We start from the raw sequence: 72089 nt of genomic DNA on the forward strand, positions 1-72089 counted from the left end.
TTTCTGCTAGATTTTCTCTCGATGGACTGGATTTGATCGGATATGGCGTCGTCGGTGATGGAGGAGGGTATTTAAAGCAGTGAGAAAAAAGAGGGAGAAGAGGTTTCTGCAGGGTGTGTGGGCCACATTGTATTAATTGTGGTTAATTCGACATTTGTGATCCGTGTTATCGCGCGTATACAAACAAAATGCTACTCTCGAGTCTCGATTTGGTGATGCCGCGTAGATTTTAACAATTGTCGGTTCGATATTGCCTGAAATAAAACGTTTTGTTATTACAGAAATTGAAACCTTTTTTTTATAACATAGGAAAAATCAGAAAAATGATTATAATAGATACTATATAATTTCTTGAGGCCTATCGTCTATGAAAGTATATAAGTGACTTATATATATTAGGTGTGAGAGATCATGTATTATATAGGTTTATTTTAAAAAAATTAAATATGAAATTTTAATAATTTGAAAATTTTAAATTTATAAAAAAAACAAGAAAAAAATTTGAATTATTAAAATTAATAAAGCTTTAATGTATTGAATACATTACATATATAAACTCATTCTAATAAATATTTTACATATATATTACTTTACATATTAAATGTGAAATTTTAATTTAATAAAATAAAAAATACAATAAAATGATAAGTGAAAATTTCAGAAAATATCATATATCCAAATGAATGAGAAGAAGACATGTGACAAAAAGTTCTTTATTTATTAGGTAGGACTAGGCGTGAGACTCATGTATTACATGAGTTTATTTTTAAAAAATTAAATATGAAATTTTAACAATTTGAAAAGTTTGAATTTATAAGAAAAATGAGAAAAATTTTGAATTATTAAAATTAATGAGATTTTAATGTATTGAATATATTACATATATAAACTTTTTATAATAAATACTTTACATATATATTACCTTATATATTAAATATGGAATTTCAATTTAATAAAATGAAAAATATAATAAAATGACAAGTGAAAAATAAATTTTTTTTAAATTCCAGAAAATGTCATATGTTCAAATGAATGATAAAATGACATGTAGCAAAAAGTTCTTTATTTATTAGGTAGAATTTTTTTGTAGATTTTTGCACGTCATTATTTGCAAAAACAGCAAAATTTAGGTGATATGTGAAAGAAAAAAATTTAGAAATTAATAATTTTTTTTATGGTTAATATTTGTGAAAATCTGGGTGTTCTGTGATTTTTTTTTTACTTTTTATTTTTTATTATTCTGATCTTTTTATTATTGTTATCGGAAGAACCCATGATGATTGTTATAAGTTGTTTGATGATTGTTATAAAGTGCATATACCAAAATTACAAAGTTTTTTTTATAATATTTATCGAATAGTCTACTTTTAAACTAAAAAGTATAACTTCCTTGACTCCCAATTAGAAGTGTAATATGTTCACAGATAGACTTTTTTATAAATATCATAATAATAAAAAATCAATTAAAATGGAGTTTGTGTGCGAAGGTTATAAAGGCCTAAAGTTGGAAAAAAAAATTATATTTTTCACCGAATAACTTATTTTGAAGGTAAAAAGTATGACCTCCTCACATTAATATTTGAAATGTAATATGTCAATGAAACATAATAAATTTTCTTTTAGCTCAAATGAAATTAAATGTTTGAATTGGAAAAAAAAAATTGAGATTTTTTCATTCATTACCTACGAAAATTATAGCTATTTTTATCATTTTTTTAAAAAAAAAATTGTTATTTTATGGGGAAAAAATTAGAAAAATTGGTAATCTGGTATTTTCTCTTGTCATTATTTGTATAAAAATAAATGAATTTCAATATCATTATTATTAATTTAATATTATTTGTAAATGCAAAACTAATTTTGTTTTCAAATAGTTACTTGATTAAGGATGATTTTGCCGAAACATATATTTGGAACTAATAGTTTTTTTAACGGAAAATTATGTTAGAAAAATCAACCAAAAAAATAAAAGACAAAATCTAACAAGAAGCTTTTGAAATTTATAAAATGATAAACCCAAAAAAACTAGAATTTATAATTTCTAAAAGTTTTTTTTTTGGACTAACTAATATAATTTAATTATCATCGTATAATGAATAAGATGAAAAACATACAAGTTGCAAATGTTTGTGATTGTTTATTTAAAAATTCTTTAAAAAATCTAGTATTTTTTGTTTAAAATAAAAGTTTTAGAAAGTATTTAGGATTGTTTATCTAAAATAAGTCATGATTGTTTTCATAATTCAGTTCGTTGTTTTGTATAGTGTAAAATGGAGCTTTAGAAAGAAAAAAACAAATTAGCATCTCTAGTACCAAAACGTAATAAATAATAGGGAAAATGATTTTGGAGGGTAACCAAGTGTTGATTTTGTTCTCATTTGATATTTTTTCTTTTTTTTTTTTATACCCAACATACCATCGAACTTGTTGTTTGTATTCATCATAACCCTTTTGACCGGCTATCACCTATAATAGCCGGTTAAAAGAGTTATGGTGAACACAAGTAAAAAGTTCAATGGTATATTAAGTACAAAAAAAGGGAAAGTGACCAAACGAGAACAAACTCAACAGTTGTTACCCTTTAGAGTCATTTCCCCTTTACTTATTTATAGAAAATCTCACGTCATCTCCTGCTCATATTAATGACTTTGTGAGATTGATTCCTGCTTCTCTTAAAAACATAACCCATGAAAAACATTATGCATATATGTACAACTTTGTAATGCACTTGAATATTTATTAGGGAAATCTTGATTAAGCAGGTGCATTTTATTACTAAATTTATACTTCCAATCAAATGATTTAACATATCATGGATTCTGGACAAGTCTACAACGAGTGGAATCACAAGTGTTGTGATCCTTTAGTTTATCTGGCTTTAAGATTGAATTCATGGGATAAGATACAACACCAATATGTACAAGATCATGCAGCTTTTGCAGACGCATCACCATAATATACTTTTAGGTAAACGTTTATGTTGATAAAGATACATCTCATACATAGTCATATTTATATGCAGAGAGTTGTTGACAACCACAGTAAGCATAGCATAGACCACGTTTTGACGAAGCTACCCCTCCAAAACGCTCTTCATGTATGTTATCGCCTAAGAAGGTTGCAGTCTTTGATACTTTTGCAACTTTAATTTCATTTAACTTTTTGGGAAAAATGATTCAGGAAGGTAAAAAACTATTAAAGTTGTTCTCATTTGGTCCATTTCCTTTTTTTGTACCCAATATATCATCCAACTTGTTATTTGTGTTCACCATAACCCTTTGATTGGCTATCATAGGTGATAGCTGGTCAAAAGTCGGTTAATAGTTATGGTGCACACAAACAACAAGTTCGATGGTGTATTGAATAAAAAAAAGGAAATGAACCAAATAAGAATAAATTCAACAGGTAGTTACCCTCCAAAATCATTTTCCTTAATAATAAGTTATTTTTTAATGTTTGACAAATTCTATATATAGGTGTAAAATGACCAAAACGACATCTTACATATTTTGTTTATTTAAATTAAGGATAGAAGTGTAATTTCATTTTCATTCCATGAATTTCTAATCTAGTAAATTACACGAATGGTCCTTATGGTTTATGGAAATTTGTGTGTTTGGTCCCTAACTTATTTTTAACTCGGAAGGTTCATATTCTTTGTTTTCGTTGCGCGTTTGGTCTCTATCTTACATAAAAAGACTATTTTACCCTTGATTTTTTTAATTTATTTAAATAAACACAACCCCAACCTCACCATCACCTCATCTTTATTACTTAAAAAGATTATTTTAATTTATTTAAATAAGGTCATAAAAGTATTTTTAGGTAAGACACAAACAAAACGCGTTATAAAAACAAACAATAAGAACCTTTAAAGTTAAAAAAATAAGTTAAGGACCAAACGTGTAAATTACCCCAAACCATAGAAACCATTTGAATAATTTACTCTTTCTAATAACTTAGAACAAAACAACTTATCAAAAATGATTTATTACACATATCATACCGAAAATAAGCAGAATTTTTGTTTTCAATCCAAAAACTTAAACATGCTTATTACCGATCGGAATGAGCTAAAAAAATCTTTAAATAAACAATCTCAAATACTCTTTAAGTCTTAAGAGGGTGTTTGGATAAAGAAGAAAAATAAAGCTTATAGATTAGTGCATATCTCTACCGCTATAAACTAAGTTTAAGTGTTTGGATACGAAATACTAATTTTAAAAAGCATTATAGGGATAAGCTAAATAAACTAATTTTAAAAAACATTCACCCATTGTTTATAGTTTATTGCTTATTTTTAATCCAAACACTTTATAAAAACTGCTTTCTTTCACCGCTAATAAGCCAATAAACTAATAAGCTATAAGCTAATTTATCTAAACACCCTTTAAATATGAATACCGATCAAAGTTTTTATTTTTTAATTTGTGTTTCTCTGTAATGATTTTAAATACTCCTTGCCAAAAATACATTTATATTCATATGTAATCTAGTGTTTGTATTTTTTTCTTTTATATATTTAAAATTGTATTCTATATATTACTATCCTTTAGTTTTGGTTATTGGTGTTTTTGTATGAGATGAAAATGATTAGAATAAATTAAATAACTATTTAATCAGTATTAAATTTACATGTGGTTAGATAAAGTCTGTTTCAAGTAATTATATTCTTACAATATAAAACGAAATCACGAACAAATTTCCTACACACAACAATCTTGATGCTTAAACTTCAAGTTACAAGTGTAGCCTATTCAAACACCTTGTAAAACACTACTAATATAGATCATCTTAATTGTTAAAATCAAAATATCTACTTTTGTCGTTTACTGTTAAAATTCATCAATTTCATTTTTCAACTGTGATTAAAAAAAAAAAAAAAAAAAAAAAAAAAAAAAAAAAAAAACTTTCGATTGAATTGGAATATATGGTGTTTGTCTCTTATTTAATCTCTCTGTCTTCGCCTCATGCATCATGTTTTGGTTTGTTTTTTTTTTTGAGCTTATCTCTTTGCTACTTGCTGCTTGCCGGTCTTAATAATATATTTCTTTTAACATTCAAGTTTTTTTTATTAAATTGGATTTAAAATATTTTATGCTTATTTATTAGCGAATATATATATTAAAATGAAGATTTGGAAATGTTTATTGGAAGGGAGAAAAGCATATGAGCTGTCTGTGTTTCATACCCATGTAGTCACGTGGATAGCCATCGCTATCTTCCTTTGATATTTTGACCCGCTAGCACATTAACAGCTATCCTTTTCACGCGTTATGATTCTTGATTACGTATAACAAACTTCCATTAATATAAACCTCGATGTGAAGGTGATAACATACTTGAAGTTTGATATGCATTGTAATCACTTAATCGATCGATAATAGTAATTAACTTATTTTATTATTATATTATATGTATGTTACATATAATGCTAACTTTCATATAATCATATCAATTGAGTTATTAAAGTAACAATTTTATTTCCATTGGTTTACTAATGTAACTTTTGTTAAATAATAAGTAGGTTGAGCAAAATAACCGTCGGTCAATTTTATAGGTTTTTTCTTTTGTTTTTATTCGTTTTGGCAACCGAATACCCATTCAAGTTGCAAATGGATATATAGTCAACTAAATTTGTAGGATTAGATCGGTAACGCCCACTCACGTTATTATCTAAAAAACTCCTAAAAACGTAGTGGGACACCGCTCCTGCTTGGTGTTATTTGATGTTGTGTCATTAGGATGTGGAGATAACACCCAATCAAATCATTTTTTTTCCTTTTTTTCTCTCTATCTCTCTCATCTTAAAAACATGTAATAACATGGGGAACATCACACCCACTTCATGTTATAATATGTAATAACATGAAACACCGTTGCCCACACCCAATAGCCTTATAAACAAGGAAAACACTTAATGTCTTAGGCAATACACAAAGAATCAATGTTTTAAAACCTGAGTTTTTAGTTGACCATGTGTGATGACCGGTTCACGGTTCAACCGGTTGAACCGCCGGATCAACCCGGTTTATAGTCTTTTTCTATTTTTATATATTTTTACTTTCCTGCATAATGTATAAACATATAAAACCAATAATTTGATGTCCACAAAGTTTAAATATTGAAAAACATTGAAGAAACTACAAACGGCTCGTTGTTTTGACGTTTGCTACTTGTATCCAACTATCCAAACCCTATTAAAACGGGTCAATCCGGTTTTAACCGGTTCAACAGAAGCGGTCGAACCACGGTTTAGGGAAAACTCGATCGGTTCGATCCGGTCCGTATTTTTACAAAAATTCGTTCTCAATTGACACGCCTTCTACCTCGGGTCACGGTCCAACCGGTTGAATCGGCTGGGTCGACCCGAGTATTAAAACATTGCAAAGAACCATATTTGTAGTAATAATTTTCAAATTTTGAGGAGCTCGTACCCATATTCTCAATAAAATTGATAAGAGCATCCAAGTGACATTTTTTCAAAAGGTAGGGAGATAATTATGATCGTTTATATTACAAATTTTATAAGACTCTATATTTAGAAGCCTCTAAAATAATCAAAGGTACATTTGTGTTTTAACTTAATCTATTATAGAGATTATCTCACCCTCTAAACAACTTATATACCTTTTGAAAGTCCATAGATCTTTAAGGTTGGTTGGTATGGCCAACACACCACCTCATCACCATCATCACGAGAGTGGGGTGTGGTCACATGAAAAAAAGAGAAGAACAATGAACAAAGAAGGTGGGAGAAGTAAATAAGAAAAAGAAAGAAAAATCGTAATCGGGAGTGATAAGGCGACTGAACACCATGTCACCTCAACATCACGGCTAAAGGGGGCAGTATTCAAGTCATTATGGTACTCCACCTCAGCATCATGAGGATCCCATGGTGACCATATACTTGTGACTCATAAGTCTCTTCAACATTATTTAGAAGGCTCTAGAGTCTATAGAACACTGCAAGGGCTTTAGTCCTTAACCCAACACAAGGCCTTGGCCTTTCAATTCTATAATAGTTTTGATATAAAAAATAATATAAAATCATACGGTAAAAAAGATTACTTAGCCTGACTCAAAGATATTATCGTATTTTATAGGTATTTAATATAATCATCGTGTATGTTGCATATTATAACAACCATGTTTCTGGGCCAAGAATTAATGATGGTGTAATAGTTTAAGTCAACCACTGGAACTCGTTTTGAAGTATTAAGAAAGAATTATGTCCTTTAAACTTAATTATTATAAATTAAGTATAGAAATAAGTGTCGAAAATAAATATTAGATAAAGTCGATATCTATGAAGAAAGTTGTAGTGGTTGAAACAAGGATTCCGAAGATATAGAGAATTATGACATGTCGAAGTTTCGCGACAGAACCGGCGCGATGTTGTATGACGTAAAAGTTGAATTTTCGTTAGAGTGCTTTTTAGCCTTACTGATCTAAACGAAAGTCGTAGTGTTTATTAAACCAAGAGAGTGCATAAAATGAATGTCCAAATCTGACTTCGTATGAGGAAGTTATGAATTTTCAAAGATTTGGCATAGCAATATGAAGCTCGAAACTCGAATTTTAGATCGAGTGATTTTTAGCCAAAACAACCTAAACAAGAATCAAAGATCTTGTTGATATTAGTTTAGCGGTAAAAAGATAGACGAAAACTGACGTCGGATGAAGAAGTTGTGAATTTTTAACAGACTCCTATCATTGCATATTAAAAATATTACTTTAAAAATAAAGTCAAAATTAGCCGACAGGGTCTAAATGAAAGTTGTAAAGCATAGTCACACCTACGCATGGATATAAAAAATATCAAAAAACAAAGCTCGTATGCGAGAGATATGGATTTTATAATTTTGGAAAAACTGTGTAAGCCTAGCATAATCGTGTGTGAAGCGGAGTTGGCCACGTCGCCCAAACCCTCGCATGCGACATGTATCATACGGACTTGACGCGTTCGGAGCCACGTATCAGAGTACGCCCAGTGTACTGAGCCACAATGCATTACTCCCCACGTACATGAAAATTACGCCCAAATGTAATTTGTGTTTCAGTCCCTATAAATAGAAATTGATGGCTGCCGTATTTTTGTTTAAAATTCTCTCATTTTACACCCTCTACTCTCTCTCAATTTACTCTAACACCCCCCGAAGTCCCGCTATCATCCCCGAAACCGAAGCAAGTCCCGACACCCTGAAGATCCTGAGAAAATAGTTTTTCAAGACAAAACTCTGCCCACATGAAGCCCAGTTTTTGAGAAATCATCCTGGTTTCATAAGAAAATATTATTTTAAGACACGAAGTGTTACCCAATTATTGTTAAAACAAGTGAGGATATAGTCACTTTCATCTTACACATAGATATGGAGTATTTTATATAAAATACGTGCTATGTGGATATATATTGTTTATTTATTTGAGATGGATGTTGCATGAATGATTTATACAGGTTTTAAATGATTTTAAACTGTATATGTATTTTTTTTTATCTACCTATAATTATGATTGGTAAAAGATGGGTAGATTAAACATGAGATAAATGATGAGTGATGAAAGATGAGCGATGATATATGAGTGGTAAAATATGGTGAAAAGCGATGAGCCAAGCGATGGCTCCGTCATCTAGCAGAATATGGATGACAACCATGGACTATTCTTGACGGTCTGTGGAACACTAGAAGGCTCGCAATCTGTAGATGTTGTGAACTATATGTTCATCAGATGTACTCTAAAAACCCATTGACATGTATTGCATGTAGATTCCCGTGAATAATAATGTTGATAAATAAGAGCTATGGACTTAGCACATGTTGTATAAACCATGGCAACTATGGACTTAGTGTCTGTTGTATAAACCCTAGCGACGATGTGACTTCGTGCCTATTCCTTAAGATGAATCCTTATGAATGAGTGATAGATGATTCTTAGGGTGAATCCTTAAGAAACAATTAAGACATAGTTATTTGTTATTAATATGGGAGTATGGATTAAGACATGGTTATTTGTTATTAATTCGGGAGTATGGATTAAGACATGGTTATTTGTTATTAATTCGGGAGTATGGATTAAGACATGGTTATCTGTTATTAATTTGGGAGTATGGATTAAGACATAATTATTTGTTATTAATACGGGAGTATGGATTAAGACATAGTTAAATTGTACCTAGTCCAAGAGTATGGAATGGGCACATTTATTGATCCGGTAGTATGGATCAGACATACCCGATCCGGGACTATGGATTAGGTAAAGAGGTAAATTTTAGACCCGGGAGTATGGATTAGGTAAAAAGGTTGATTTTAGATCTGAGAGTATAGATCGTGTCGTTGTGAGGATCGATAGAGTGGGGTAATAAAGAGGATAATGAGGATGGAAAATTGGGTTGATTGTTTGATGTTTAAATATAATAAATTTATTTATTGTGGTTTGAAAACCCTATATGTTCACCAGACTCCTAAGCCTGACCCACTCAGCTTTTTATATTACAGGTAGTGGAGCCAGAACATAGTTGGATGATGATGAGAGATTTTTGGATTATAGGTCAGTAGTTGTAAATAATTGTTGTAAGATTTATAATGTACTGTTTATTCTTTTAGTTTGTATCGGAACATGACATTCCGATGTTTTGTTATATAATGAAAATAAATTTCTTTAAGAAATGTTTTGATAAATTTTTATTATATTTTGTTTTGGAAACAAATTCCGCAACACCTTTTTGGAAGATTACTCTGATTTTATTTTAAAAACATAAACTAAATCGGTATTTTCTGACTGAGAAATTTAGGGATGTCACATACATGTGCATCCATAAATAGTCATGTAAGATGCTTGTGATTTTCATATACTTAGGGCGTCTTCAGCAAAACTAGTTGAAAGCTGGTAGCAGAAACTTGGTAGATGTATTTGGTAGCTGGAAGTTGAAAGTTGTAACTTTTATTTGTATATGAGTATTCGACAAAAATAGTTGAAAACTTTTAAAACATGTAAATTTATATAAAATGTCTTATTAAATACATGTCATTGATTTTAAGTAATTAAGTCTACTTGCAAAATTATAAAAGAGTTTTTTGAAAAACATTATTTGAACTAGTTTTTTCATTTGAAACTTTTGTTTTATCTAAAATTTGAAAACTCCTACTATAGAACAAAGTTTTTTTTACTAGTTTTTTTATAAACTTCTCTTAAAAGTTACAAACTAAAAGCTTCCAAATAAATATATGCCAAACACACACTTAAACTTCTTATAACATCCATAAATTCTAGATAAAGTTCTAGATGTCCATGAGTTATCTCGTGAAGAGAGCTAATATTATTCAGTTATATACAGTGGTATACCTTACACCAATATTAGGTGGTGCACCATCTTGACTAATGAGTTTCTCTTATAACTTAGTTAATGCAATAATTTAATTGTTGTGGGATTCTACATAAAATTAAGACTAGTTAAATGATAAAACAATCTACTTATGAACGAATCAATTAGAATATCTTTTATATTCAATGGTTAATATCGTCAAACCAACATTTTAGTTTTTTTTTTTTAAAGGCAAAAAGACAATATTATTAGATAAGACTAGCCATGGACTAGCCGATAGCAAGAATACAAGTACATATGTGAATTGATCAAAATCCGAAGCACGACGAATTACAAATAGCATACATGTGAGATACTCCAAATAGTCCAATTAATGTTTGTCCTCAAAGTTATCCAAATGTATAGCATCGCTATAATCTGATCCATAATTTCGAAGGGCAATGTCTCAGTTTATTGAAAATTACCTCATTACATGCTCTCTAAATGTTCCCTATAGTCGGCATGATTGTTGAAAGTAAAAATCTGATCCTTTTTTGAATTGTTAGAAATTGTTTGCCAAGAAAAAGACAAACCTTATGTGTAAGATATTTGTGATTGATCATCCACACTAGTTTTGTATACATCTATACACTCCAAAAATAAATGATTTATTGAATCTATCCCAACTTGACAGAAGATACAAATGGGATTGATAGAAGATACTGCTTTTATTAGGTTGCCCAAAGTGGACGTGCAAACGGAGAGCACTATGGGTCTGATGTGTGCGAACACCATTCCCCACCAGGCATCGTGCGCGTCAATGTGAAGCTTTGTGGTTTCGACTACACTGCACCAATTCTCCGCACTCCCCCCCCCCCCCTCTCTCTCTTCCCTTCTCTTCTTCCATGCGTTAAAACCACTCTGGTGGTGATGTGGTGGAGAAGCATGGTTAACGTGGCGATGAGGTGGAAGGTGGCCACGTTGGACCCCTCCCCCTCCCATTCTGAACAATGTTATAAAATGTTATAAGGTTAGCTACATGAAGGATTATGTTTTGTTATAGTCTCCAACATATAACATGTTTTAGTTTATTTGAATTAATTTTTTTTCAACATACCTTTTATAAATTTGTTAAATGTCATTTTGTGATTGGTTTGAATTGGTTTTTTTTTTCCACATGTCATTTTATGAATTTTTCTATTTTATTAAAGTTCACATAATATTTTAATATAATAATTGCAATAAATATAGTAATAAATGAATATTAATTTCACTAATAAATTTACTTTTTAATTTCGAAATTCCCAAAATTAAAGCTTATTAGTTTTTTTCATTATTTAAATTATTTTTAAAATTTTAAAAATTAAAAACATTTCCATTATAATAAATCATTATTTTTTCATATTTTCTTATAAACTCAAAATTCTCAAATATTTTGATTTTTATATTTAATTTTTTTTAAATAACTCATATAATACATGAGTTTCAGAACAAGGGCGCACCTTTTATGGGGCCAGGAGGGGTTGTGGCCCCCCTGAATTTTGGGCTAGAAGTAGAGCACATATGTTTGATTTTCGGAATTATAGGCCCAGCAATATGAGTTTTGGGTTGTGGCCCCTCAGATAAATTGATCCGATGTTTGTTTGCCAAGAATCCGATCCAAGAAAGAGAATTTATGCGATCGTTTCAATTAGTTATCGTTCAATCAGTAAAGCCTCAATCTTCACTCAATCCCTTGTCCGCCAAATCGAAGCCTGCTCCTCGCCACTCACCTGCTCGCCGGCCGTCGCTGTTGGGCGCTGGCTGCTGTGGACCTGCCGCCTGCGGTGCTGCTACGTGCGCCCCTGCTAATTGCTGCTGTTCTGCTGCTTCTGGCTTCTACACGATTGCATAGCTGATATTCTGCTGCAATCCCCAATTGATTCCCCATCCTCAGGTATGCTTTAAACTTTGAGATTTCAAGTTTCAATTTAACTTATTTCCTGTTGTATACTTGCATTTGTTTAGTTTGCGGGAATTTTTTAGGACTTCTGACTTCAAAGCATGTTTTGTTGCTTGTCTAATGTCTAGAATAAACTTATTACTTATGAAGTGATATGTCATATGTTGGAATTTTAGGAGACTGTTTGGCTGTTTTAGAAGCATGTTTTATGAACTGATATAAACTGCTATGTCTAAAAGAACTGCATTGTTGTTTTTCCTCTATATTTTATTGTTGTTGGACTTTTTGGAATCAACTAATTACTAAATTACACATTGCTTATTTTCTTATGAATTGTTTTTTGATTTTGATTTTTATAGATACAATCTTGAGAGATATGAAAACCATTCATTCTTTCTTCAAAAGAAAGGTTGATAATGAAGAACTTTAATTTTAGTTTATAATACTTTCGGCAACTCGACCCCCCTAAAAAATTGTTCAAGCTCCGCCCCTATTTCAGAACTTTTATATATATATATATATATATATATATATATATATATATATATATATATATATATATATATATATATATATATATATATATATATATAAAATGGTTAATTAACTCTACTAAAAATTACAGATTATGAGTTTATGACCGATTATTTTTCTCGCTCGCTATACACCTCCAATATTAAAATCATTGTAAGAATATAAATTTATTATTTTTGTACAAAGTTTATTTATTTCATCATTTAAAAAAAGGCATAAATATAATATGTATATATGTTAAGAGGAAAGATGAAGACAGGTGGTATAAGAATAATAATACAAGTGGTTCATGTGGAGTCTGAAAGTTCTATTATTCGATGCACATGTTTTGGGTAAGATGTTGTACTGTGCTCCTTTTTGTTATGTCAATCTTTACATAAAAATGTCTTTTCTTTATTTCAATTAATAAAAAAACTCTTTTATGAAATCATACAATAGTATTCGAATATAGTTGATTTTTATATATTTTTACATTGAATTGAAAGATAAACAAACAACAAGTTGTGTTGTTAATCCTTTATGAATATAGCAAAACTAATTATTTTAAAAACAACAGTCATATATCTAGGGTTCATAACATTACTATGTATTATCTATTGAAGTCTATTAAGGAGCTTCACAACATCTAGAATAAGGAAATCAAACGTATCAAATGTGAATGGTAAAACACATGTTGATTTTTCGTGCATTGTTTATCATTCTTTGTCACTTTGCATGATGCAACTTTTAAAGTAGTTTGCCTCGTTATGAAACCCCCACCCATCAACCTCACGAGAAAAGAATCATTTGTTAGATCCACACATGCGTGTTTCCCCAATTCACATCTAACCTATCCAAAAAACAAAATATGTGTCGGTCAAAGTGTTGACATTTCTTCCAACAAGTCGGCCAAGACATTCACAAGTGCCTATTTCTTGTTATTGGTGGAAACCCTGAGTACCCTAAATGCCTAAAAAAAACGTCATTAACCATATCATATTGGCACTTGATGTTGGAAATAGGTATCAAATGTTATCACTAAATTGGTATACATTTGAGAATAATAACAAAATCCTTTTTGAGTTGCTATCAAGAGCTAAAATAGATAGAAAATGATTTAAGAGAGTGAGATAAATAGTTTGTTAATTTATCATAGCTTGATAAATTAATTAGAAACTAGTTAAAATTAATTTAGAAATAATTTGAATTAATTTAGAATTAATTGGAATTAATTAAAAGTGCAGATAGTGAATGTTAATTATACAAAAGTTGAGCCAGATGAACATTTTGGAATACCCAGAAAGGGTGGACGGTTTTGGGAGGCCTAAAAGGAAATAAAATATGAAAAATTTTGATTTCTTATATTTCGAATGGTCATTATTATGAAAGTTGTCATATTTAAAGCTTAGAACCATCTATGCCTGAGTTATGGTCATTATTATGAAAGTAGAATGTTATAAATCGAAGTTGCAATCTTTTGGGGCATGCAAAGTCACAAAGTCAATGACTTTATGGTTCTAGATACTCTTTGGGACTCAGATCTGTGTTTTGGACCGTTAGACTTAAGCATTAAGAGCTTAATGGAAGAAATGACTTAATAAAGGAGTACGTTGGATGTACAAGCTAGTACGTGCAGCGTACAAGCCATGCAATGAGTATGCTTAGCGTACAGATAAGTACGCGTTGCGTACTCAGTCAGTTTGGGCTTCGCATCTTTTGGGCCTTGGTTGGGCCACTTCTTTGAACCTTGTTGCTTTGGGCCTTTGGGCCATCTGAAATCAAGCTTTTGCGCTAAGGAAAATTATTGGGCTTTAGGGTAAGGCCCATATGGGGGTTGGGCCCAATTTGGAAAATTGGGCCATAAGTGGGCCTTAGTGGATCGATTAGTTTTGGGCCTTTTTGGTTTATGGATTTGGGCCTCATTTTGATTTAAGCTAGGCTAGGGGTAAAATAGTCATTTTACCCCAAGTATGGATTGTTGACTATAGATTGGAACCCAAGTGTTAATTGTGTTATTTTGTACTGATAGCTTAGGGAGTCGTCAGGGCAGCAACTAGGATTTCTTTCAATGAGATTCCGCATTTGACGTGAGTTTCCTTACTTGGTTTATTGGGTCTAAGGCACCAATGCCGACCCTTATTGATTATGCTAGGATGTTAGGAGTCTGCATGACCCTTTCATGTGTTGCATGTTGCTATGTATACCGGGTGGGGATCGATGTCGGGCGAAGCCTGATGACTGGAACATATGCAAGTGTTTATGATCATTATATGTGTTAGCATGACTATGTGATATAAATTGTATATGTGTAGTGGGGTGAGGCCTGAAAATAACATATCTGTAAACCGAGCGAGCTCGATGCCGAGCAGGGCCCGATGCCAGGCGAGGCCCGATGTCAGGTGGGGGCCCAATATGTGATTTATTATGTATGGTAGGGGGTAGTTTGGGGAACTCACTAATATTTGTGCTTATGGTTTTCAATTTATGTTTCAGGTACTTCCAGTTGCAAGGGGAAGAGCTCGAGGAGACTACATTGCACACAACACATGGATTTCGCACTTGATATGTCACTCTGATTTTATGATATTTGATACACTTGTTTTATTTGGGATGTATGGAGAATGCTGTAATACTATTTTACTTGAATTAAAAATGAAATTATTGGATCATGTTTTTGGGACGTTTCAAGTTGGTATCAAAGTCTTGGTTTGAGGGATTTTGACACACTCTGATGTGTCTAAACTCAAACTGAGGATTTAGTAAAGCATTTCAAAAGAAACATCTTTTAAGAAAAAAGGGTTTTCTAAAATAAGAAACGGTGTGGTGCATGCAATCATCCGAGCTCAAGTAAGTTTTCCTAAATTATCCATACATATTATTTGATATGCTTTGATCTGTGAATTTGTAAACCGCATGCTAGTTGGGGCTAAGGATCTGCGCAGTTTTTGCATGATAGAATTCTAGGAGAGATGTCTTTGTATGCATGTTGTATGAGCTTGTAGACTTACATGATAGCACTGATCAGTCAGTGATAGGATGACATGATTAGGTTATGCTTGGTTCCGATACTTGATGCTCGAATGTTGCTTGCTTTGTGCTTTTAGGAGTTCGAACTAGCTTCAACTAACTAGTAAACGAATATGCTAAGTTACATATTATGAGAACTAAATAATTTTAGAGGTTTAGGTTTTAACTTTATTTCGCATCTCTTGTTTGAGTCCAACCGTTGTAGTGTGAGACCTCTCATTCGAAGAATTATCTAGTTTTAGTGATATGTAATGGTATTCGTGAGCTAGTTAGAGGAAGTTAGTGAGAGTTTCTTCTACAACTAATGGCGGAGAGTGGTATGGAGTTTGTCCTAGGAAAACCTAGGATGAGATCTGGTGCTGGGAGCCTTATATGTGAGGGAAGGTTATATTGATTTAGAGGAACCTGGTTAAGTCAAATCAATTATTGAGGAAAGTACGGATAGATGTGGAAGGTAGTATGGGACCGTACTACTGGAAGCAGAGGATCCGTACTTGATTCAAGGAGAGATGCAATAAAATTAGGGAGCTTGTAGTGGTAATTCCTCCGATATATATATATATATATATATATATATATATATATATATATATATATATATATATATATATATATATATATATCGATGTGTGTGTTCTGATGGTTTATATGGTCTATTTTCAGTATGGTGGTATTACGGGGCAGACCTTTTGGTGGTGTTGGTGTCGGGGAGGGTTCAGGCTTAGGATCTGGAGTTGGGTAGCTCGATGAGCAGACTAGGGAGTTTCTCTTGTCAGAGATTACTTATTTCATTCTCAATCAGACTCTTGTGATCTTCAGCTCGGTCAATGAGGGTATCCTGGAGGTTTTGGATTAGCGATTGAGCTCATTTTGTTCTGAGATGATGGCACTAGCAAGAGCTCGATCTTTAACATTTAGGGAGTTTTGGGCTTGTGGAGCTCCAGATTATCATGGGCTGAAGGATCCCACTGCGAGCATGCATTGGTTAGGAAATGTTGCTAACGTTTTCCACACCAATCGTTGTCCTGAGGGGGAAAAGGTCAGATTAGCTTCCTGCCTTTTGAAGGACATGGCATGAGACTGGTGGGAGGAGGTAGAGCGTGCACTGGGTGATGATGCAGTTGATGTGATGACATGGGATGATTTCTCGACTTGGTTCCGAGTTGAGTTTGCACTAGTGATCGAGGTGCATCAGTTGGCACGGGAGTTTCAGGATCTCCGCCGTACTACAGAGACGGTGGTTGAGATCACCGTGATGTTTAGGGAGAGGGCACTTCTGGTTCCGCAGTATGTGGCAGAACAGGATATGAAGAAAGCCTAATATGTGTTGAGGAGCAACATCCGGAAGTTTGTGAGCTGATCCAATTGCAAGACGTCGGATGATATGATAGCTCGAGTCAGGGAGAGGGAGATTGACCGGGAGATGGAGAGGAAGAGGAAGCCTGATGAGGTTTAGACAAAAGTGGGTTCGGGGAAGAGGCTCAAGGTATCGGATTGTAGATTAAGGGGCCATTCGGTTCATATCCGTTGTGGCAAGTGCGAAAGACGCACGAGGGACCATGCATGGTGGTGGTTCTGGTTGCTTCAAGTGCCGCTGGACGGGTCATTATAACAGGTATGCTACTGCTACCTCCACCCAGGAACCATACCTGATTTGCATTCATTGCAATCAGAGGGCCACAAGAAGGCCCAATGTTCGAGTTTGGTTGCAGAAGGACCGGTGTTAGCACCCGCTCCTGCGACTCTTCGGATTACTGACGGGCGCCAGGGCTAGGCAAATACGCATGCGGCGACGGCAGAGGAGGTGTGTGTGATGTTGTGATAGGTATATATCTTCTCCTTACATCTTTATTTATATTAAATTGCTTGCTTATGTTTATGGGTTTTATTTTACAACCTTTCCTTATGAAAGGTATCTCTACTTTGGTATTGTTTGATTCAGGGGCTACTCGATCCTTTGTATTGCTTACGCTTATCAATAGATTTGCTGGAGCTCTAAGGGAGCTGGTTTATCCTCTTGATGTGGAGATTGCTGATGATAGGACGGTTCGGGTTGCGAGGGTTCATCGGGATCATACTCTTCAGTTATTTAGCGAGCAGTATCCGGTTGATTTGGTTCTTATTCCTCTATGTGGGAACAAGGTTATTGTGGGCATGGATTGGTTCAACCCTAATGGGGAAATGATCAACTATGAGCAACAGTTAGTTCGAGTTCGGACCCCAAGTAGGGGAGAGTTGTTGATTCATGGTGAGAGACCGCAACGTGGGCCGATTTTGTGTTTTGCAGTGAGGGCCAAACGTTATCTTCATCAGGGTTGCTCGAGTTTTGTTGCCTAAGACGACCGTGGATAATGTGCCAGTTGTGCGGGAGTACCATAGACAGGTATATGTGGTCTCGTACCGCGATGTTCATTTCACCTCCATATTTTGGAGGAAGTTCCAAGAGGAGTTAGGCACTCGATTGCATTTCAGTACAGCATACCACTCTTAGATTGACAGTCAGATCAAGTGGACGATTTAGACGCTCGAGGATATTTTGAGGGCTTGTGTGCTGCATTTTGGAGGGTGTTGGGATACTTACCTTCCACTGGCAGAGTGCCCATACAACAACATTTATCATGCTAGTATTAATTGACCACCATTCGAGATGTTGTATAGAAGGACTGGGGACGTGTAGGACCCCAGTTTGCTGGGGAGAGTTAGGACATTGGGTCATGGGAATCAATGAGGCAGTGCTTAAGACCATCGAGTTGATTTAGCAGGTGCGTGACAAGTTGTGGGTCGTGCAGAGTCGCTAGAAGAGTTACGTGAACCGACGTTGTTCAGACCTCGAGTTTCAAGTCGGAGACTATGTATTGCTAAAGGTGTCACCTTGGAAAGGTGTCATCCGATTTCAGAAGAGGGGAAAGCTAGGTCCCTGATTTATTGGTCTATTCAGGATTTCTTCCTATGTTGTTAATGTTCCATACCGGCTGAATCAACCTGATGAGCTCATTTAGATCCATAACACTTTCCACTTGTCGCAGTTACGAAAATGTGTAGCCGATGATTCGGCACTGATATCATTAGATGATATTCAGGTGGATGAACACCTGAACTATGTGGAGAATATCATTGCAATTCTTGACATGAAAACTAAAACTATTTGTAACATGGTGGTGAATCTAGTGAATGTGTAATGACAGCATTGGAGGAGCTCTGAGTGGAAATGGGAGTCGGAGGACGAGATGAGAGAGCACTACCCAGATTTATTCGGATCAATGGACTCCGAGGACGAATTCTAATTTAAGTGGGGGAGATTTGTAACATTTGAATCCAGATATTCCTTTCAAGTCCTTGTAACTAAATTTTGTGATGGGTGATGAGTTCCTCCGTACGTTGGGCGTACATATATGTACGTTTAGTGTACATAGGTGGGTGTGATCACGGACTTGATGACGTATGTTGGGCATACGAAGTGTACGCGGGACGTACGTGGCCAGATGCAAAACCCTAATTTTAGGGCATGTGCCCTATTTAAGCTCACTTATGACCCTTGGACCTTCACCCTTATCAGCCTTCACTGCTTTTTATCATCCCTTATACCCTAGTTTGCTAGAGAGTGTGATCTTTGAGCTTTAAAGTGACTTTGGTGGCCTTTTTTGTGTGTTTTCAAGAAGAATAACTTGGTGGGCAAGCCATGGACATGTTTGAGCTTCAAGATCCTGCATCTACATCATTTTAAGGTATAAAGTTCATACCTTGCGTATCCTTTGATTAGATATACTTCTTAGCATGTTATGGTCCTTTTGGTCCTTTTTGGTTGGTCTTGATGATTTAAGGCCATTGAGATGCTAAATCTTGTAAATATGGATGTTTGGTTGGTTCCTTAAGCTTAAAGGTGCAAAATTTATGGTGTTGTGACCCCCATGCAGGTATTAAGCTATTTTGAGCTCTATGACCTCATTAAGCCATACATGTACGTAAAGTTGGCAACTATACGTGATAAACCATGTAACGCCCCAAAATTACCGGTTAAAAATTTCATTTTTAATTTAGGTGAAAACGTAAAACATCATTACAAACATTCATGATAAAAATCCATGTCTGAAAAACCGGTGACATCATAATCAGAATTCAGAGTACATCCCAGAAGATCTATAATGTGGAAAACAAAAGGCGTATGTGTGATATGCTGCTACTGCACTGGCTCCTTTCCCTTAGCTGAAGAGGTACCTGAAATCAAAACTGCAAACCGTAAGCACAAAGCTTAGTGAGTTCCCCCATAATACCCCATACCGTGCAAGCATATAACAAACAACATTCAACTATGAGATACGGGCCCTGCCCACACTCGTGAAGATATGGGCCCTGCCCACACTTCGCTTTCTGGGAGATACGGGTCATGCCCACACTCGTGAAAATACAGGCCCTGCCCGCACTTCGCTATCTGGGAGATACGGGCCTAGCCCACACTCCACTCTCGGAGAGATACGGACCTAGCCCACACTCAACCGCCAACTCATATCATACAAGTATCACACAGACAACAAGTATAGACAACTCTATCATACTAGCATATATCGTAATCACTCAATTAAGAGATACGGGCTTGGCCCACACTCTAATACTAACGTCTCGTCTATACGGGCCGGACTTGGTGCCTTAGACCCGTTACTACTGAAAGGAAAATCACCTCGAAATAGCTGCTGGTGTGTGTGGGAACCGATTGTCTGCTGCTGCTGCTACTCCGGAAATCCTCCGGCTGTAATTCCCACAACATACTCAATCAATCAATATTTACTGCCTTTTGGGTGAAATGACCCTTTTACCCCCGACCATGCCCTAAGTCACAGTCAGAGTCAACTTCCAGTTGACCCGACTCGCCGAGTTGGCTATCCAACTCGTCGAGTCCATGTCTAAACGACTATCCAGGATTCTGTTTCTACCCGTCGAGTTAGGCGTTGACTCAACGAGTTCTCCATCCAAACTGATGTTCAAGTCCTTCATCCTACTCGTCGAGTTGTATGAACAACGTGGCGAGTTCATCTTCATCCGATGAACACTTATGCTGCGACTCGCCGAGTTGTATGAACAACTCGCCGAGTCTGATCTTGATCTAAGGAGATTGCCTTGAACTCGCTGAGTCAGGGCATCGACTCGCCGAGTTCCATTATGGGTGAGTTTTGGCTTCCAACTCACCGAGTCCCTCCTGGACTCACCTCACGACTCGACATAACAAAAAGGGGGCAAACCCGGAGACTCGCGACTGGACTCGCCGAGTCAGATGAGCGACTCGCCAAGTCCGTTCCATGCAAGAGCTAAAAATGCGATTTTGCTCGAATCCAATCCATGTCATTTGTAGATCTGGGCTCCTAGAGCATGAATAACACGTAAAGTTTCCAAATTTACGTGTAAATATCCATCTGTGGGGCTTTTAGGGTTTGAAATGCACCAAAAGAGTAGATCTAAGGTTTATGTGCAATATGGGCTCATAAAGGTAGTGGATCTGAGCTCCTGGAGCTCAACTGTGCTTGGATCAAGAGACCAATCAGCTTATTTCGGAACATTATGCACATACAAGCTTGGGGAATGGCTCAAGAATGTCTTAAATGAAGCAATAAGCATGGAAACAAGGGAAAAACATGATCTACCTCAATGGAACTGCTGAGAGAACACAATGGTGCTTGGATGGCTTCCCTTCTTCTGGATCTACTTCCCTTCTTCTTCAAAACCTTCAAAAACGCACAACAATTGCTTCAACTCTTCAAAGAACAAGCTTAAACGAGGGCTGGGAGCTCTGGGGGTGAATGGGGGCTGGCTTGGGGCGGATATGTTGCTTAAATAGGGTGCAAACCCCTGAAACTTAGGGTTTCATCCAACAGCGGTGACTCGCCGAGTCCAGGATATGGACTCGCCGAGTCGCCAATTTAACGTGTCCCGGGTCTCGTCCCTACTCGGCGAGTCGGACCTATGACTCGCCGAGTCCAAGGCTTAAAAAGGAAAAATACTCAATTAAGATTTACATACTAGGAACTAGGCGCTACAAACCACCTCAAGGAGGTCAGATCTGAGTTTTAGGCTAATGTCTTAATCGATTAAGAGCTAAAAAGTGAAGTTGACCAATCAGGAGGAGTATGTTGGGTGTAAAAGCTCGTACGCGTCGCGTACAAGCCCTTAAGTATGTACACTTAGTGTACAACCTGAGTACGCCCCGCATACTTAGCATTGGGCTGCGAATGTTGGGCATTTCAGTATTGGGGTTCATCTTGGACCCTAGGAGTTTAGGGCTGTATTTTGGGCAACCAGACTATTGTTTTGGGATAAGGGCGTTTTTTGACTTGTTTTGTGAGCCTTAAAATTATTAAGCCCATTATTGTGTTTGGTGAGCCTTGGGGCCCATTATTGTGTTTGGGCAAAAAATGATTAAGCCCATTAAGGGCAAAAAAATGATTAAGCCCAGCGTACTAGGATATGCCCTAGTACGCTCATCGTACACACATACGCATGACGTGCTCCTCCAAGGCCAAATTACGAAAAGGCCACTAGGGCTCCTTTTGCACACTTTCTTGAACTTAGAGACCAATATGCAACATGATTAAATTATAAGGTTGAAATTAGAAGTACCATATCATCAGGATGTTACATTGGGGAACTCACAAAGCCTTTTGCTTACTCAGTTGATTTTTCGGCTACTTCAATGATTTGTGAAAAGGGCAAGGCTCGACTATACATACACATATTCACAACATGTTTCCACATAATGTAATCATACTCTGATATGTTTTTAATAAATAAAAATGAAATTTTTTTCTTGACAATCAGGACGTTACATCCAATTAACTCACCATAAGGTGACATATTAATAAACTAGTCCTTTAATTTTTTTTTTCATTTTAGTCTCAAATCATGTCTTACGTGTAACCCAAAAGGACCCTGCTAATTATGAAAAGTCACTAAACTTGTTGGGACCATAGGCATATTTCCATCACTATCATTCCTTACATTTCCTACATCTGATGAATGTCATTGTATACTTGGTATTAATGCATATTACATGTAATATGTATTTAAACCATATACTTAAGCCTAATACACATTATTAGGATTTATACTATATTTTTACCACTATATGTCAATTACTTACACATGTACACCATATATTAATCATTTTTCAGTTACTAATCATTTGTTGTTTTCATGAAAAGAATTACTTACAACACAATTCTACTTATGTAAGTCCCCAAATATGCTTGTGTATCAATCAGATCCGTTTGATGGTGCGGAATCCCAATCTAATGAATGATGTCAGATCAAATAGAAGAGAAGGAGAAGAAGATTAATATGAATCTTGTATGATATGATTAGAATGAAGATCCGGATACAAGATTCACACACACTAACACACACTCCCTAGTTTCTCTCTCTCTCTAGAACACCTTCAAATGTACACACTTAAGCTCGTTGGGTGTTCATCATCCTTTTCGTAAACACACTTCCTGACCGTAAACTCATAACATATTACAAAAAATTACAATCAACTAGAAAAGCAAAGTATAAACCATAATATTGACCCAACAATCTCCCCCTTGGTTTATAGCTTTCTTTTCTTTTCTTAAATGACCCAACAAGCTCCCCCTAAAAAGTAGCTGGCTTTTCTTGTCAGTCTTCATTGAGAGCTTGGCTTCAGCATTAATCTTCAAATTCTTCATGACTTCAAGATGAACTTGATGAATCTTTAATGAATGACTTCATCTTGAGCAGTTAGGCTTTTCTTCAAAATTTGGCCTTGAACGCACGTTGGGTGAGGAGGCTTGACGTACTGATTCTTGAAAGATAGTGCTTTTAGCTTGAGAATCTTCACAGAGAACATCAGAGAGAACTGAACTTCTAGATCACTTCAGCAGGTACAAAGATAGCAGCAGACTGATTGAGGAGGCTTCAATGCAATCCGTCACATATTCTTCAATTTCAGCTTCACCTTGCTTATGGGATTGAAAGATTGAATGTCGAAAGAATAATCTTCATTTCTTACTCCTTCGAATGCGAATTCTTCGATGCTCACGAATGAGGCTTTGGCACAGAAATCTTCAACACAAACTCCATGAGTCTTATCTATACCTGAAATCACTTTTCAAGACAAAACTAAACTAAAAGAAAACTTAGCACAGAAACAAAAATATTTTTTGGATTTTTGATTTTTCTGAACAAGAAATAAAACAGAAATAACACTATTTTTGGATTTTTAATTTTTCTGATTTTTCTTTGATTTTTGAATTTTTTTTATTGTTTTATAGTTTTTTAATTCTCCCCTAATATTTAAATTAGAAGAAACTATGACAAATTTAACAAAAACAAAAATGATATCTAACTTTAAGAGTGATTTGGAATCAAAGTTTTTAGACAGCCTTTATCCACTTGTCGGTACCTTCTATCTTCACATCTTTGTCTGGTTGATCGTCGGTATTGTGGTCCACTTAAACATGAAAAATTATGACAGATTTAGGAAATACTATTTGTTACAAGACAAGGTGAACTTAAGATCCTAAAATTTGTATCTGATCCTAATTCCTTAGATACTATATCTTAAAGACCATTCATTTGACGACGACCAGGGATATTGTTGTCCACCTAAATTGAGCAGCGAGATCTATAGACAATCTGTATGTGTTCAATTTTAAGTGTACTAGAACATGTTTCCCGCTTCCTGATATGCCCCAACCATCAAGAACTTCCAGAGTACTCCTTACACCGGGTGAGCAGACAACCATTCAGAGAGAGGATAGATTCAGAATTCTATTACTTATTACTTCAGAGGGATTGAGAAGTAGAAGGTTGCATATGCTGTGTACCAGGTCGGATTGTTAGTCACGCAAAGGAGACAACATATGGCTAACAGATAAGAAGTATTTCACATATATAACTTGCAGAGAAATAGAGTTGCATATCTTGTGTACCAGGTCGGATTTGAAGTCACGCAAAGGAGACAACATATAACTAACAGATAGAAAGAAAGAAAACAATTTTCTACAGACCTAATTTATCGGAATTTACCAGTCGCTCCATCCAACCGGAATTAAGGACAAAATCCGCACATCGAGGAAAAGTTAAACCACGGTTCCAAGTACGGGTTCAATTAATGTGACGAGTAGATTCCCATATATATCTCCCTGCTCAACCTATCCGAGTGTCGTATTGTCAGGCTGATTGGATCTAACTAGGTCAAACATTGTCAAGTCTATAAATTTCCTAAGTTCAACTCTGCCTAGTCATGTCCATTTTAAAAATTTTCGTGCCTACCGACGCATCAAAACAGAGCATAGACCCTTCAACTTTGGGTACGTTACGCAGACTCAGGTTGCCTATTATCACATTATCATATCACTTCCCTTTTTAATAAATCAATTTGTTCCCGAAGAAATTTAATCGTATCTTCACATGATTGAGGACATGACACTTCACATGAATGAAAACACGACACTTCATTGACCAGAAGGTTTGTGGAACTCATTGTTTTTCGACAATTCAAAGCGTTAAGTTCTTCAATTATATCAGCCAGATTAAAACGATTGAGATCTTTTGTCTTCTTGATGTCAGCCACGTCCATATCCCACGATTTCGGAAGTGCATTCAGCAGCTTCTTGTTGAATTCTGACTTGGTCAAGAAGATCCCAGCTATATTTATCTCAGTAATGAATGTGGTAAATCGTTGCAGCTGAGCTTCCAGGGTTTCTCCAGGGATATAATTGAACATGTTGAAATTTTGCCTTAACTGATCCTGACGACTCTCTTTCATGTTTTTTTTTTTTTTTTATAAATTTCCTCGTAAACTTCAAAAACTATTAAAAGCAAAACTAGAACTTAAAAGAAAATGCCCTTTGACTGTAAACCTCAAAAGTCAACCTTAAAAGTCAAATTTAAAAAGTCAAACCGAAAAGCTAAATTTGAAATTTTAAAAGTTAAACGAGAAAGTCGAAGTTCATAGTCAACGGTCAAGCTTTAAAGTCAAAGTCAAAATTTTAAGTAAAAAGTCAAAAATTAAAAATTAAAATTTTCGGTTAAAAAAGATATTTAAAAAAAAAATTGATTTTGGGGGTTAAAAGTGTCAAACTTCGAAATTAGGGAGCGACTGGTAGTGTTTAAGTTTAATCTTTCGAAGGGAAATCACAAGATCTTGGATACGGTAAGGCGCATTGACAGTGAATTAGAGGCCCCGGGTTCGAACCCCGGCAAACCCCAAATCCGCTTCCATTTTTTATGAAGGTTCTGATGCGAGCACGAGGTCGATGCGAGCCGATGCTATGCGAAACGGGGACCTGTTGCGAGAAGTGAGACTGTAAACGCTGCTAACCGTAAACCTCGGACCGTAAGCTCCGGGCCACAAACTCCGGAGCTGCTGACCGTAAACGCGAGCCGTAAACCTCGGACCATAAGCTCCGGGCCGCAAGCTCTTCAAGAGCCGTAAACACTTCGCATAACTCTTGAAAAACAGCGTTTTTCACCCTTTTTTGCTCCAAAAACTCGTTTTTACGAAAAACGCGAAGAAGAAACCCCCCTTAATTTTGTGAGATCTATCCAAAAACGCTATTCTCTTTTCAAAATAAGATCAAATAAGCTCCAGATCTGAAAAAATTGATTGATACAACCAAGCTCTGATACCAATTGTAAGTCCCCAAATATGCTTGTGTATCAATCAGATCCGTTTGATGGTGCGGAATCCCAATCAAACGGATGATGTCAGATCAAATAGAAGAGAAGGAGAAGAAGATTAATATGAATATTGTATGATATGATTAGAATGAAGATCCGGATACAAGATACACACACACTAACACACACTCCCTGGTTTCTCTCTCTCTCTCTAGAACACCTTCAAATGTACACACTTAAGCTCCTTGGGTGTTCATCATCCTTTTCCTCACACCCCTCACCGCTATATATACTGGACTGGGCCGCAAACTGAGTTTACGGCCGTAAACTCTGTTTACGGTCGTAAACACACTTCCTGACCGTAAACTCATAACATATTACAAAAAATAACAATCAACTAGAAAAGCAAAGTATAAACCATAATATTGACCCAACAACTTATTTCATTCCATTCCCTTTCAATTCCAACATGATTTGTATGCCAATGATTCCTATTATAGCAAACGTACTTTCAAGACTGGTAATATCATCAAATATTTTACATTCTTTGATAATCACGTGTATTCCCAACAATCATGCAACATAGAAACTCATTAATAATGACAAAGCTTTAAATTAACAATCTTTGTAATCCTTACATAGAAGGTAGTATTTACACAACATTATTATTCTCACTTAACGCAATTACTGATCAGATTCAAGATGAAATTGATGTATGTGCACCTTATTAGCTTGTTAATTAATTTCAAAACATCAAAAGGGAAAACAATGTCATGACATCTATGAGACTATATTATAACAATATTTCAATGTTGATTTAACTACATCAAAGGATAAGACATATGTCAGAGTTGTTCTCTTGGTTACATAAACTAAAGACACGTTATTAAAAGTCGAAGTGGATAGTATTTTGGATATCATTTGACCACAAGTCTTATGATGAATGTGAGTTATGTTTATTAAGAAATATAACAATAATGCCATTCAAATGAAACTATTATTGGGAAAATGATATCTTGGATTTGGTACATACCAATGGACCGTTCAGAGACCACGCCTCATGGTTATAAATATTGTGTTACCTTTCACTAGGTATAATTATAATTATCTGATTAAACATAAGTTTGAAACCTTTAATGTGTTTACGACATTCTAAAATGAAGTGGATAATATATGTCATGGTTATATTTAAAGTTATGTATTATTTAGTTAAAATAAGAGGACCGAAATGAAAACCCCAATCTGAAATGGAAATAACATGCCTGGAATACTATAAATTCGCATTATAATAGGATCTTCACCATATAGTTGTTAAACTTATCTCGTTTAGTCGCAATCACAACAATCCACTCCATCAAGTCCACCACCACACAATAAAATCTCGAGTATAATGCTTAGTTACCAAACAATGCATTGTTATTAACAACACTATATTGGACTTCATCTCATGTTTCAAGGATTTACTAGGTTTTCCGTGTAACTTGATATCCTATTACTGACCATGGAACTCAAGGACCTTTAACAAACAATCATTACACAAATATCACAAGTCTTAATTACTGTAACGCCCGAAGATCAGGGCTAGTCAATTTACAACAATGAGCATCAAAAGTGACTTTTTGATAGAAGATTATTTAGAATAAATAATCTTAACGAAGTTGTAGTGGTCGTGACAAGGATTCCTGATATATAAATAATGTCGAAATTCGAGTTATAACGAAGAAGTTATTACCTGTCGAAGTTTCACGATGGAACCAACACAACACCGGGAAGCATAAATAGTGAATTTACGATAGAGCGATATTTACCCTTAGCGATTTAAACGAAAGTCGTAGTGTTCGTTAAACCAAGAGAGTACATAAAAAGAACGCCCAAATCTGACTTCGTATGAGAAAGTTATGATTTTTCGAAGTTTTGGCTTAGTAGTGTACAACCCGAAATTCGAATATTAGATTGAGTGGTTTTTAGCCGACACAACCTAAAAGAGGATTGAAGATCATGTTAATATCTGCGTATCAATAAAAAGACAGACAAAAACGGATGTCAGATGAATAAGTTATGAATTTTAACAGACCAATTGTGTCCCGGCTTGTTAAAAATATAACTTTTAAAATATAGTCAAATTTAACCGACAGAGTCTAAACGAATATTATAGAGTACGTTTTCGCCTTCGTGTGGATATAAAGAACATCGAAAATCGAGCTCGTATGAGGAAGATACGAATTTTTGAAGTTGGAACTCGAAAATACGAAACCTGGCACGAAGTTGATGACGTGGCCGATTTCCAACCGTCCGATGATGATCTAGCCTCGCTTCAGGTTACGACGCGTCACCCTTTGCTACGCCCCGCATCCGAGGCCAAGTACGCCCAGCATACTTCGGGTCTTATCCGTTCCGAGTGCAAGACAGCTGGAAGCTCGTTGGCAGTCTTATCCAAAGCTACGCCCAACATAGCTTTTCCGAGCACCCAATGTTCCAAGGTGTGAGGGCCTATAAAAGGCAATGAAGGATGCTAAGTTCCATGCACCATTTCCTCTTCTATCTATAAGATCACTAACCCCCTCCTAAGCCTAGGTAAACCCCCTATCACCTGATGGAATCCCCAAAGATCGCGAGAAAAATAGTTTTCGAGCCGAAACTATGCCCGCGTAAAGCACGGTTTTGGAGAAAACATCCCAGTTTCACCGGAGAATATTATTTTAAGAGGCGAGGTGCTGTCCGATCATCATCTTATAAAGTGAGTGTATAGTACCTTTCATAAACATGATTTTAATACAAGTATTGGCTGAATGTATTACATCTATGTTATGAGTGAATGTGCAGTCACTCTCTTCTAACACATAAAATATGAAGTATTTGCTATGAGAATCTTGCTATGTGTTTATATATCGTTGTTTATTTGTGATGAGTATGGAATGAATGTTTTATATAGTTTTCAAATGAGTTAAACTGTATATGTGTTTTATATCTACAAATATGTTAGGTAGAACAAAGGTAGATGAAATAGTTTATGTGTGATAAAAGATGAGTTGGATAATGAGATAAAAGGTGATATAGATCTTGAAGTGAGGATGACATGTGAAAAATGAGTGAAACATTTACCCAAACGATGGCCCCCGTCATTCAGCAGAGTAGGGATGACAACCACGGACTATTCTAGACAGTCCAGTGGAACACTAGCAGGCTCGTAACTTATAGGTGTTGTGAACTTAATGTTCACCGGTGTACTTTAAAAAAAAAACCATTGACACATATTGCGAGAGGGGTCTCGAAAACGATACTGTCAATAAACGAGATAAAATTGTTATTAATCTGAGAGTATGGATTAATACATAGTTAATTATCCCTAGTCTGGGAGTCTGGATTGGGCACAGTTTTAGATTCGGGAGTATGGATTAGATCAAGAGATTAGTTTTAGATCCGGGAGTATGGATCAGATCAAGAGGTTAGTTTTAGATCCGGGAGTATGGATCGGATCAAGAGGTTAGTTTTAGATCCAAGTGTATGGATCAGGTGGAGGGGTTAGTTTTAGATCCATGAGTAAGGATCAGGTAAAGCTGTAAATTTTGATACGAGATTAGATCATCTCATTTTGAGGATCGACGGGGTGGGATAAGAGTTGTTTTGTATGGTGAATTTGTATAAGTTTATGAGTTCTAATATATATACATATATGATATAACATTGTGGGTTGAAAACCCTATATGCTCACCAGGCTCCCAAGTTCAACCCACTCAGTTTTCTTTGTATTACAGGTTATGGCACGGGAGCATAGATTTTGGATTATAGGCCGGTAGTTATAAATAACTATTGTAAGGTCTATTTTGTTATGTTTATGCTTTTGGTCTGTATCGAACTAAACATCCTGAATCTTTTTAATGAAATACATTTCTACGGAAATGCTTTGATAAATCTTTATCATATTTTGGGAACAAGTTCTACAACTCTTTTAATCAAATGATTACTCTAAATTTATAAAATAAAGCATACACAAATCGGTTTTTTATGTCCGTGAAATTGGTGATGTCACAGTTGGTATCAGAGCATTAGTTTAAGCGAACTAGGAATTTGTAGGATTTCTAGACTTAAACTTAGAATGCTAAGCGATGATTGTGATATGAGTGTCTACCGTATTTTAGACACGAGCACTAGTATATTTTAGGAAAGATGCCTAAAATGCTTTTATGTGCTAAATGTTATATGTTTGTCATATATGGAATTGTTTGTTCGGATCTATGGTCTGTTGCCGACCGGATCTGGAAACCTTATGTGTTTTGGATTCTAAGTGTACGACTACGATATTAGAACTAGCATGTAAATGTTTCGAAGTGATAATGATGATTTGAATGTCTATCAAAATAGAGATCTAAATTCACCTTATTTGGTGTATATATCAAAAATGGAAAGAACCAGAAGTGGAGCTGGAATCGTGAACGAAAACAGGAATCGACCACCTGTGGTTGAGCAAGTAGTTGTGGTAGCAGCAGTACCTGAACCAATGATAATGGATGAGGTACAAGAGATGATTCAAATGATGTTGGATCGTTAGATGGAGGAAAATAAATGTTTGCTTCAGCAGAATCGCGAAGGACTTTCAATGCCGATTGAACAACCCGAATTGAATGAAGGGCAGTCGGAAGGAGGAAACTTCAGTGGGATTGTTGGTCAAGCCAACCCACCAATTGTTAGGAAAAACAACAAGGATGGAGGAAATTACAGACGTGGATGCAAGTACAAGGACTTCATGGCATCCAAACCACCATGTCTATCTGGAAGCCCAACACTAGTGGAAGTTATGGACTGGATCTCCGAGATGGAGACAATGTTCGAGAGTTACGAGTGTAACAACAGAAAGAAGACCGCTTTCGCGATTCCTCTGTTAATGTCTGGAGTGCTGAGATAGTGGAAGCTACTAGCTGGTTCAATGCCCAAGGGAGAAGCTAGCAAGATGTCTTGGGAAGATTTTGTTGTGCAATTGAAAATACAATACTGCTTTGAGCAGGATCATCTGAAAATCAACAATAAGTTCCAGAATTTGAAGAAGGGAAGATTGAGCATCACTGAGTACGCTATTAGTTTTACAGAGAAGATGAAGTTTGTTCCTTACCTGGTTCCAACTGAACTCTACAAGGTTAACAAGTTTGCTCGTGGATTACCACCGAACTTTGGTCCGATGGTTAAGCAAGCAACGACTTTGAAAGCTGCCATCTGGTGTAACGACCCAATTTTCACGTCTAAAAATTTTGTTTTTAAAACATTACTTTAGGAAACATTAGTAATTAAAACTTTGTTCAGTTAAACCATTTCACATTCACAAAGATAAATGGTCAACATATCAGAGTATCAATCCTAGGTAAAACACATTAACGCGGAAACAAGGGTGTGTGTGACATGCTGCTACCGCACCGGCTCCTTCCCCTTGGCTGAAGAGGTACCTGAAACAACAACTGAAAAATGTAAGCACAAAGCTTAGTGAGTTCCCCCATTGTACCACATACCACATAATCACATAACATACGTAAATTGTCAGGCATATCTGGGTGCCCGTCCTACCCCTTCGGTCCTCTCGACCGGATACTGCCTAGCATATCTGGGTGCTGGCCTCCCCTTTGGTCCTCTCGACCGGATACTGGCTAGCATATCTAGTTGCTAGCCTCCCATTCGGTCCTCTCGACCGGATACTAAGGAAACCATGTCCCCCTCTACCACTACCACATGACATGTAACACAATATCAGAATCTATCTAACACAGCTGGGTATGACTACCCCTTCGGCCCTATCGACCGGATATCTTTGGGACTATCTCCCCCTACTGTCACTAGTATGTAAATGCAACACAGATAGTAGTAATCCCTTAGATGAATATCACAAAGACAATCATCTCCATACAACTCCTACTGGTGGGCCGGCATTGTGGCCGTCGACCCACCGCTACTGGAAGGTAACTCACCTCGAAGCAGCTGCTGATCTGATCGGGAACTGGTTGCCTACTGATGCTGTCGCTGCTCCGGAAATCCTCCGACTGCAATTCCCACAACATACTCAATCAAACACTGCTAACTGTCATTTGGGTAAAATGACCATTTTACCCCTGATCATGTCTTAAAACCAAGTCAGAGTCAACTTTCAGTTGACTCGACTCGCCGAGTCCCTAGCAAATCGTCTGACCTGAATCCCGACCCTACTCGTTGAGTTGGGCTCTGACTCGACGAGCTCTCCTTCTAGACTTGAGATTCAAGTCCTTCATCCTACTCGCTGAGTTGTATGAACAACTCGCCGAGTTCATCTTCATCCGATGAACACTCATGCTTAGACTCGCCGAGTTGTATGAACAACTCGCCGAGTCTGTTCTTGATCTATGAAGATTGCCTTGGACTCGCCGAGCCAGGCCATGACTCGCCGAGTCCTACCATGGGTGAGTTCAGCTTCCAACTCACCGCGTCACACCCTGTGACTCACTGCTCAAACTCGATACAGCGGAGACTCGCGAGCAGACTCGCCGAATCATATAAACGACTCGCCGAGTCGTTTCCATGCACTCATAAAATACACAGATTTGCTCGATTCCAGTCCATGCCATTCACAGATCTGGACTCCTAGGACACGAATCACACGTAAAGTTTCCAACTTTACGTGTAGATACTTACCAATATGGTTTTTAGGGTTCCAAATGCACTCAAAATGGTAGATCTTGGGTAAACAAGCAACATGGGTCCATAAAGCTAACAGATCTGAGCTCTTGGAGCTCAATCTTGTCCAGATCTAGAGGCCAATCAACTTATTACGAACCCTCAAGCATACACAATCTAGGAAACGGCTCAAAAAGGACTTTAATGGAGCTATAAGGGACAATATGCTTAAAAACAGAGGGGAAACGAGCTATACCTTAGGGGAAACGTTGGAATGACACAGAGATGCTTAGCCTCCTTCTCCTCTTCTTGATTCCCTCTTCTTTTTCCTCAAAAACTTCAAGAGCACCACAAAGACACCTCAAACTCACAAGGAAACACGGCTAGAGAAAGACACAGGGCTCTGAGAATGAATGGGGACAGAGTTGGGGCGGATATGCTGTTTAAATAGGGTGCAAACCCCTAAAACTTAGGGTTTCATCCAACAGCGGTGACTCGCCGAGTCCAGGATATGGACTCGCCGAGTCGCCAACTTAAACGTGTCCCGGGTCCCGTCCCTACTCGGCGAGTCGGACCTATGATTCGCCGAGTCCAAGGCTAAAAATGGAAAATACTCAAATAAGATTTACATACCAGGAACCAGGTGCTACAAATCCCCCCCCCCCCCCCCCCCCACTTATTTTAGACTTCGTCCTCGAAGTCTGCTGCTCGATCCTGAAACAGCTCGGGGTAATGCTCCATCATCTCGTCCACCGGCTCCCAAGTCCATTCTGAACCCCTGCGGTGCTGCCATTGCACCTTTACTAGCTCCACCCTCTTGTTCCTCAAATCCTTCGACTTCCTGTCGAGGATTGCGACTGGGCGCTCAATGTAATTCAGGCTGTCATCAACCTGAATATCCTCTAACGGCACTACCGCTGAATCGTCCACTAGGCACTTCCGCAGCTGAGAAACATGGAAAGTGTTGTGGATTTGGCTGAGCTCGGCTGGCATATCCAGCCTATACGCCACCTTGCCCACCCGGGCTACAACCCATAACGGTCCGATGAATCTCGGGCCCAACTTGCCCCGCTTCCTGAATCGAATGACGCCTTTCCAAGGAGACACCTTCAGGAGAACCATATCCCCGACTTGGAACTCCAGGTCGGATCGACGCTTGTCGGCGTAACTTTTCTGCCGGCTCTGAGTGGTCTGAAGCCTGCTCCGTACCTGCTGGATCCTCTCGGTCGTCTTGAGCACCACTTCGGTGCTCCCCATAACTCTCTGGCCAACTTCACCCCAGCATATCGGGGTCCTGCACCTTCGTCCATACAACAGCTCAAAAGGAGGACGGTCAATACTCGCGTGATAGTTGTTATTGTATGAGAACTCGGCCAGGGGAAGATAGGTATCCCAGCTACCACCGAAGTCTAGCACGCATGCCCGCAACATATCCTCCAAAGTTTGGATGGTCCACTCGCTCTGTCCATTCGTCTGCGGGTGAAAGGCGGTGCTAAAATGCAAACGAGTGCCCAAATCGTCATGAAATCTCTTCCAAAACCTGGAAGTAAAACGCACATCCCTGTCCGAGATCACCGATACTAGCACCCCGTGCCGCGCCACTATCTCCCTGATATAGATGTCGGCCAATTTCTCGGCCGATATGCTCTCCTGAATCGGAATAAAGCGAGCACTCTTGGTCAGTCGATCCACGATGACCCAAATGGAATCCACTCCACGCGCGGTCCTGGGAAGCTTTGTAATAAAATCCATTGTGATATCTTCCCATTTCCACAGTAGAATGTCCAACGGCTGCATCTTACCATGCGGTCTCTGATGTTCGGCCTTGACCTTCCTACAGGTCAAGCACCGCTCAACGTACCATGCCACATCCCGCTTCATGCAGGGCCACCAATAATCTAGACGAAGATCCCTATACATCTTCGTCGCCCCGGGATGAATAGAGAATCGAGACTTGTGCGCCTCCTCCATCAAATCTGGCGCATGCCTCCATGATACGGCACCCACACCCTACGGTGTAGTGTCAATAGTCCTCGGCTATCATAATCAAAGGAGGACACCTGACCCACCACACGCTCGCTCTTCCGATGCTCCTCCTTGATAGCCTCCTGTTGAGCCTCCCGAATTCGCTCCAATAGGGGAGTCACTACGGTCATCCTCATGCATACGTTCCTGATCGGCGCCGCCTTGTGGCTAAGCGCATCGGCCACCACGTTGGCCTTCCCCGGGTGGTAAAGGATATCGCAATCATAATCCTTCACCACATCCAACCACCGACGTTGCCTCATGTTCAGATTCGGCTGATCCATGAGATACCTCAGACTCTTGTGGTCCGTGTAGATGGTACAACGAACCCCGTAGAGGTAATGTCGCCAAATCTTGAGGGCAAAAACCACATCCCCCAACTCCAAATCATATGTCGGGTAGTTCGCCTCGTGAGGCTTGAGCTGCCTCGAAGTGTAGGCAATGACATACCCCCTCTGCATCAGATCTGCGCCCAACACTGAAATGGACGCATCACAGTAAACCACAAAATCCTTTACGCCTTCTGGCAGGGCTAAGATCGGCGCCTCGCACAATCTTTGTCTCAGTGTCTCAAATGCAGCCTGCTGCTCGGGTCCCCACCGAAAGACCACGGCTTTCTTCGTCAGTCACGTCAGGGGTACGGCTATCTTGGAGAAATCCTGAATAAATCTCCGATAGTAGCCCGCTAATCCCAGGAAACTCCGAATCTCAGATGGAGACTTCGGAACCTCCCATCTCATCACGGCCTCGACCTTGGCTGGATCGACCAGAATCTTGTTCTGGTTGACGAGGTGTCCAAGAAATTGCACCTCGCGTAACCAGAACTCACACTTGGAGAACTTGGCATACATGCTCTCCATCCTCAGGGTCTCCACACACCTCTCTCAGATGCTCCTCATGCTCCTCCTGAGTCTTGGAATAAACCAAGATGTCATCGATAAAGACTATCACAGACCGATCTAGCATCGGTCTGCAAACGCGGTTCATGAGGTCCATGAACGCGGCAGGAGCATTGGTGAGCCCGAACGGCATCACCACAAACTCATAATGGCCATAGCGTGTCCGAAACGCGGTCTTCTGCGTATCCTCCTCCCTGACCCTCATCTGATGATAACCCGAACGCAAGTCAATCTTGGAGAACCAAGATGCTCCCTGAAGTTGGTCAAAGAGGTCATCAATTCCCGGGAGTGGGTAACGGTTCTTCACCGTTACCTTGTTCAACTCCCGGTAATCTATACACATCCGATGCGACCCATCCTTCTTCTTCACAAATAGAATCGGGGCTCCCCAAGGCGAACTGCTCGGACGAATGAATCCCTTGTCTAGCAGCTCCTGCAGTTGCGTAGATAACTCCTGCATCTCGGAAGGAGCCAACCGATACGGTGCTTTGGCTATCGGAGCCGCACCGGGGATAAGGTCAATCCTGAACTCCACCTGTCGCTCTGGAGGTATCCCATGTAGCTCCTTCGGGAAACACATCTGCAAAATCTCGAACCACTGGAACCTCGCTCACTGTCGCCTTACCCGCCTTCCAGGTATCCATCACATACGCGACATATCCTGCACATCCCTGCTGAAGATAGCGCCTAGCCCTCGCTGCTGAACATACAGTGGGTCCACATTGCGGCCTCTCACCATGAATCACTAACTCTCCCCCGCTTGGGGTCCTGACCCGCACTAGCTATTGCGCGCAGTCTATCACCGCCCCATTAGGGCTCAACCAATCCATGCCAATAATCACCTTGTTCCCACGCAATGGAATGGGAACCAAGTCTACCAGGTAACGCTCCTCAAATAAACGCAGAACGCAATCTCGAAACACCATCGATGCTCGCACCGATCGATCATCAGCAATCTTTACCTCTAAAGGGCAATCTAACTCGCCTGAAGTCTCATGAAACCTCTTGCTAAGCGCAAGAGAAACAAACGATCGGGATGCACCCGAGTCGAACAATACTTGAACTGGGATGTCGTTCACATGGAACGATCCTAATGCATACATATACATACGGAGCACATATCAATATCATAACATTATAAAACAAAGGATAGAGGGAAAGAATCATACCCGTCACTACATCGGGTGCGGCGCGTGCCTCCTCGGTAGTCAACTGGAATGCTCGGCTCCTCACCACCGGAGCCTCTGCCTTGCCCTGCCGGCCATCCGTGATCCGCAGGGTCGCTGGAGCTGGCGCCTTCACCGGCGCTGAAACTGTCAACTGGGGGCAACTGGCCCTCTTGTGGCCCCTCTGGTTGCAGTGGAAGCACAGCAACTCTGATGTCTGAATAACTATTGCCGGAGCAGTGCAATCCCTGCTGATGTGTCTAGACTTGCCGCACTTGTAGCAGCCTAATGATCCCATCCTGCACGCCCCCTCGTGCGACTTGCCGCATTTCCGGTAGTGTCCCCGTCCCTATTGGCCTTTCGGCCCCACATCTGATCCCTTGGGCTTCTTTCCCAAAGCCCCTCCTGTCTGACCCTCCACTGACTTCCGTTTCCGGATATGCTCCAAATCTATCTCCCTCTCCCTCACCCTGGCAATCATAGAGTCCAAGGTAGGGCAAGCCGAAAAGCTAACATGCTCCCGGATGTCAGCTCGTAGCATATCGTGATAACGAGTCCTCCTCATATCCTCGTCACCAGCATATTGGGGCACCAACAAAGCCCTTTCCCGGAACTTGGCGGTGATCTCCGCCACAGTCTCCGTCGTCTGTCTCATGTCCAGGAACTCCCTGGCCAGCTGTTGAAGCTCGACAGCCGGCGCAAACTCTGCCCTGAACCTGGTCACAAAGTCCGACCAGGTCATAGCCTCGATAGCTGAGGCTCCCAACGAGTCACCCACTGACTCCCACCAATCCCGGGCTCGGTCCCGTAAACATCCTGCTGCATACCTCACCTTCGACCCCTCGGGGCAAAAGCTAATCAACTGTGCAGACTCGATGTCTGCAATCCATCGCCTGGCAGCAATGGGTCTTTTACCCCATGGAAATCCGACGCACCACTGCCCCTGAAGTCCTTGAAGGATAGTGTGCATGACCCCGACTGGCTAGATGCCAAATCACTCCTGAATGCCCGCAGGCGATCCTCCATCAACTCCATGATCCCTTCCTTGAGCGACCCGAAGATAATGGGAGTCGAGGATACCCCTGGTGATCTCTGATGCGATGAACTCACGTAGCCCTTCATCTACCAGCTCGAAGCCTGATCCCGAACCTGACCCCTCTCCTAAACCACCATCCACCGATCTCGATCGAATTACCACCATTCTGCAATACATTGATAACAATCATTAGAGATACTGATACTTCCTGAGGGATCACCGCTACTTACAAGTTCCCTGGTCTTGTCTTGGCCTTCCTTGGTTTGGGTACGGATCCTCTGCTTTCAGTAGTACGGGCCCATACTACCTTCCACATCTATCCGTACCTTTTTCAAGGACTGCCTCGACTCCACCAGATCCCTTTCACTAAGGCTGATCACTACTATACTCATCCCAGACTCGCCCTAGGAAATCTCTGACTCTAGTCGATCCAGTCCTCAGCTGCAGCAGGCCTCCTTGTAATGCCAATTAGCCATCACCCAAATACCATCACATGGAACGAGACTCAGATAATCCTTTAAGTACCTGACTCGTCCCTACAACGGTTGGACTCAAACAAGAGATGCGCAGTAGGATCAAATCCGGTACTCTAAGATTATTCAACTCTGATCACATGTGACGTGACGTATTTGCCTAATGGCTAACTCCCATTATTCGGAGTCCCACGTCGCACGAAGCAAGCAACATTCAGACAAGGGAAACAACCTCAAGCAATTCCGCTCTCATAGAGAGGAATTGAACTAGCACACCGTGCTAACTCACACTATCAGGCACGCCCTATCAGGCTACCCTATTGCTGTCTGCTCTATACTAACATGCAATTCTCATACAGCTGGAACACATAAAGCAGGCACATAAGGCATCACTCCTAGATCCTTAGTCCTATTCTAGCATGTTGTTCTACAAAAGCTGATAAACATAGCATAAACTTGTATGGGTACTTTGGGGAATACTTACTTGAGCTCGGCCGGTTGCGCACATCACACACTTCGTTCTTTCTTAAACTCTTTTCTCAATTTTAGAAAACATTTTCTTTTTTAAAAAATCTTTTAATCCCTCGATTTGAGTTCAGACATCCCCGAAGGTGAGTCCGAATCCCTCAAACCAGGGCTCTGATACCAACTTGTAACGACCCAATTTTCACGTCTAAAAATTTTGTTTTTAAAACATTACTTTAGGAAACATTAGTAATTAAAACATTGTTTAATTAAACCATTTCACATTCACAAAGATAAATGGTCAACATATCAGAGTATCAATCCCAGGTAAAACACATAAATGCGGAAACAAGGGTGTGTGTGACATGCTGCTACCGCACTGGCTCCTTCCCCTTGGCTGAAGAGGTACCTGAAACAACAACTGAAAAACGTAAGCACAAAGCTTAGTAAGTTCCCCCACTGTACCACATACCACATAATCCCATAACATATGTAAATTGTCAGGCATATCTGGGTGCCCGACCTACCCCTTCGGTCCTCTCGACCGGATACTGCCTAGCATATCTGGGTGCTGCCCTCCCCTTTGGTCCTCTCGACCGGATACTAGCTGAGTCCCTAGCAAATCGTCTGACCTGAATCCCGACCCTACTCGTCGAGTTGGGCTCTGACTCGACGAGCTCTCCTTCTAGACTTGAGATTCAAGTCCTTCATCCTACTCGTCTAGTTGTATGAACAACTCGCCGAGTTCATCTTCATCCGATGAACACTCATGCTTAGACTCGCCGAGTTGTATGAACAACTCGCCGAGTCTGTTCTTGATCTATGAAGATTGCCTTGGATTCGCTGAGCCAGACCATGACTCGCCGAGTCCTACCATGGGTGAGTTCAGCTTCCAACTCACCGAGTCACACCCTGTGACTCACTGCTCAAACTCGATACAGTGGAGACTCGCGAGCAGACTCGCCGAGTCATATAAACGACTCGCCGAGTCGTTTCCATGCACTCATAAAATACACAGATTTGCTCGATTCCAGTCCATGCCATTCACAGATCTGGACTCCTAGGACACGAATCACACGTAAAGTTTCCAACTTTACGTGTAGATACTTACCAATATGGTTTTTACGGTTCCAAATGCACTCAAAATGGTAGATCTTGGGTAAACAAGCAACATGGGTCCATAAAGCTAACAGATCTGAGCTCCTGGAGCTCAATCTTGTCCAGATCTAGAGGCCAATCAACTTATTACGAACCCTCAAGCATACACAATCTAGGAAACGGCTCAAAAAGGACTTTAATGGAGCTATAAGGGACAATATGCTTAAAAACAGAGGGGAAACGAGCTATACCTTAGGGGAAACGTTGGAATGACACAGAGATGCTTAGCCTCCTTCTCCTCTTCTTGATTCCCTCTTCTTTTTCCTCAAAAACTTCAAGAGCACCACAAAGACACCTCAAACTCACAAGGAAACACGGCTAGAGAAAGACACAGGGCTCTGAGAGTGAATGGGGACAGAGTTGGGGCGGATATGCTGTTTAAATAGGGTGCAAACCCCTAAAACTTAGGGTTTCATCCAACAGCGGTGACTCGCCGAGTCCAGGATATGGACTCGCCGAGTCGCCAACTTAAACGTGTCCCGGGTCCCGTCCCTACTCGGCGAGTCGGACCTATGATTCGCCAAGTCCAAGGCTAAAAATGGAAAATACTCAAATAAGATTTACATACCAGGAACCAGGTGCTACATCTGGGCTGCTAAGAACGTCGAGGCCCAGATAAGGGAAAAGAATCTGGAGAGGGCCGAAGTGGGCGAGAAAAGAAATTTTGAAGGTTCCTCAAGGCTTGATGAGAAGAGAGAAGTCTAGAAGTCTGATTCGAAGGAGTTTGAAGAAGGAGCAAAATGGTGTGATAGGTGCAAGAGGAAGCACATTGGGAGATACTCTAAAGAGATGACCTACTTCAAATGCGGGAAGACTGGTCATTATGCCAGTGAATGCACAACCAAAAGAGAAGCCTGGTTTAAGTGTGATGAAAAAGGACACTTCAAGCAAAACTGCCCAAGAAGAGAAGGGGTTACAAGGCCGAATGTACTGCCACAACCAAAGGCAAGAGCATTTCAAATGATCCTTGACGAAGCAGATGACAATGTGAGGAATCAAGGATGAAGACTCCATATCAGGATATAGCTAGTATCAGGAAGTGTTAGAGGCATAGTATAGGGTGAACTTGAACCTTTGTGTAATTGTTTCAAGAAATAATATAAACCCTGGTTATGTTATCTGATGTGTTGAATGATTGTGTGATTTTGTATGGTGACTTGGTTGACTGTGAGACAAAACTTGGGACGAGTATGAGTAGGTGTGAATGGTAGTAGAGGCCTATACTACCGGAAGCACATGACTCACACTTGGATCAGGGAAAGTCACAAGGTTACCAAGAAGCTAGTAATTGATTCTGTTTTATTCAAGTATGTCATTACCATTGTTTCGGTAATGACTAGTAAGATGGTTGTTATTTCAACCCTAGTGGTTATATCAAATTGAGTCTGACTACGATGAACTTGTTACATGGTTCACAGGACCAAGTTCGATGTAACATCTGACTTAAGTTAGACGATTGAAATCAATGTGATCATTGGTATTGCGCTCGTTATTAATGAAGTTTGTAGCTGAAAATGCTACATGTTAAAATGTGGTTATATCGCATTTGAACATGAAGGAAGGTATATTCCATTTTGGGCTTTAACTCTAAAAGACCCGAGTCTAAGTGTTACATCATTCGATGAAAGGTCATTAAAGCACGATCAATCGGTCTATTACAATAGATAAAGGAAAATATTTATCCTAAGAAGAAGAATGAGTCCACAATAAGGACTTATTTTGTAACTTGAAGGTTATGATTGAAAGTCCAGCATAGTACGAAAAGCATATGCAAGATTGAGCATCGTCTGCAGTCAAGAAGCCCTAGAGTTAGATACTCTTTTAAGGAAACATAGAAGTTACGATTATTACATAGGATGAAGAGATAACGTATGGAGTCATTATTCAAGTCCTATTTTGTTGATGATTCTGGGACGTAATCATCCTAAGGGGGAGATAATTGTAACGCCCGTAGATCAGGGCTAGTCAATTTAGAGACAACGAGCATCAAAATGACTTTTTGATAGAAGATTATTGAGAATAAATAATCTTAAGGACGTTGTAGTGGTCGTGACAAGGGTTTCGGATATATAAAGAATGCCGAAATCCGAGTTATAACAAAGAAGTTATGACTTGTCGAAGTTTCGCGACGGAACCGGCACAACATCGGGAAGCGTAAATAATGAATTTATGATAGATCGATATTTAGCCTTAGCGATCTAAACGAAAGTTGTAGTGTTTGTTAAACCAAGAGTGTACATAAAAAGAACGCCCCAATCTGACTTCGTATGAGGAAGTTATGATTTTTTGAAGTTTCGACTTAGCAGTGTACAACCCGGAATTCAAATATTAGATCGAGCGGTTTTAGCCGACACAACCTAAATGAGGATCGAAGATCACATTAATAGTAGTGTATCGATAAAAAGACAGATGAAAATGGATGTCAGATGAAGAAGTTATGAATTTTAACGGACCAATCGTGTCTCGGCCTGTTAAAAATATAACCTTTAAAATAGAGTCAAAATTAGCCGATGGAGTCTAACCGAAAGTTGTAGAGTACGTTCCCTTCTATGCGTGGATATAAAGAACATCGAAAACGAAGCTCGTATGAGGAAGATACGAATTTTTGAAGTTGGAACTCGAAAATGCAAAACATGATGCAAAGTTGATGTCGTGGCCAATTTCAAGTCGTCCGATGATGATCTAGCCTCGCTTCAGGTTGCGACGCGTCACCCTTCGCTATGCCCCACGTCCGAGGCCAAGTACGCCCAGCGTACTTTGGTTCTTATCCGTTCTGAGTGCAAGACAGTTGGAAGCTCGTTGGCAGTCTTATCCGAAGCTACGCCTAGCGTAGCCTTTCCGAACGCCCAACGTTCCGAGGTCTGAGGGCCTATAAAAGGCAGCGAAGGCTGCCGAGTTCCATGCACAATTTCCTCTTCTCTCTCCAACTTCTTTCTCTCTCTAAGATCCCTAACCCCTTCCTAAGCCTAGGTAAAACCCCTAGCACCTGAAGGAAGCCCCGAAGATCCCGAGAAAAATAGTTTTCGAGCCAAAATTATGCCCGCATAAAGCCCGATTTTGCAGAAAACATCCTGGTTTCAGCGAAGAATATTATTTTAAAAGACGAGGTGTTGTCCGATCATCGTCTTATCAAGTGAGTGTATAGTCCCTTTCATAAACACGATTTTAATACAAGTATTAGTTGAATATGTTATGAGTGAATGTGCAGTCACTTTCTTCTAACACATAACATATGAAGTATTTGCTATGAGAAACTTGCTATGTGTTTATATATTGTTGTTTATTTGAGATGAGTATGGAATGGATGTTTTATATAGTTTTCAAATGAGTTAAACTGTATATGTGTTTTATATCTACAAATATGTTAGGTAGAACAGAGGTAGATGAAATAGTTGGTGTGTGATAAAAGATGAGTTGGATAATGAGATGAAAGGTGATATAGATCTTGAAGTGAGGATGACATGTGAAAAATGAGTGAAACATTTACCCAAACGATGTCCCCCGTCATTCAGCAGAGTAGGGATGACAACCACAGACTATTCTAGACAGTCCAGTGGAACACTAGCAGACTCACAATTTGTAGGTATTGTGAACTTGATGTTCTCCGGTGTACTCTAAAAAAACCCCCCATTGACACGTATTGCGAGAGGGGTCTCGAAAACGATACTGTCAATAAACGAGATAAACTTGTTAGTAATCCGGGAGTATGGATTAAGACATAGTTAATTGTCCCTAGTCCGGGAGTGTGGATTAGATCAGGAGATTAGTTTTAGATATGGGAGTATGGATCAGATCAAGAGGTTAGTTTTAGAGCCGGTAGTATGGATTAGATCAACAGGTTAGTTTTAGATTCGAGAGTATGAATCAGATCAAGAGGTTAGTTTTAGATCCATGAGTAGGGATCAGGTAAATAGGTAAATTTTGATACGAGAGATCAGATCGTGTCATTGTGAGGATCGACGGGGTGGGATAAGAGTTGTTTTGTATGGTGAATTTGTATAAGTTTGTGAGTTATAATATATATATATATATATATATATATATATATATATATATATATACATACATACATACATACATACATACATACATACATATATGATATAACATTGTGGGTTGAAAACCCTATATGCTCACCAGACTCCCAAGTCCGACCCACTCGGTTTTCTTTGTATTACAGGTTATGGCACGGGAGCATAAGTTGGTTGACATAACGAGAGATTTTGGATTATAGGCCGGTAGTTATAAATAAATGTTGTAAGGTCTATTTTGTTATGTTTATGCTTTTGGTCTGTATCGAACTAAACATCCTGAATCTTTTTAATGAAATACATTTTTACGGAAATGCTTTGATAAATCTTTATCATATTTTGAGAACAAATTTCGCAACTTTTTTAATCAAATGATTACTCTGATTTTATAAAATAAAGCATAAACAAATCGGTATTTTCTGGCCGTGAAATTAGGGATGTCACAATTAACATGTATGACGATATGGAGCGTTCATGAATTCAATTTAAAGAATTGAAGTTGTGTGTTATGTCGAATCTACCACTAGAGGACCGAATTATATTGACCGACAATGCCATGAATTATCTTAAAGTCGTATAGAAATATTTGATCTTCACTATAAGGTCGGTATGATTTAAACTTCACAAACTATAGATGAGTCCCAACGTGTCTTATACTTAGATTGTTAAGGTTTTTTTTTTTTTTTTTAGATTAATATATATGGTTGAATTATTTAACATTATTGATGTATTTTCGGTAAAAATGTTACGGTAAACATCATACTTTGTATTTTGTATTTTTAAGCCAAACTATAAGTTAGTAATTTGCATACATATATGTCATTTTCATACTAATTTGTCATTTTTAATACAAACACTGAAATGTTATTTTCATAATTAAAAAAAGAAACAAAGTTTTCATTTTCATTTAGTATACCGAAACGAACAGGGCCTTCAATACATAACTACAATCACAATAATCCCTCACATGACTTGTCTTAACAAAATATCAAAATAATTAGCAGTGTTCGTTTGAATGGATCGATTCGATTTGATCTAATTAAATAAATTCAAATTAATCTGGGGTTTCAAAACATCGATTTGAATAGTCTAAATTAAATTCAAATCCAATCCGATCCGAATGAATCCAATTACAATTCGTTTGGATCGGTTTTTATAATTTGGTTTTAAAAAAATAGAACATTTTAAAATGACGTACAATTATAATATTATCCAGTTTTACAGAATAAGTAAAAACAAATTATTTTGTTGTGATTAAAAATTTATAAACAATTAAGAAGTTATATTATAGTTTAATATTTAATAGATAAAAAATGTTTAAGAGTAAATGCACATTAATATTTTTTATTAGGTCAAACGTTTTGAACCTATATGAAAACATAAATTAATAAATAATTATAGATATATTAAAAATAAGTAAATAATAAATTGGTATTCGATTTTTTGACTATTCGGTTCCTATTTTATAAACCAAAACTAAATTGAAATCCAAAATAATAATTTGGTTTTGTTGAAAATCAATTCAAAAATCCGAACATCCAACCAACGGTTTAATTGGACAATTCACTTTTATCCAAATAATAAATATTCTTAAAAATAATGAACCCACTAAAACCCGATTAAAGTCACAAAGAAATAGAACAATTAAAAGCACCAAACTAGAGTTGTTTTGCTTCAATTCGTTTTTAAACACTAGTTTACTAAAATGATGCTAAATTATCTTTATTCATTTGAGTACGCATTTCAATAATTTTTTTAATACAAACTTTGGGTAGTTATTTACTCATAATCTTCATCCTTATTTTAAAATATGGGCAACTAAAAGGATATTTAAATGAATTTTTTTCAATCTAAGCTTAAAATCTAGCATGAATACCACTATAACATCTATAAAAAGTTGATTTTTATGTTTATGCACATACATTTGAGAGTTCAACCACTTAATCATGGATCACCCATTTTCTTATGAACATGTGATTCATAAAAATGATTTCTCAAGGACAAATACACTTTGAAAAATGAAATGTTTGATCCAATATTGGGAATACATGTCCAATATGTGGAGTTTCGAGAAAAACAAAATTATTTTAGAAAACTCTAAAAAAACGAGTTAGATTTAGATATTTTAATTTCGATTGGTCATTTTATTGTTATCCGAAATTTATATTATTGGCTACTAAAAGAACCTAAACTAATCAATTAATAACTATTCATCAAATCAACCATTTGCGGGAAGAGATATACATATACAAAATAACCATATAAATCGTGAAAAGTCTCGTGAATTCACAAGATGATTTTTTTTTTTCCGACAAAAATAGTTCGTTAATTTTATCCATATATTTCCAAATATATTTTAATCTTGCGAACTATTCACGATACACCTTGAAGCTTTTTCCGTGCAAGCTTCTTCGTAGTTTTTTTTTTTGGACAATCAGGGTTTTAACAGTTTTTTTAACGACTAGGCTTTTTCACATGTATTCTTATATCTAAAAGACCAAAAAGTTATATTTAAATTTGAAGGGAAACTTGATAAATGAGTGTTATCTAAAAGACCAAAAAGTTATACCAAAACATCCTTTTGCTTTTATTTTGTTCAAAGCCCGTTTAATACCTAGCTGGGCTTTTTTTTTTCCTCCAATAAACTCCTTTATAGGTATACCTGTATATGAACTTACTCTAAAAAACCTTACTTAATATTTGTTTAAGAATTGCAGATGATTTATATATATTTATCATTAGTTTATAACATATGGAACCTTGATTACAAAATTAATTAAATTTTCATAGTAAAAACTCAAAATTATTAATCAAGTATTTTAAATAAAATATTAATTAAAATATATTTTTTTTAATTATATAAAATTATAATCATTGATTTAAATAATTACATGATCTAATAATATATATTAATTTTATTTTAATTTTTATTTTAATGTTTTAATTTAATGTATTTAGATGAAAATTTTAAAACTTGAAATTTGAAATGAAGAATAAGTTTAACAAATAATATGATATTAGTTAAAAACCTAATAAGATAAGGCATGACAAAAAAAAAAAAAAAAAAAAAAAACCTATTTTTTTTATTAAAACATGAAGATTTTCGTATAATGAAAACGAGAAGGATTTTTTATTCAAAACAATCAATTAATGTTATATAGTTTTTTTTTTCTTTTTGCCATTACCTCTATGTGGAGGCCCATTAATGAATTACAAGCCCATTGAATAGTGAATTAACGAGCCCACTAGTTTATTACAGTTCGGAGTCAGAGGTGAGAAGAAGAAGATGGACTACAGTTTAGCGGCACTGAAGCTGCTATGCGTCCAATTGAAGGCGGCGCGTGCCACTAACGACTCATCTCAATCTTCCATTTCTCTCGGCCCTATACTCTTCCAACGCGCGTGGTTACAGGTACACATACACGCGCCACCACTCTCCATCCCTTCCTTTTCCTTTTTTTCTTATTGAAATCACGATTTGATCAAATGAGATATAGGGCGTCGTAATCTCACTACCTTCTACCAACGGCGGCACTGGACGTTTTCTCGTTGACGACGGAACAGGCGTGGTTGAACTCTCTCTCTCCCGCGATTTCCTAAATCGCGACTGGAAATTAGGTCGCCATTACTAACCTCCACCAAGTTTGGTGTTTCTTCTGTTCTTATTTCTCAAGTTTTACTGTTCTGATTGGTTTCATTTGCAGGTGCATATGTAATGGTTGTCGGAGGGTGTAGTATCCGTCAAGACGATCTCCCCTTAATCAAGGCAAAATACATTAATTTCATCATGATTTTCTTTGGTTTTATCATTGGATTCTCATTGCATAATTCCATATTCAATACTTTGTGTAATTCTGTGTTTGTGCCCTATTCTTACGATTTCAGGTTCACAAAATTGTTGATCTTTCTGGTTTTCCCCATCGAGAAGCAATGTGGTATCTGGAAGTTTTGGAGGCTTACAAGCTCTTCTATCAACCCCTTATTCAAGATTCATAGCCATTGACATTTGACAAGATCACAAGACACTTAACAGATTCATCATGGTTCCAAAGTGTACTAGCATTGTATTTTGAGGAGTAAAGATGTTTAATTAGCTGTTTATGGTGATTTGTTCAATTACCAAAGTGTAGCTAATCTAATAGCAAAAAATTATTTTCAATATATAATTTCACATTTAAGTAGTCCATCTTTTGACCCATGTAAATACAAACGAGCTACATTATATGTAGAAGCCCAACAATGAACAACCAAATACTTGGCCCATTTCATGAAGAAGTTGTGTACTAATATACCATCATGCTTTCATTTCTTTCTTTTGCAACATTATACTATTTTTATTTTTATTGTGCTTTGGAAGTGTACCCACATATAGCATTGTACATTCAATATTTTTCTTATTAAGAAATTGTACTTTGAAAAATCTACCTAAATATAATATTGTACATTCAATCTTTTTCTTATTTTGAGATTCTAATTTTTGTCCATGTGTAAACAAACCAAAAATGAACTCTTTTGTATTTTAAATGTAATCCTACTTTAAATAATCTATTGCCTAGTACATTAGTACATAGACAAAACTACCGTAACAGGGTTACAACTAAGGATAGCATCGGTCCGGAACCAGACCGAGAATCTAGAACCAAGAACCGAACCGAAGAACCGGAAACCGATTTATTGGAAAATGGAGAACTAAGAACCAAACCGAATACCCTGTTCTAGTTCCGATCGATTGCGGATCGATTCTACAAGTAAGTGTGCTCTTTAATGACATGTTCGGTTTTGAACCCGGTCTGGGAACCGATTTAGTGGAAAATGGAGAATGTAGAACTAGACCGAATACCCTGGTTTTGATTCCGAGTTTTTTCCAATTTGGGAACCAATTTATGTTATCTGAAGTTTTATTGTTGTTTTGCTTTCAATATTTGTGTTCGGGGCTTAATTAATATAAAGGTTTGTTGTAGTTTAGGGCTTTTTAGTTGATTACCTTAACTATTTAGATTAGCCTTACCCACTTTACATTTTGGTTGTATGTTGTTATTAGATGATTGTTTTATATGTTTGTTTCTAAGTCACCATATGGTCTTACTTTAGATTTGAAGATGGGATGGGTGAGTTGGATGGTGGTGTTGCAGGTGGCTAGACAGTGGTGGACTAACAAGAAAATCAGTGTTGTATAAAATTTTTAAGTGTTGCATTAATTGGAAAAAAAACTCATTTTTGAATGTAGTTTCTGTCACAAAAGTGTCATTAACGACGAATTTACACTAAATTTATACTTATCAGACTTTGTGATAGATTCGTGATAGATTTCCTACAGATATCTGACGGATTTCTAATTGAATTTGACGATTTTTCACTAAATTTACGTTTGACGAGAAAATTTAAAAGGTAGCTGGTGCTACTCCATATTACATACTAGATCCACCTATGTGGCTATATATGGGGTGTGGTTAGGTTATAACGGATGAAACACATGGTAGTGATGTTCACGATGGTGTCGGTGATATTCATAATGGAGATGATGTGAGTGGAGGTCTTATTGGAAATGATGGGTTATATGAACTATGGTTCATTTTTGCAGTTTTATCAAATATTATATAGAGTAAATTATACGGATGATCCATGAGGTTTAGGGTAACTTATGTAATTCGTCCATACCTTTTCTTTTTTAACTCAGACATTCCTCATTATGTGTTTTTCTTGCATCTTTGGTCTATTCCAAACATAAAAAAGACTATTATACCATTAATAATTTCTTTTTTAATTTACTCTTATTTGATTATCATTTTGAAATATATATATATATATATATATATATATATATATATATATATATATATATATATATATATATATATATATATAAAATAACCCCACCCCTCTTAAACTAAACTAGATATTATCTAAGGATACCCGGTAACTAAATATTATAAATGAGTTTTTCAGATAAAATAACTATTTTTTTAAATGACCACTTTTTTTCGAATGCTTCATGCTATAATTGATCTATATATATATATATATATATATATATATATATATATATATATATATATATATATATATATATATATATATATTAACTTGTTTCTGAAATATTCATGTCAAAGTGTCTAGTGACATCATTTTTCAATCAAATGTGTTATTTTATGTCTTAATATCATGTATAATTCACATTTACTATGTTAACTTTTTGTTAGATTTAAATAAAAATAATTTTTTTCTCCAAATTTCGGAATTGTTCATCGAATTTCTAACTTGTTTTTTAAATTCATGAGTTTTTTCCCTTGAATTCAATATTTTAGTATGAAATCCCAAAATTTCAATCTAATATATATATATATATATATATATATATATATATATATATATATATATATATATATATATATATATATATATATATATATATGTCAGAAAAGTATTTTTCTCTATTTGGAATGCCTATTTCGAAATGTCGTTGCCCTCATTTACCTATTGATTGTCGCTGCCTCCTTTACTGGACGACCGTCGTCACTACTGTGCAATAAGACCACCCTCGCCCCTTATTATCGGATTATCGTTATCGCATATCCACATCTCTTAACACCACTGCTCGAATTTTGTGCCATCCACCATCGTTCTAATTTTGTACCAACTATAAGTTCATGCGGATTCTAAACTCCAACACTAGTGAAGTTTATGCTAAGATTGGGCTTTTACCTTTAAGAAATTCTCTTCTTTCTCCAAGACATTGACTCATTCCGAAGTTGGGTTTTTAGGGTTTGATATGAAAGATGATGATGATGATATTGGGATTTAAGTTTTTTTTTTTCTTTGAGAAATCCTCTTTTTTCATCAAGACATTGACTAGATATAATGCTGGGTTTTTAGGGTTTGATATGGAGAGGATGATAATGATGTTGGGGTTTTAAGGATTTTTATTTTACGGATCCTATTCAAATTTAATATGAAGATATAAATGTTGATGTTGGGTTTTTAGGATTTAAGAACACGAGAGATGAAAACAAAGATAAACCATATTCTTTGGCAGAGATACTATCTCAATTTGATGCTAACAACACCATAGTGTTTTTTGAGAATTCCATTGCTTCGTCTCTATATGACGGTGAGTTTACTAAATTCCGACCACCAAAAAAAGTCAGCATTGAATCGGTGATCAAATTAAACATATAAAAATATCCGAATCAAGTTCTAGAACTTGAAGATTAAGAGATTCAATGATACTTAGACTTCACAACTTTGATATAACTATCAGATGCTTACCGGAAACCACCAACCACTCATGTCTAATTCGTTTAGAAAAGTTGTTATTGTTTAAATTCAAAGTAGTGGTGGGTGGAGATTATTTTATTTTTCTATTTTTTTTTTTAATTTAAAAATAAAGAAATAATATAAAGTAGAAAAAAAAATTATCAAGTGCATAATAATCTTTTTACATCTAATAAGGACCAAAGACGTAACAAAAAAAAACATACCATAAAGATTACCTGATTTAAAAAATAAGTTAAATCTAATAAGGACCAATGATGTAACAAAAAAAACATATCATAAAGATTATCGGATTTAAAAAATAAGTTTGGGGAACAAAACACCAATTACCATAACCATAGTGACCACTCGTGTAATTTACCATAATATAAAGGGTAAAACCTTTGTCAAAGGGTTTATAGGCCGATGCACTCTTCTTCTCCAGCTCTCCACTTTCACCTCGACGTCTTCTCCTTTCTCCAGCCCGACGTCGTCAGCCTGCGGTTCCTCCGGCAAGAGCTTCCCTAATCGCAGTTGAGTCTCTCTCTCTCTCTCTCTCTCTCTCTCTCTCTCTCCATACAAACGCTGCTGTATCAAGCCGCAAATGGGAAAGATGTATGTATCTTTCTCTTAAATCACGACTATGAAAATCTGATAAAAATGTTTTGGTTTTTTTGCTAAATCGCTGGTATGAAAATCCGTATCATTCAAGTAATTTGTACTGGCACCGAGTTACTTGGATTGAGAAAGTATGTTGATTTTTCAAGTAATAACGAATAATTGTTGATTTCAAGTTAGTTGTTAGTTGTTATATTCATTATATTGTTTTTTGTCACACGAGAAGAGTATGTAATGCAACTTGCCACTGATTTCAAGCTATTAATTTCTACACATTTGTTATACTCGGTAGTCTGTACTCAAGTAACTAATCGATAAAGAGATTGTTGCAATATTGAACAGGTTACTATCTGCAACAATGGCTACTGACAGAAGCAAAATTATACCACCACCCGATCTTGTTGTGCAGAAATTCACAGAATCCCGAGCTCCAGAACTCGAGTCTCTCTACTCCACCATTGCCACAAGGTTAAACAACAATTTCAAATCTCATAGAAACAAAAGGAGAAGAACTACTAGCTACGACAATCAATCTTCCAAAACTAGATTCAGAAAGAAGCAAAAATTCGGAGTTTCAAACCAAAATAGTGATGTAAATTCAGAAAAACATGTTAAAAAAGCTCCACCTCGCCATATTCGTCGTAGAAAGGAGCTAAAGGAAAACCCTAAAATTGGATTTTGCACTTCAGGCAATGGGACAAAAAGGCTTAGAACACACGTTTGGTATGCAAAAAGATTCACAATGATCACACGATGGGGTTTCCACCTTCCTCTTGGTTTACATGGCAGGTATTCAAGTGATTTTACTCTTTTACCCTTTTTATGTTATTGTGTATCAATAGATTTATAATTTTTCGGTTTGTTTAATGAAGGGGAAGAGGTTCAAGAGCTCTCTTGAAGTGGTTGAAAACTGGAACTGTTGTTCATGATGCAAGCTATTATTCTGCTGTTCAGTTAGAGGGTTCACAGGTAATGTACAAACTTACCAAATTACCCTTCTTTTTTTTCCATCTTAACATCACCTTGACATTCATTTTGTCATTTCAGGATTCAATATTGTCGATTCTAAGCATTGTAATGTCACCTTTTCCTCCTTCAGATGCTGAAAATGTAATCTCTGGTGGTATTTATGCTACTTCTATGGTAATTCATTGTCTTTAACTCTTTACAAACAATTAATATTTCTGCATCTTTTGTAAACCAATTCATTAACTTTTGCAGCTTCATCATTCTGAAACTCCCAATTCACACACAATTGCACCTGTTATTTACATGTGGAGACCTAATCAGAAGTCAATAGATGAATCTGAAGATCATGTGAAAGTCAACAATGGTCAAACTTCCAGGCAGTTGTGGATATGGATACATGCTGCAGCTTTAACTGAAGGCTACAATGCTCTGAAAAACGCCTGTGAAAGTCAGGGTAAGGTAGAAAACTAGAAATTTGAGTTCTTAATTATAATACTCTTTTTAAAGATTGATGCCAAAATCCAAATCATGTGTTTCTTTTAATAGGTTAATGAGGATGTTGACTCAGTTAAGTGTATCTCACTCGAAGGGCAATTTGGTACATTGGAAGTAATGGGTTCAAAAGCATCTTACCTTCTTCACAAGATACTAAATCCAGTTAGCAGGTGAGTGACTCATTGTTTTCTTTATTTATTTTAATCTAATCTTTTTAATATTGTGAATGATCATGCAGCATGTCATCAAGAATTACATCCATCGTGAAGAATGAAGATGATACATCATGTTGTGAAGTAATTCCTCTTGTAGTCAATGATCCTCGTGTGTTGACCAATAACACTGAGTTTGACTCGAGTTACACTGAGTTATGGGATGCTAATAAAGGGCTGTTTTGTCCAGTTGAAGAAAGTGTTCTTTGTATGGAGAAACACCATCAACGCCTCACGTCCTTTTGTCTCAACAACAAAACTTCAAATGACAATAATACCCCCACAACCAAGATGGAATCTTCAAGATTCTGTCCTGTTATTCTTTTAAAAAGAAACAACCTTAAGGATCATTCAATCACAAGGTTTTATTTTTTATATAAAAATTTACTCTTTTTCATTTTCCTCTGTATAAAAAAATTGAAATGATTAAAATATTGTTTAATGATTTTCCTTTTCCAGGTGGACTATTATACTTCCTTTGACTTGGGTCAAAGCCTTTTGGATTCCTCTTATCTCAAATGGAGCTCAAGCTATAGGTTTAAGAGAGAGGTCTTGGGTTTCTTGTGAAGTAAGTCATTCAATTTGTTAATTGTTATTACAATTTTTTTTTTTTTTTTTTTTTTTTTTTTGATTATTTAAAGTTAAAAACTTTATTTCCAGGCTGGAATTCCAAATTTTCCATCTGAATTTCCCGAATGTGATTCTTACACTTCTTTAAAGGAAGCCGAAGCTTCCACCATTGATGAACAAGCATCTCTTCGTCCTGTTTCCATGAAACCTTTCAATATTCCCATTTTACCCCCATGGAATTGTATCCAACTCGCATACGGATCAAACCCAAACCCTAATGAACCAATTCCATTACAATCCAACATGGTTGTTGCCAGGTCAGCAAGAACGCTGACTGGATTCTTGAACACTATAAATGACAATCATTTGCTTCTTTTCCCACATGATAAAATCAAAAACATGTCCAAATTATCTAAAATCATCAAAGATGAGAAAATACTTGATCAAGTTCCAAACACATCAACTTTTCTTAAAAATGGATCAAGAAAAAAACTATGTTTTGTTAGAGTTGTTCTTCGTGCGTATAAAGAAGGTGTGATTGAAGATGGAGCTCTTGTTTGTGCACCTCGTATGGATGATATAAAGCTTTGGACCTCAGGGTAATTTCGTAATTTTACATATAAGTGATATAACATTTCATCTTAATGACGTGTAATTTGTGAATTAGGTCAAACAACAAGGTTGACCTTCAAATACCTCAGTCATTATTAGCAACGTATTTTGTGAAAGAAGATTCTGGAAAGTGGAAGCTTCAAGTTCCTGAAGATCCTGCAGCCATGGAGTCTAACAGGTGGCCAATTGGTTTTGTGACAAGTGGATTTGTTCGAGGAAGGTATAAACCATAAATTACATTGTGTTGAGGTTTGACTTTTTGGGTCAAACAGAGTGATGAAGTTGACTTTTGTTGACTTTTACAGCAAGAAACCAGTGGCTGGGGGTCTGTGTGATGCGGTTTTGCTTGCTCATATTAGACATGAACAGTGGAGTTGTGTTCCTTTAAAGAAGAGGAAGAAGGAGTTGTATGTTTTAACAAGAAATCTTAGATCTACATCTTATAGACTTGCTCTTTTGAGTATTGTTCTTGAACAACAAGAAGAAGATTTGGATCACATTTGATTAAATTTGTTTTTTTGGGGTTTTTGTTTATTAGATTTGTTTAAATTTTGTTATTGTTATTTGGGTTTTTGGTAGATGTTAATGTTGAGTAATTTGTGTTTCGATGTGGACTTGAGAACTTGTAGATTAAAGTTAGTTTATATGATTTTGTGAAAGTATTAAGAATTTTGTGAAATGTAAATGTATACTTATACTTCACAAGATATGAATATTGTTTTGAGTGTAATAATTATTGTATTTATTTTAAGGTAAGAAAAAGTCCATGTGGCTATGCTTGCAAATTAAAATACATTGACTAACTTGAAAAGCGCATGGCAAGAGGAATAAAATGTTATAATTACGATTTACGAGTTTCTTTTGTTTATATTAAGAAACTAAAAGTGGATTGATATAAAGTGGAAAAAATAGAATAAAAATAAAAAGTAATTATGAAATACAGAGATAGTGTATAATAGATTAACACGAATTCAATAATATTTACCACATAACCATAATTTTTAGTGTTTATATCAATCTATGTTTGTCAAAAAGAAAATAAAGTATAATACCGAAACAACAAAACTTTGTCCCTTTTGTGAATCTAATATTGAATCCAAAGAACATTTCTTGTTGTACGAGGTGACAAAACATTTGATTGGTGAAGTTTTCAATTGGTAGGGAATTAACAACCGCAATATTTCAATGAAATATTTTTTTGGGTTTGTTTTGTAAATCTTTCGAAGCTTTTTATACGATTATTTTCACAAACTTTTGGTTGATTTGACATGTTTTAAATGCCAAGGTTTTTTACCATAAGAATATTGATCTCTCTCATTGCAATTTCAATCTTCTTTTCGATGTCTTGTAATTATAGAAGAAAAAAGATACAAGATTAAATTGAGTGAATTGGTGTTGTAACCCTTTAGAAGAGTGTCTATATAATATCTTTTTTCCTCATTTTAATTGCTAGATTTCCATTGACAATAATTATAATAACTAGCAATTGTCCTTTCCGCGCTTCACTGGGATGTAGGCTGGAAGTCTACTTATGTCGGTTTTGTGGAGGTGTAATATGTAAAATTTCTATTAGGTAGGGACCATTTTAAAATTTTTTAAGCATGCGGATCAAAAAGTATATTATTTAAAAATATGGATCATTTATGTAAAAACAAAATGTGTAGGGATATTTTCTATAAATTATAGGGAGAATTTTTGTAATTTATTTTCTTCATAGGGATTAAAACTGTCAAGAAACAAAAATATAGTGGCCAAATTCTAATCTCAAACATAAAAAGAAAATACACAGTAACATTTTATAACAATTTTTATAGTTTATTTTCTATATATGGTCATCAAAGTTTAAATTCAGAAATATACTATTTATAAGCATAGTTTTTTTTTTTTTTTTTCTTTTTTTATTATATATAATATTGGTTTAAGCTACATTTCTCTTTCACCTATTATATGAAATTATGAATATGTTTAAAACTTAACCAAACGTTAACACGTTAAATGGGTATAAATTGAACAAACACTTTGAACGTGGCCGAAAAATACAATTTATAGTTTGTTACCTTTTTCATGTTTTTTTTTTCATAAATATTACATTACTTAATAATGATTTCCATCATAATTTTGATATTATATTTATAGATTTTCAATATTAGTGGATAATGGTCACTCGGCATTCTGCAACATTTTGGAGTATGTTTTTTGCATAAAAGGCCCGACCTCACAACTCCATTTTTATTATTCGTTTTTTACTCAAAGGATCATCATGACTCTTCAGGAAGACAACCCCATACTTTCTTTGTTGACGTTCGTAGAGCTTAGCTTCGTCAGGACAACCCCATACTTTCATATATATTTCAAATTCAGTTTCCTTAACATCCAAGTTTCACAAGGTGTCTTAGGAATAGATTTAGAGTGAAACCTATTGAGTATGTGGGTTGTCGTTTTTAATGACTCGACACATAAGAATTATGGTAAGTTAGAATTTGCTATATACTTCTTACTATGTCTATAAGGGTTATATTTCTTTCTTTCAAAAACACCATTAAAGTTATGAGTACGTAACATGGTAAATTGGTCACAATCCTATCTTCATTGCAAAAAAAAAAAAAAAAAAAAAAAAGGACCACAACCCTGACCAATATAAGTATCTCTACCCTGATATTTGTCTCTATCTGATCTCATTACTTTTATCTTACGATCGAGTTGATTTTAAACATTGACCATAAAGGCTTAAATATGTCTAAGTGATTCAAAATTTCCATTTATCAAATACAAATACATAGTGTGAATGATCATGTATAAAACTGATAAACAGATTATGTCCTAATGTTCTTGTAGGAAAGGTCCACAAATGTTGGTATATATGAGTTCTAGTAAACCAAAACTCGTTGCAGCTACTCTTTTATTTCCCTTTGCCATTTTTACTTATGGTAACATCAATATTAAAGGAGTCACATATCATAAATAAGTGATCACCATACTTCTCTAGTCATTCCTTGAACTTCAAATACTCATTGGAAATGCCTTCCCCTATGGCAAAATTTACAACAAAGAGGATACTTAGGAGTACGTGAGCTTGAGATTGCATTTACATTCATTTTGTGGAAATTTTCGTAGTCTGAGTTCATTATTCGACATGTTAATTTGACAATCTAGTCAAGGGTTCGATTTATAATTAGGACTTAAAGTTGTTTGTAGATTGATACATTTATAACATTTATATTTAGAAGAACATAAGTGAGCTAAAACATATGTGGTAGTCACATATAGCAAGCAAAATTAACATGTTCAAGATTAAGTCTATTATAACACCAAAATAAAATACTAAACTAAGGTTCTACTTGAATGTTGGTTTCATTTTGGCTATGACCAACACTTGAGTGTTTCAAACATACGTAAAGAATTAGTACGCCACATAAACATCTCATATCACCTTTGTGCATTAATATAATATCATTGTTTAAAATTACATATATTACATAAAATTGTCTTAATTGAACTTCAATTCCAAATCAAATTGAGCTAATCATTTGAGTTACCATTGGAGTTGGCATTTAATTTAACAATTTAATCTATAAAAGTTTGGCATAATAAAATATTATATATTAGTAAACATAAATACTAGAAGACAAATCAAAACTCTAATTTATCGTAACAATATATTAAATAACTTTGTGTGAGACTTATATACTACACGAGTTGATTAAAAGAATTAAATATCAATGGGCAAACATTAAATATTTTTTTAAAGTCAATTTTAAAATAAATACAAACGAAATGATGAATAAGTAAGCAATGAAATCTATATTAATAAAAAATTATTAACATATTTTAAATAATTGTGTTAAATCATAACTTTCCAATGACTTCTTTAAATACAACATTATCTAATGTCCTAATAATTTACTTTATTTAATAACAATTAAAATAATAAAAAAATTAACAAAATAAAAATATATCATCAAGGGCTATACAGTCTTTTTAGAGACCAAACACGCAACAAAATTATATCTTAGGGATGTCCAAGTTAAAAAATAATAATAATAATAATAAAATTAAAAAAATTAAAGATCACGTGCGCAGATTAACTCAAACCATATGGACCATTAATGTAATTTATGCCCTAAATTATTTATCAATCATATCATCAACTAGAGTTCCAACAATTATTTATATATACTACATGTTATTTTATGTAAATTTTATATTTTCACTTATGTTATCAGATTTTTATCAAACATCATTATCATTATTTTTATAAGATAATTTAACATATAGTTTATATATAGTTTTTCAGCTAATCTTTCAAATATAACCATAACTACTCTTCATACAAAATATCAACAACTACAATCATTTACATTTGCTTATCGCTTAATGCTTCGTTACTTTAGCTACCCATAGTATCCATAAACACAATTTTTGTGATTTTCCCATATATAATCGTGTTGTTATTGAAAAAGAAAACTACTAAACCCTTAATACCAAAGTACTTTGCAATTTATGTACTATGTTTACTTTACGCAAATATATTTTCGTAAAGGTACAAAAGCTTGCAACATATTACAAATGTACGATTTTATTATTTTTTTAAATAAAGTTAAAATTAAAATAACTTGATAAGGAAGTTTACCTGTAAAAGGGACATGAATTGTACGGCAGAAGAGAAGCGCACTATGGTGTGTCGCAGAGACAAGCCCATTTTGTCCAGCAGTAGGATGGACGTATCAGATAATGGTCATGCATGCATTTCCACAAATTTGTGCTCTGTCACTTGTACAACTCCTTTTATTAGTCTTCTTTTTTCCACTTTAAATACTCTTTTGTCTACAGTAAAAGACAAGCTCATTGTTTCGACTATGTAAGGTTTTTCTATACAGATAAGATGTGAAATCAAAGATTAACTAGTGAAGTCAACATAAGATTATATTAATCTCTAACTTTTTTATATAACTTCACTTTTTTATTATTAGGAAACTAACAAAGAGCTATTCAATTGACATTAAAAAGATACAAAGGTGAAATAAGTATAATCAACCAACTCAGTTAACCTTATATTTGTTGTTTGTACTATGAATCAAATAAAAGGATTTAGTGAAAATATTATCACCTTATTATCTAATTGCGATCGTTCAAAAAATGGACTTAGAAAGTTTAGATGACCCAAAAGGAAATGATTTTTTTTTCGAATGGCATAAATTCTATTTGAAAATCAGCAACTTCCTAGAAAAATTACAATGAGACAAACACAACTTAAGAAAAGGACTTAAAAAAACTATGCTATGGAATAATGTGGTTTTTCTCCTTTTTGTGGTATGAAACGTGAAAGACTTGTGGAACGACCAAATAACCCAATCAAAAGTAAGAACAGCTGCATCAAACGAAAAATGTTTTAAATCATAGAGTATCTGCCTAAATGATCCAGTATATTGGTATAACAAAAGAATATGTACATCCACCACATCGAAATCTTATGCCACAAGCAGGGCCAGTTCAAACGTATATGAGGCCCAGGACGAATAGAAAAAAAAAAGCCTCTTAAAGACAAATATAATAAAGATTTAAAAGAATATCATTTATTCTTCACTATAAACGTGTTCAATTAGCAATAACAAGCAAGTCAAATTATTTATCTTTTGAGCTAGTTTGAGTTTGAACCAACTTTAAGCACTGAAAATCATTTAGGTAATAATTTTTTTTATATATACATACCACATAACTCATAAATTTTGGACCTCCTGAACACGTGAGCCCTGAAAAATTATCCGGATTGTCAACCATCTGGACCGGCCCTGACCACCAAGATATAAAAAACCGATAAGTTGAAAAGATGTGTTTTAATGTTTCGTTACTTTTGTCTTTTGCAATACATTGGACAAATGATAAAGACATAGAGACCATATCCACACCTCACGTCCAAGTTAACTTGTGGGTGATCTATCAAGAAATAATCTCCACCTCAAAATATTAGGTTTTATTAGAAGCCCCATTTATTCCATCCCATATTTATGGTATGGTAAAATGACTTAAAAATATATTAAAAAAATTATTGTTTTTTTTAGTATATAAAATATTATTGAACCGACTATTATAGGTAACCATCAGGTTACCCGGTTTCCAAAATATTCAAAAAAATATCATTGTTGTTTTTTTAATATAAAAAATATCATTAAAGTAACATTTGTACACAGAATACCAACGAAGTACACATCTGTTCAAATAAAACATTGTGTTAACCAGGTACTTCACGTAAATGGAAAAATAATTAAAAAGCGTAATGAACTTTCCAAAATGTTTAAAAAATATCACACTTTTTGTTAACTTCGTTGTTATCAAATTATGTAGAACACAGTCACCGGAGATCATGCACCGTCATATTAGTTCACAAGAGTTATCCAATCTCTTTCATTCCCTCACTTGATCGTTCTTGTTGTAGCATGAGAAATAAATGAGTAATAACCTTAGTTAAACATTTTTGCTTCTCGATCACAATATATGCCTTAAACCTGAAACATATATACATTATATAGATACACATATTATACATCAATGTTAGTCATTCATTAGTGGTGCGGCATAAAAAGAGATACAAAGGAGAAACGAGTGTGACGTTATGTGATGAGAATTTCTAAATGTAGATATAGAGAGTAGGAGTTGCGTTTAATTCTCCGGGACCAGTAAGAGATGAATGGACAGGAACACTTAGCGTCATGTGGCTGATTTAATGATGATTTGTAGTCAAAGTAGAGAGAGAAGCATATATGTTTGAGCACTTGAACGACTTGCTTCCTAATTGATGGATTCTTAGTTATGTGTTTTTCTATGATTGTATTTAGATACGAACTATCGAGTAGGGGAATGAAAAAGACTAAAAGAGTACATAACTAGTATGAACGGATATGAAGGTGAATAATCTCTGATGTCTGTGTTCTATATAATTCGGAAACAACGAATTTAACAAAAGGTGCTCTGGAAAAACAACAATGATATTTTTTTGATCATTTTGGAAATTTCAATGGTATTTTTTGTAGTGAAATGTGTACTTCATTGGTATTTTGTGTACAAACGGTATACTTCAATTATATTTTTTGTATTAAAAAAACAACGGTATTTCTTGAACATTTTGAAAACGTCGTTACCTTTTTAAGTCATTTTTCTTGTTTACCTAAGGTAACCGGTTACCATAAGCTTTTATTTGAACACATGTGTACTTCGTTGGTATTTTGTGTATAAAAAATATACTTTAATTGTATTTTGTGTACTAAAAAAAAGACAATGGTCTTTTTTGTACATTTTTAAAACTTCATTACCTTTTTAAGTCATTTTCCCTTATGGTATCCCCTCTAAGGCACTCAAAGTATATGAAGTGTCTAATGAACGAAGCTGAAAATTATCATGAGTCATTTAACTCACAGCTCCAATTATTATCTTCATAAGATTAATTAATATCCCCCAAATCTCCATTATATTTGAAAATTGAGAAATTAAATATCCTCCTACATATCTTCCTATCTAGTTGAAATGATGACAAGTGTATTAAAATATCATTAATCTTATCCAAATATGACACATGTCGCTATTTTACATGGATAGGAAGAAAATGCAGGATGCTATTTAATTTTTCTTGAAAATTGCAACCCCCCTTTACTTTGATTTCTGAACCAACTCCTAGACCACACATGATCAACAAACTAGTTACTAAAATGACAATCTTTCTCCAATTCAATGGAAGTTTTATTTTATAGAATTCACTTCAAGTACACATCTTTCTACTTGAGGAATGTTTTTTCTATAAGGCTAGAGGGAGTCATTTGGCAATGAGTTCAACATAGCCTATGTGTCATCGGCTCACACCGGGCCTTGGCCTCGGCAACAACTGCTCGACAGCCTAACGCGACACTCCCTTACCGAGTATGTCTTCCTTTCTCACACATACATCTTCTCCTTTACATTTAGAAAAATAAAGATTGCAAACAAATAAATCAAACTGTTCTTTGATTATCGGAAAATATCTCAAAACCTATCGATTACAATATGTGTTTCTTAACCCTTAACTCGATTAAGACATTGTATTTATAGAATCTAATAACCGACTTGAATTAGGTTACAATTAGGAAAGATATGACCAACTTGTCATAATCCAATTGCTTGTTCTTCAAGTGTTTGGTATACACGACTTAGGTTTCCAACAATTACCCCTGGTAGAGACATTTTTGATCCTAATCAAGCTTCATATTTCCTTGAATTTGGTTCGAGCTAGTGGTTTAGTAAGAATATCTGCGTTTTATACTTCACTGAAAATGTACTCCACCTCCACTTGTTCGTTTTCAACACAATTACGAATAAAATGAAACCTTGTATGAATGTGTTTACTCCTTCCATAAAAAACAAGATTCTTTGTTAGTTCCATAACCGATTTGTTATCAACTATTAGAACCACATTATCTTGTGCTTTGTTCATGATTTCTCCTAGAAAATCTTGAAGCCATATTGCTTGACATGTGGTCGCAATGGCCGCCATAAACTCCGCCTCTCAAGATGATAAAGCAATGGTATCTTGCTTTTGTGAACAACATGTTATCGTGGATGACCCATAGTAGAAAATATGACCGCTTGTGCTTTTTCCGTCATCCAGATCAACATTATGTGTAACGCCTGTGTTTCTGGGCTTTCCATTTTTAACAATGTGATAGTCTAGGTTAACCTTTGTAACCCGTTTTGAAATAGTAGAAGTGTATTATTTGAGTATTATGTGTTTTGTGCTTAATTGCTTAATTAGGTGGTTTGATTAATTAAGAATAAAAATAAGCGTCAAAATTTAAGTGTAAAACAAACTTGATATCTTTAGATAATGTTGTAGTATTTGAAACGAGGTTTCCGAATATATAAAGAATGTCAAAATCCGAGTTATAACGAAGAAGTTATGACCTGTCGATGTTTCGCGACAGAACCGGCACGACCTAGTGCGACCCAACGCGATGTAAATAGTGAATTTAAGGTAGATAGATATCTATCCTTAGTGATCTAAATGGGAATTGAAGATCTCATCGATAGTAGTGCAACGACGGAAAGACGGACGGAATCGGAGTTCAGATGAAGGAGTTATGAATTTCGAACGGAGTTTTCCTGTCCCGGCCTATGTAACGCCCGCAGATCCGGGCTAGTAAATTTAAAGGCAATAGGGATCAAAAACGACTTTTTGACAAAAAGATTATTTAGAATAAATAATCTTAACCAAGTTGTAGAATATGTCACAAGGTTTCTGTACATATAAAGAACGCCGAAATCCGAGTTATAACGAAGAAGTGATGACCCGTCGAAGTTTCGCGTCGGAACCGGCACGGCGCCGGGAAGCGTAAATAGTAAATTTATGATAGAGAGAGATTTAGCCTTAGCGCTCTAAACGAAAGTCGTAGAATATGTTAAACTAAGAACATCGATAAAACGAACGCCCAAATCTGACTTCGTATGAAGAAGTTATGATTTTTCGAAGTTTCGGATTAGCGGTGTACAGCCCGAAATTTGAATTTTAGATCGATTGATTTAGCCGACACAACCTAAAAAAAGAATCGAAGATCTCGTTATTAGTAGCGTAACGATAAAAAGATAGACGAAAATGGACATCGGATAAAAAAGTTATGAGATTTTAACGGACCAATCCTGTCCCGGCCTGTTAAAAATATAACTTTAAAAATAAAGTCAAAATTAGCCGACGGAGTCCAAACGAAAGTTGTAGAGTACGTCTCCACCTACGCGTGGATATAAAGAACGTCAAAAACGGAGTTCGTATGAACGAGTTACAAATTATAATAGCATATTTACGTATTAAAATAAAGTATAAATCATGTATACGTACACATATATATACATATGTATATATCATTACATATCATTAGAAAGGTATCGACGATGCGGTCATTATAAGACTAATGTTGAGTTCTTTCGATATTAGTTTAGTACAAATATCATTAAATCCATTTAAAATAGTATTATAGAGGGGTGTTTAGTTGTTTATATAACTAAAAGGTCATTAAGTAATTATGGAGGGTAGTTTTTGAAAATTCAATTAGTATAAATAAGAGCCTTGGGCTCTCATATTTCTTGCACCATTCTCTTGATTCAAGAGTCTTTCTCTCCTTATCCCCCGAGCATTTCGGTCCCTCGTGATTCGACTTCTCTTTCTGTAGTTTTAGTATAGTAAGGTGAGCGCTGAAGCGCTGTGCGAATCTTTCTTAGAAAGATTCAGCGACGAAGTTCTGCCCCTGCAGAGCCCGACTCCTAGCTAAAATCCCCTTGAAAGTAAGTTATGCTTACCCTATTTTAAATATAGTTTATATTTAAAATTAGTATTGTTATTATAAATTTATAATAAATATTTGAGCTATTATTATGACTTATATAAGTGCCGTTATAATATCTTTTAACTACTCGCGGTACGGGGAATCTGGTTTAAAGGGCCGCATAGGGTTGTTGGATTTCAGAAGTGCTATACGCCAAAATGGTCCTGCCCTCCGGTGTTTTATGTCTGGCCCCTGTCTGTACATAGTAGTTGGAAAGTATTGTTTAAACGCTTATATAATAATAATAATAATAATAAGACTAATAATTAGTGACGGTAATATTAGACTAAAATCTAGTGGTGATAATATTAGGTTTCGAAGCGCTGTCCGAGTACCGAGTCACCACCTTCTCAGGTGAGTGCATAGTCCCTTTCATCTTACACATAGATATGAAGTATTTTATATAAACTACGTGCTATGTGTGCATATTATCTGAATACTTGCTGTCTATGCTGGATGAACGTTTTATACATGTTTTAAAGAATTTAATCTGTATACGTATTTTATATATACGAATATGTTGGGTATGAGATGGGTAGATGAATGATGAGAGATAGAAGATGATACATTGGCAGCTATAGACTTAGTGCCTATGGGACAAACACCGGTAGCTATGGACATAGTACCTGTTAAACGTTGGTAGCTATGGATTTAGTACCTGTTGGGAATTGGTAGCTAGGACTTAGTACCTGTTGAACATTGGTTGCTATGGACTTAGTACCTATTAGATAAAGACTGGTAGCTATGGATTTAGTACCTGATGAATAGACCATAGCAGCTATGGAATTAGTGCTTTATGAACGAACATTGGCAGCTATGGATTTAGTGTCAGTCCTATAACCTTGGAGGTAAGGGACTTCGGAATAAACGAATGCAGGATAGATGACTCTTAGGTTAAATCCTTAAAGAGTAAAGAAGATAATGGGGATGGATAATTGGGTTGATTATTTGATTGAACATAGTAATTATATTATTGTGGGTTGAAAACCCTATGTACTCACCAGGTTTCCCAACCTGACCCACTCAGTTTATGTATATCACAGGTGACGAAGTGAAGTGACATTACACTGAGAGATTTAAAAGAGATGTAGATCACTAGAGTAAATCATTGTAAGTTATGTTTATGCTTATGTGATGTAGATCACTAGTGTAAATCATTGTAAGTTATGTTTATGCTTATGTTTCGGTATTAACGATGACATCCCAAACATTTTAAAATAAAATAAATACGTTTCTTCGAAAATGTTTTAATAACGTATTTACCATGTTTTTGTGGGAACAAAATTCCGCAACCTTTTTATAAAATGAAGTACTCTGATTTTTATAAAGCATAAACAAAATCGGTCTTTTCTGGCCGTGATTTTGGGGATGTCACAGTTGGTATCAGAGCATTAGTTTAAGAGAACTAGGAATATGGATTTATTTCTAGACTTAAACTTAGAATGCTAAGCGATGATTGTGAGGTGTGAGCACTAGCTTATTTTAGGAATAATGCCTAAATTGCGTTTATGTGCTAAATGCTTTGCGCATGATATGATTTGTTCGGATCTATGGTCTGTTGCCGACCGGATCTGGAAACCTTATGTGTTTAGGATTCTAAGCGTTTAACTACGATATTAGAACTAGCATATAAACGTTTCGGGGTGATAAGGATGATTTAAGACGTCAATCCTAAATTAAGATCTAGATTCACCTTATTCGGTGTAGGGATCAAGATGGCAAGAACCCGTAGCGGAAACGTAAATGCGAATGGGAACCGAAACCAACCCCTAGTGGTTCAGCAAATACATGTTGTTGAAGAAGTTGCGCCTGAGCCAGTCACCATGGCTGGAGTTCAAGCCATGATTCGGGCTATGTTAGCTGAACAAAGGGATGAAATGAGATAAATGTTGAACAGGGACGAACCTACCGTACATGTTGAACCGACGGAGCCAGTTCCCGAGCAATCTGAGGAAGGGAACTACAGCCGCCAAGTGAGTCAAGTAGGGACTCAAGGTGAGCAAAGGGATGGCCCAGAAGGGAGAAACAACAAGGATGGGCGGATGTACAAAAATTTCTTGGGTGCGAAACCACCAAGTCTCTCAGGAAGCCCGAAGCCGGTTGAGATTATGGATTGGATCTCTGAGATGGAGATGGTGTTTGAGAGCTGCAGCTGTAACGAGAAACAGAAGACTGTCTTCGCAGTAAGACAGCTGAAAACTGGAGTGTAATAAACAGATGCTATACAGGTTTTAAACTATGTATAAAAATATATATTTTTATCTACTAATATGTTGGGTAGAACATGGGTAGATAGTTGGTGTGTAATAAACAGATGAGAGGCCTCGATGTTGTTGTTGTTAACCTAGTTATTCAGCGGAGTATGGATAACGACCACAGACTCCTTCTAGATAGTCTCGTGGAACGTTAGCAGGTTCATAACCTGTAGGTGTTGTGAACGATGTGTTCACCGGTGTACTCTATCCCCCTCATGGTTGCCTTAGGATATCTATTGTTGAGGAAACCCCTTGGCTGTAATGTCCGTCCCGATGAAAATCCTAGATTAGATCCCTTGAGATAGATGTTGTTTTAGGGACGTAAAGTGAGGATAACGGGAATGGGTAATCGGGATAGTGATTGGTTGGTGAAATTAAATATAATTTATTTATTGTGGGTTGAAAACCCTATATGCTCACCAGGCTCCCAAGCCTAACCCACTCACTTTTATTTGTATTACAGGAAGTGGCGCAAGGGCGTAAGATGGACGAACCATCAAGTTGTTTTGTTTACAAGTCTGTATATGTATATATTTGTTGAATGACTTGTAATGTTATTGTTTATGCTTAATGGTCTGTATCGGAACATGACACCCCGAGTTTTAATTATATAGTGAAAATGCATCTCTTGATGAAATGCTTTGATAAATATTATTTTATCATGTTTTGTTTTGGGAACAAATTCCGCAACTCTTTCAAATCAAAAGGATTTACTCTGAATTTATTTTAAAAGTATAAATGAAAATCGGTCTTTTCTGGCCGTGATTTTGGGGATGTCACATTATGACTAGAATCACTACAACCAATGAGTCAGTTTTGTCCCTTTCTCTCGTACTTGATTTTGTATCCCGTTGTTCCACGTAAGTACCTTATAATATTATTGATTACACCAACGTGTGATTCTCTTGGACTTTGCATGTATCTGCTAACAACTCCAACCGCATATGCCATATCGGGTCTTATTTGCAGGAGATATCTAAGGCATCCTACCACCTTTTAATATTGTGTTGGGTCGATTCCGAGTTCATCTTTGACCTTCAACAATTTATGTAACATCTCCAAAAATTCATATAAAATTTTGTTTTTAAATTCATTCAATTCTTAAGAAATTGATATCAAACTATTTGAAAGAGTCATATTGTAACATGTTATCAGAGTACAAATCCAAAAATAACTAAGTGTGGAAAAACATAGAGTGATGCGATGCGATGAGGTCGGGCTCTTCCCCTTCAAACTGGAAGTACTTAAAACAGAAAGTAAAAACTATAAGCACAAGGTTTAGTGAGTTCCCCCAAAATACTACATACTAAAGAAACATACCGCCAAGCATATTTGGGTGTCGGCCTACCCGTTCGGTCTATTTCAATCGGATACTGCCAAACTATACAAGAATAGATGATTTACATAATCAATCCCATATATTTAATTAGTCTATTTTTGATCACTTAATTAATTCTAAATTAATTATTGATCAATACTAATTAAATAATATTATTAATATATTAGAACTTATAATATATTAATAAACCTTAAGTGTTATTTTTCTCATTTAGTCTATCCAAGTGTTGCAATGTCATACAACCCAAATGGGCCATGCTAACCGGGTCAAGTACATTCCAAAAATATTTATGAACTTAGACACCTAATCCAACAAATTTTACCATGAACGACCATGTTAAATGTAACGAAAATCATAAACGAGACATTATCTCGTCAGGAATTTAGTCGAGGCCCAGTCTTGCCCAAGGCAGTCTAGCATCAAGGTTGCAGTTCGTTTCCCCCAATGAGGGATGAATATCCCCCCGCGATCATCGAGGGGCCCACAGATATCGCTTTCATCCCACTTTGGATAAAAGGAATGGATAAACTTTGATTCAATTCTAGCTTGCACTCACTCCCCGAATCACACACAACAATATGTTTTATGACACCAAGTTACTAGTTTACATATTATCAATGTGTAACTGATTCACAAGATACAACTCACACATCTCGGTTTCAAGAATATAAGATATTATCGTCTCACCAATCACTCGTGGTAAAATCCATGAAGTGATCCATGTGAGCGTGGGTTTAATCTAGTGCTCAAAATCATATTCATAAGCACTCATGAACGTTGCAACAAACCTTTGCTATGTCTAATACACTTTAGACAATCTACAAACCAATTCATGACAGTCTTCATTCATATATACTTCCAACATATGAACGACTGTGGTCCCTTCGGATAATTTGATTGTTCTGAACCAATTTAATTATTCAGAAAGTCAAAACATACAAAGTGAAACACAAGAATAATATTAATCCCATATGGCCCCAAACTCTGGGTATAAATAAAACATTTTATTTAATCATCATATTGATTACTCATTATTTTTTGTTTCAGGTAATTAACTTATTATTTGAATTATTACTATAATTGTCCCATGCTCTTAGCATGCAAACAATGTTTACTTATGGTCCTTACTTTGTGAAATAGATCAAATGAACACATTTCCAATCATACTCATTTCACAACTCCCAATTCTTATCATAAGTATAAGAATATCAATTTCTTATCACTTATAGAATCTGCTAGATTTTAACATTTTATGCAATGATCCTTTCGTAAAGTCATAGCTTAAAATCATCAAGACTCGGCCAATCTCTATCAGAAACAATTCTATAGATATGATGTATATTAGGGGTGAGTGCGGTGCGGTTCGGTGCGGTTATTAGCTAAAACCTCACCACTAACCGCAAATGCGGTTAATCCATTTTGAAAACCGCATAGTGCGGTTATTTTTGCGGTGCGGTTAGGCGGTTATTTTTGCGGTGCGGTTTTGTTTTTTCTGTGTTGCGGTTATTAACCGCATGGATTTGGTGCGGTTATTTTGTGTGGTTTTTAACCACAATTTAGAGCTCAAACGGTTTTAAAAGTTCAAACATATTACTTGTAATAATAAAAAAACCATAAAGTATAAGACAATTAACTTAAATTACAAATAACTAATATCTTAAAAACGTCAAATCAATAGTAATTTACAAAAAATATCTTAAAATTGTCGAATTTCACCATTTTTCAAAGTTAAACATAACAAAACACCAATATTTTGGTCTTCTAGTATTTTATCCATCTTTCATCCATGAAACTTATGTTATTTTTAGTATTTAATATATTAATAAATAATTAAAAAAATTGTATATAACATATGCGGTGCAGTGCGGTTCTTTTGCGGTTTTTGAAAACTAATAACCGCACCGCACCGCAAATTTGCGGTTTTTGAAAAACAGAAAACCTCATCATCGGTTTTAATTGCGGTTGCGGTTTATGCGGTTTTTGCGGTTAAATTTAATTGCGGTGCGGTTTTTGCTCACCCCTAATGTATATCAATCAAAGTACATTCCTTTGAATATCCTTCTTGCATAAAAGTTTCTAATCCAGACATACATTCTCAATATCCAACTCCCAATATGGAAACATTTCCATATTTGTCATATGACAACTCATTCTTAATAGAATCTTATCTATTCATAATAATGTCAATATGGTCCATCCAACACCATACTTCCAACTACTCACAAGCGACCAATCCTCAGCGAGCTTTGGATCGTCCTTTGATAGTTGTTTAATTATCTTAGTCAAAACCGATTATTGTCCTTTTCCTTCTAAATGCGCTAGACATTTAGAAAATTTTAGAATGGTCAAATATTATCGCACTTACAATCGATACTTTTCCCGAAGTGTATGGGACACGATGCATAATGTCTTACATAAAGATCTGATACTTTATCAATCTTCTGCCATAATATTTAATGTGTCACGTTCTCACAGTTCGAACTATGAAGAGGGATGCCATAATCATAATCGAAATTTGAGAATGCACTATGTATCCTTGACTAAATTTATTAACATTCCTCAACCTAAGCCTTTAGATTTGAAATGAAGCATAATATTCCCTCCCTTATTTATAGCAAAACAACTTTTCAACCCTTGCGACTTTGCAAAGTATAACTCTTGTTTTCTATAATTAATGTTGCTAACTTGCAATACTTGCCATAATAATCATACAAGCACAACTTTTATGCTCCCACTATCATGATGATTATTATCATATAAGCATAACTCTTATGCTCCCACTAGCTTTGACATGTATTCAGAAAACAGCTTAACTTCTAGAAAAACAATACCTATTGAATTTCTTAAGTTCATATTTCTAATACTTAATGCTTTGATAATCCTTTATCTAAGCTTATACACCTTTGCCTTAGATAGCTCATATGTGTCTTTAAACAATTTAGACTAATTACCAAATCTCACAATTCGAATCATAGAAAGGGTTACCGTAACCATAATCGAATTTAAGAACGCAATTTTCACAATCACTATCTTCTTAAAATCTCTTTTAGTGAAAGCATTTCCTCACAATCATTTTCATGAAGGAGGGAATCTTATGACACTTAGATTTTAATGGTGTATGTGTTTCTATCCAT

At 36.1% G+C, this 72089-nt stretch overlaps 3 protein-coding genes across 4 annotated transcripts in view; 2 read left to right on the plus strand and 1 right to left on the minus strand.

Moving 5' to 3' along the window:
* Positions 1-89, minus strand: part of LOC145036346 (UDP-D-apiose/UDP-D-xylose synthase 2-like) — a 2391-nt gene extending 2302 nt beyond the window's left edge. The window contains exon 1 of the mRNA XM_078984793.1: positions 1-89. This exon is cut by the window's left edge and continues 303 nt beyond it. The gene's annotated coding sequence lies outside the window, so the exon portion shown is untranslated.
* A 47459-nt stretch (positions 90-47548) lies between these two features.
* Positions 47549-48481, plus strand: LOC144998264 (recQ-mediated instability-like protein). The gene is made up of 4 exons (XM_078958066.1): positions 47549-47709; positions 47795-47915; positions 48002-48063; positions 48183-48481. The coding sequence occupies exons 1-4, from the start codon at positions 47584-47586 to the stop codon at positions 48291-48293; spliced, it is 420 nt and encodes a 139-aa protein (XP_078814192.1). The 5' UTR covers positions 47549-47583; the 3' UTR covers positions 48294-48481.
* Positions 48482-51973: 3492 nt separating this feature from the next.
* On the plus strand, positions 51974-55703 carry POP1 (ribonuclease Ps). 2 transcript variants are annotated; one of them, XM_078984798.1, is made up of 11 exons: positions 51974-52081; positions 52509-52955; positions 53039-53135; positions 53214-53309; positions 53388-53594; positions 53682-53800; positions 53869-54204; positions 54302-54410; positions 54503-55011; positions 55080-55244; positions 55330-55703. In XM_078984798.1, the coding sequence occupies exons 2-11, from the start codon at positions 52525-52527 to the stop codon at positions 55526-55528; spliced, it is 2268 nt and encodes a 755-aa protein (XP_078840924.1). In that variant the 5' UTR covers positions 51974-52081; positions 52509-52524; the 3' UTR covers positions 55529-55703. The 2 variants fall into 2 exon arrangements, with proteins under 2 accessions (XP_078840924.1, XP_078840929.1); XM_078984803.1 differs by having other exon boundaries at positions 51980-52955.
* The last annotated feature ends 16386 nt before the right edge of the window (positions 55704-72089 follow it).

Source organism: Lactuca saligna, chromosome 1 (assembly GCF_052625555.1).
Source record: "Lactuca saligna cultivar CGN05327 chromosome 1, ASM5262555v1, whole genome shotgun sequence".
NCBI classification, from domain to species: Eukaryota; Viridiplantae; Streptophyta; class Magnoliopsida; order Asterales; family Asteraceae; genus Lactuca; species Lactuca saligna.

Coding starts and splice junctions, on each gene's coding strand:
- LOC144998264 (XM_078958066.1), top strand. CDS start 47,584: ATGGACTACAGTTTAGCGGCACTGAAGCTGCTATGCGTCCAATTGAAG. Junction 47,916..48,001: donor AAATCGCGACTGGAAATTAG/GTCGCCATTACT, acceptor TTTCATTTGCAG/GTGCATATGTAATGGTTGTC. Junction 48,064..48,182: donor ACGATCTCCCCTTAATCAAG/GCAAAATACATT, acceptor TTACGATTTCAG/GTTCACAAAATTGTTGATCT.
- POP1 (XM_078984798.1), top strand. CDS start 52,525: ATGGCTACTGACAGAAGCAAAATTATACCACCACCCGATCTTGTTGTG. Junction 53,801..53,868: donor ATACTAAATCCAGTTAGCAG/GTGAGTGACTCA, acceptor ATGATCATGCAG/CATGTCATCAAGAATTACAT. Junction 55,012..55,079: donor ATAAAGCTTTGGACCTCAGG/GTAATTTCGTAA, acceptor TTTGTGAATTAG/GTCAAACAACAAGGTTGACC.